The following is a 72,089-nucleotide window of genomic DNA, read 5'->3' as shown; positions in this document are numbered from 1 at the left end:
GAAAAAGGTATGAGATTTGTGATTCATCCATTTACAAACACAATTCTGGATAAAAAGACTAAAAGGGTTAAAAAAACAAAAAAACATGCACAGACTAGGAAGGCTCTGAAAAAAACAGAAATATTCCATAAAGACCATAAGACTAAATGTCAGAAAAACATTTGAGGGGAGAGGATGAGGAAGGGAAGATAGCAACTAATCTTTCTGTAACTTGTTCTGTAGAGAAAAGCAGAAAGAAATGTGACAACTATAGATCTGAGAAATTGCATGTAACTGCATACAGTTGTACTGAATAACACTAAGCAACATTGTTCTATGCAATAAATGATGGCCAACTATCATCCATTATAGATGACTCAAATATATAAAATTACTCTTTTATGAATAACCTTCTAAAATTGTACTTTTCTGCACCTAGAAAAATTATCTGTGRTGTTACTGTTTTACGATTTTGGGAGGAAAAAAACACTAGCTTTTCTGCATGTTGTGTTTCATTTGTATCATAAGGCTTCAGTAATCTGCTGGAATCATTTCTGTTATGACACTTTTTCTGAGTTTTATGAAACTTTTCCTGACTTTCCAATTATGCTCCTGTTTTCTAAGAGGAATGTAGTCTAAGTGAAAATGTACTAAGGACTGGAGCAGAGGCAGAATGTGTTAGGAAGGCTTATAGAACGATTAAGAGGATCAAGATAATAGCTTCTTAATAATATCAAAGAACTGAGATATACGGACATAACTTGCTCTGGGTGTGCATGCATTATTTTGAGATGAAATACATTCCAATCACAAAACTTAGACACTTAACAAGTCTGATATTTTGTTAAATCAGATTCAAAATACCAGGAAGGCCTTGCTATAAATATGCTCAGCATGGCAGCATCCTTAGGGTTGTAAAGTCTCCCAGTGTGCTGTTATTTTAATGCATCTTTTATTTCTTAATGAAGAAWTGTTCTATCAGGACTGTGCTACTGAAGGAAATTTGCTATTCCCAGTGCATGTTTTGTTCATTTATGCTTTCTCTGTGATTCCTCTGTGCCAATATCATAGCCAAAATCCTGCTCCTGCCCAGCTGTCGGTATAGGCCCTGTGCTATTCCAATGGGATGTTTCTAGCAAGAACCCTGCCCCAAGCTGTGTTTTCCATGCAGATGCAGCACCTCACTGCCCCAAAGGAGCATGAGCAAGACACCGTTTTTTCAATGTTCAAAATGCCATTTCAGCTACAGAGGATGTATTAAAATCCCTGACATGCTGCTCTAAGAGGTATTCAAGTCTTGGTTCGTGTCAGTCTCACATCTAAATCCTTTTTTGGAACTCTAAATTTGGGCTGACCATCAGTCAGAGAGAAGGAAGGGGAGGGGAAATGGTGCAGTCCAGCTTGGGACCTTCCCAGAAATGCAACAATGATGTTTTCTGTATATGACTATAGGAAGAAGAGATGGTGACCGCTTTTACTATGAATCTTGATACCACAGTGATGTGAGGACTGAGTCTAGTTCATGCTCTGTTCTGATGGGACTTGAAGCCACCACTCAGCAAAGTCCCGAGGCAGCCACAGAGTGGGGGCCGATGGGAGAGGTTATGGAGARGCCTGCCTGCCCTACCCATTTGGAGGCTCCTGTGGAGAGTGACTGCTCTCAAGTCTTTTTGTCTTGTTTTGGGGCCCTTCAACTCCAAAAAAGTCTTCAGGTACAGGGAGCAATAGAGCAGGAAGCAGCAGACAGGGTTCCTATCTTTACTTGGAGGCTCTGCAATGTAGACGTGTAGARGATCTTTTGATGAGGTCCTTAATGRATTCAGGCCAGAACTGTTCAATGAAGGTAAAAGTACAACATTAGCAAATGCTTTTTCAAGAAACCATCTGTCTGGTCAAGAACTCCTGAATGCCAAAGAAAAAGGTATACAAGGGTTTTAAATTAAAACGAGAAAGAACAATGCAAATTTAACAAGGTTTAACCAAGCCTCTAGTGAGAATTGTTTTCAGGAGCTGTTTGTTGTTTTGTTTCTTTCTACTTATCCAGAGTTGTAAAATTTTCTGTGGATTTGCATTACAGAATACTTCTCACTGAGCTGAGTAGTACTTAATGACTATTAGTCATTACAGTGCTAATAGTACTGATTTGCTTTTAATGGGTGCCAAAGTACCTTAAGTGTTTACTTTGCTAAAGATGCTGTGAGCAATGGAATGAAATAGATTTAATTGGATGGCACAAGACTCAAGCTAGTCTGGACTGGTGGTCCAGACTACTTCAGCTGAGAACAAATCAGTAACAACTACACCTTAAAACAGTGCTGCTTCCAAGGTGGTGATGGGGAAATCATTTATTAAAGAAACTTCAAAACCCTAAATGTCTGTTTGAAATTCAGAYAATAGCCTAGGGGTAGAGTCTGAAACCTAAAACCAGTGGAGTTAATATCTAGACTGCTCTTCTCTCAAAAAAGGGTTAAAAAACCCTGGACAATTTCCAAAACAATCAGCCTATTWATGATGCCTTTCTGCCTCTTGTACTGCCAACTATAAGAGCCCATATTAAGGATACCAAGGAAGAAAAGATTCTGCCAAAATACAGCATAGGCTTAGATCTGCAGACACTGGCTGAACACCCCCCACCCCCAGATTTATTTTAGATTATTAGTTCTCTTTCCTGGTGATTTACTAGAAGAATGAACAGGTGACTTTTTTTTTTTTTTTTTTTTTTTGGGGGGGGGGGACTGGTGGTGATGTAATTCACAGAGAAATCTCTGACAAGAGGCTGCAGTCTAGTGAATGTAAACTAGCAATTTGCAGGGAAGTTTGGGTTTRGAGTGTAACCTTTTATCCTACCGCAGCCTGGGATTGCACATAACCATAATATGGTGTTAAAATAATAGAGAAGTTACTGAAAAAATGCTGAGGAGTCAGACACTGATCTATACTTAGTATGGTAAAATAACAGTACAGTACCAATCAACCAAAATTCATTACCTGTAGACCATCTATTTAGTGGAAATCTGAGACTTCAGCTGTTGCAATGTGAGAGTTGAATGAAGCTAAACAAAAAAGTAACCGTGATTTAAAGTCYGTGCCACTACTTACTGAAAATGAAACATTGTGCCTTTAGATTGGAAAGAAATGGCTGACAACGCTGATATCACATGAGTCTTTTGAGGTCATGACCACAGATGGGTGTGTACTATCACCATCATCTTCAGCTTCCACAAAGGGTTTTGGGGGCAGAGCATTGAATTCATTGTTTTCTTGAGAAGCTCTGCCTCAAAAGCAGAAATATTACTAGTTCAGAAAAGTGAGCGCTGGAGTATTTGCTTCCAGAACAAACAATTTGCGGCTGGCAATAGTGGTATTGATATTGCTCTAGCAACAGGGCAAGGGGCCATCAGAAAAAAAAAATAAAACAAAAAAACACCATTGGAATGTTTTTCTGATAAGTACTTGTAGTGATGTGTTGGCTGGGAAATAAAGATGTGGTATTGGTGTCTTTAAAGGGCTTATCTTCAGAGACAAGAAGTCTGAGAAATGGCTGTGGAAGAGCAAGCTCTCCTAGGCAGAGCCGCTGGAACAGGTCACTGAAGGAGAAGAGCTTCTCTGTGCCCAACGTGATTCCTGAACACTGCCGTCTCTGAGGCCTATCTTACTTTCTTCTGTATCCCTTCCAAATTAAAAATGGAAGATCCTGTCTAATAAATTGTCACTCCCAGCAGAGACTGTAATTACTTGTGGATTTGCCTTGCTGAATTGTTCTTGTATCCAGTTGATCTCAATATGGCCATTTTCTTTTATTGGAGGAAGAAAAAAAACCCTTGTTTTTTCCTGCTCTAATGAAGAGCATCACTTTTTAAAAATGCCTTATCATGGAGAAATCTTGGGCTGTGCAATAATATGCCCTATATAGTGTCTGTTGAAAACACTTTCTAGGAGTTTTTTGCTTGCAAGATGCTTCACRGGCTTTATCATCACACAGCAGCACAGAAGACAGCTGCTTGAAATCTGTGCACCAGAATAGAGCAGGCAGACATTTAAGGAAAAAAGCAATTCTTCACAACTAACAGAGTGCCCCCTGGATTCACAGAGGCATTTGCACTGGGGGCATTCCCATTGATCTAAAGCTTGTAGACTGGGCAGTGTTAATGGCAAAGCCTGCAGATCAGAGCTATTTTCCTATCTTTATGCCTTTTTTGCAGCCTTCGAGACCAGGCTAAGGGCATTTCCTGCTCTGGCCCTTCTGTAGGAAAGTAGGAGTAGGGAGGGCTCCTGTGCTCTTTTGCATTCATTCCTTTCCCTTCTTTCCTCCACTCTTAACCATGAAGCAACCACACAGCCTAACCTGAAGTAAATTTAGGAATCAAGTCATTGGGCTTGATCCTCATATTTAAAGGTAAATGTTTTCCTAAAATAAAATAAATATTTAAGGGTTTTGTTTTATTTTATTTTTTTAAACTTGTCAGCTTCTTATATTAAAGAACTGCAGTTCCTGGAAGTTCAATGCAAGCTCAGTTACGGGAAGGGGTAGTGTCTTTTTCCCRTAGCCCAGTGATGTTTTGGCAAAATGGGATTGTCTATGTATTTTGTTAATATCATGACTGATGACTAATATAAAAGGAATTAAAGCCTTGGTTAAAACAAAAACTAGCAAATTGGCAATTGTTTGTAGATGATTTATATCCCCCCCCCAACACACATGCACAGTTTATCATAGTTAGAATCATCTGRTGTTTTATAAAGCAGACAAAATTCATATCAGCAGTACAAAGYGTTAAATAGAGCTCCACCCAGGAACCTCTGCAAATAGTCTGTGGATACTTTTGAGTTCAGCTGGTACAGTCACATGTAGAAAGGTTCCTTGTCTAAGTATGGGTTTCAGACTTCAGTCTTGTGGGTATATTAGCAAACTTGTCATTGCTGAAAATTGAAATAACATGTATTCATGCTTTGGATTGGTATTGTGTGCTACAAGCAATGATTTGTTCAGTTTTGTTTGGAAGAGTCTAGCTTTGGTGAAGTGAGCCATAATTTGAAAATGTTTGTGTCTGTGAACATATGCAGCTGAAGATCTTTACAGTTAGTGCTCATATGGGAACATTTGCCAGCTGTTTTTCTCCTGATATTTTGAAGAAATCATGGAGTTTTGTTGTAATCTGGACTCAAACATTATCAAGGAATCTAGAAGTCATTCTAGATCATTCTTTCTTTTCCAACATTTACATAGTATCTTTGAAAAAATGTTAGTGATTCATAAAATTATAGGTACTGATGATGCAGTATACCTAATCTAGCTATTTTAGAAAAGAATTAAAATGTAAAGTTATTAGTATTTCCATTAAAGTATCACTGAAATGACCAAACTGAGCATGGGAAAGTATTTTACTAGATACAACAGTCTCATACAGTCATAAGCAATCCAGTGCAAACCTCTCTATAGGTAAACAACTAATGAGAGCATAAATGGTGTTTCAACCTGTAGAAATATGAAGCAGGGCTATATAGTAAGCAAGAAAAAAGTTAATCTCTTGAGCTAGGCTAGTTTAAATGATTTTAAAGTGAGATTTTTTTAGCCCAGTTCATTTTGAAAGCATTGAGTTAGGAAGTAGTTAGTCCAGTAAATTGAGAAATTGAAGCAGTATAAGGAAGGAGAGGAGAAGATRGGAGAAAAGTTGAGAAACTACTGGCTAGGAAGGTGATGCTGGGTATCTGAAGCTTGACTGGGCCAGTAATCTTTTTACCTAGATCAGCTGCAGCMAGAACAGGACATGTGCAGCAGCCCAAATACACTGTTTGAATTGCTTATGAAAATCTCTTACAATGATAAGTCAATATCAAGCATTTAACTTTCGTGTGAGAATTTTCTACTTAACGTCCAAGTCTGCCTTTTCCTGTAGATGTTAAAGTTGGAATGGCTACTATGATTCTAAAATCTGATAACMTGAATTATGTTAGTAGCAGATAAATTGCTACATCAAATCCGCAGCTCTGTGTTAAGTTGGCACATATTKGTGTGTAGGACCAGAGATCCTGCCTTGAAGATGTCTATAACAGAGTATCCACCACATCTTTTGGGAAGCTGCTCAGGCATTTGTTTTATTTATCATTCAACTTTTCCATACAATAGCCCTTCTTATTTTGAATCTGCATAGCTTTGGATTTTGGTAATGCAGTTGGGTTATATCTTTAAAGGAGTGTCTTTTTTTTTTAGTGTAGTTTTCTCCTATGTAACTATTTACCCACTACGATTGAATCATCTCTCAACTTTGGCTTAGAGCTAAGAAATGGGGGCAGGTTTTCCAGGCTTTCTRTATGTTTTTTAGTCATTTACCCTATGTTTGTAGTTTCTCAACTGTCTTTTCATTATGTGGACCCTGGTATAAGGGACATAAGATAGAAATGCTTGTTACCTCTACAGGCAGCACAGCCAAGTTCTTCTCTGTCATTGTTTCACACTGGGAGTTCATATTAAGTAGATTATTTAGCATGATCCCATGGTCCCTTTCAGAGTCACTGCGTCCAAGGTTCTTTTCCTATCATATAACTGTGACTTTTTTTCTTTCTACCCTTGATGTTATAATCTTGTGATTCTGTGTTCCTTCTTGAAGCCTGCTTTGTGTACCCTGAAGTTAGCATTTCATTGTTAACACCACTAATGTCAACGGGTGCCATCATTTGTTAATTTTAAGCACTTTAGTTTCACCACTTTGTCATATTTCTTTCATCTTTGTAGTAATAGTGCTTATCACTCTATATTTGAAACCATCATTTAAATGGTATCTTTCAGTAGATCAGGGAATTAATAATATTGGGTCTGTTGTACAGGCTGCAAAATTGAGAGAGTAAGAGAATAATCAAAGCTGTGTCAGAATCAGAATTCTGTAACAGCTGTAACTTCTCAGCCATTTGCTCATATTATCTTCTCTATCTCCTCAGTCTAGCTTTGTAGCCATGTACTTCCAGTCTAGACCCCAAACTTCTTTGAAATCTCAYGTCGCTTCTGATGTTTCTCCTCAGTTTTACTCGTAGGACTTTTCTTGCAGAAGTAAGTGATCAGTCTGGAATGAAACAGGATCTTGACAAAAACATCTACCACCATGTCAAGCAACTCAGAAAATAAARGTCAAAACATGAAGACATTTTAATGATGACCATGTGAAACGCCATGCTTTGGAAATCATATAGTAAGAATACCTGCAAACCAGCAGGCAACCATCTGTTTCCTCAACCCGTGTATACTTTATAGGTATATACTTTATGTATGAACTCTACCTTTCACCAAAACTTACTTATTTGCATAAATACAAGTCACCTGTGTGTGTGTGTGTGTATGTGTATGTGTGTGTGTTCAGACTGGGAGTGTTATATCTAGAGGCAAAAYATATTACATCAGTTCTGAGGAAAAAAAAAATCAGTTCAACAGAGTGCTTGAAGGTTTTAGAGATGGGTAAGTTTTTTCCTCCTAGGAATGTTTTCTTTTTCAAAARGAAGGTTACTTCTGCTGTTTGCATTAGGAGATTTACCACTGACTTCAGTGGAAACAGGAGTGGGTTCAATGCTTTGCTGTGTYGAAAAATTCTGGAAACTTTTATGTTATGGAGAAATTGCATGCTAATCTTCATAATTTGCTGGGAGGACAGATGCTGTCACTGTTGCCCAAAAGATGCAGTACGTTTGGCATCCTCTTTCTGCTACATTTTTGCTTCTTGTGCATATTTATAGCTTTTGACTGGCTCTGCAGTCTGTTTGCAGTGACACGCGCGCCATTTCTGCAGACTGATGTATTTCCATAGAGGCACCAAGCCCAACCTCCCATTGTCCTTCTGTTTTGTATTTGTTCTGTTAATTCCAACAGTATAAATAAGAGAGGGAAATTGAATCCAGAGGTAAGTTATGCCCTCTATATCCATCTGCCCGTATTTAAATTATGAGAAAAGTGGAGATTGTCTGTTTAGATTCAGAAGAACAGATGTCTATTGAACTTTGTGGAGCCTACATGTGAGGGAGGTCTTCAGCTTCTTACAAAATCATACACATTCAAAACACATATTCACTGKTTGTTTGCTGTATGCTATCAACAGAGAGAATGAGACAATGAGGGTTAGGGATGAGTAAAAGCTGTTCTGAAAGAGCAGCTGTGTTGGCTTTTGGTCAATCAAATCCAGATGCTAAGCAYACTCCCAAAAATCATTGAATTATTACTCTAAAAGATGGGTTGAATTTTTAATATGATTATGGGAAACTAAGTTACAGTATCAGAGTTTCAGATATTTTAGAGTACCCTAAACTGCTCAGACAGAACCAGAARCCTCAGACCATTCTCTTGTTTTGAAAAAAATAAAGCATGTAACTTTAAATTTAGAGTAAAGATACTAGGATTGTAAATTAATTTTTCACCTATGGCTTTTGTGCATTTAAAATTAGAGAGATTTTTCACCAAACTATATACTATTTTCCTGTTCTTTACATGTAATGAATGTCTCATTAATTCAACCCTGTATGTCACATCTGTAACAGCTATACATAAACTAAATGTGGCAGGCTTTAGTGCTGTGTTGAAAGGTTAGGTTGGGAATTTACCATTTAGCAGATGGGAACAAGATTTGGGAAATAAGAGATCCACTTTTGCTCCTGGTGCAACCTTACTAAGTGTAGATGTTGACACAAGCTGGGGAGAAAAGGAAAAGAAATGATTTCTCATTGTTGATTCTTAATGAGTTTATTGATGATGATGATCTAGCCGTATTATGCGCCCTGTGCTGGTATGCTGTGGCACAGAAGCATTCTCGCTAGGCAGCATCCCAGCACGGCAGTATATTCTATCTGTCGATATGTAGTCAAAGAGGGTGGCYGAGACCTAGGCAGGTTTGGTTTCCTGTTAGCTTATTATAGTGGGAGAATATCTATCATCTGGAGTAAAACCAACATCGGTGACTCCAAGGTGCATAATTCTATTTGTGTTCAACAYAGACAGGGTGCCAGGAGCAGAAAGATTTCTCAACTGGCCTTGATATTCTCTCTGTAATGCAGAGCCAACAGGACAGGCTCCTGACAAATATTACTACCAGTACAAACAAGAGGAGATGTAAAACTATTCTGTCTTGATCCAAAGCCAAAATTGTTCCAAGAGAAGGAAGGTGGAAATGTTCCACCTGTGTCTYTAGCAGTGCCAAACATTTCCTCAGGCACATGCAATGATTTGGCTGCTGTTAGACGTTTGAAAGTGGTTAATCTGGGGGAGGGAGCGGGGGGGAGAGAAAGAGTCTTCAAGTTTGAACAACTGTTTTGTCTTAATCTACTGGATTAGGGTGGGAGAAAAGAGCATGGTGGTGAATTATATTGATCTTTATTGATGCTACACTTAGGAGAATAGCAACGTGGCCATGTAAAACCTCAGAAGTTGTGTGTATGCCATTCCTATGTACTACTGCGTTTTAGYTGAAGAGGCATCAAAAACATTGACTAGCTCTTGAGTGGAGAAATATAGGGCCCAATTAGTCTTCTGAAAATAGAAGGCCTCTTAAAGGAAAGTATCAGCCAAAATGAGGATGCAAGTTCTCCAGCACTTCAGTATATATTTTGTCTGGAGTTTGCTTTATTACTTCATTTTTTAGTCCTCAAGGTTTTATTTCTTTCCCTGTCCCTTTTCCACCCTATTTCCCAGACACTGAAAATTATTTTTACATTGTAAAATGGAAAATTCTTACAATTTATTCAATCTCTATAAGCAGAAAAACTGCATGAAGGCTTTTATACATCTTTTTAATTCACTTACTAGGCATTTTATGTATTTGTTTTGTGTTTTTCTTTTCTTTTGCTGGGAGCGAGTAAAGAAGAAGAAATAGTTGTTCTCACTTTCTGATATATTCTGATATTTCTGGCACAACAATGAACCACAAATTCTTCTCATGAGGCAACATAAATTAATCACTGAAGCTAGAGGAAACATTTGGCATCACTGGGTACACAAGTAGAACCTTGAGGACTGGAAGAAAGCCAGTGTCACACCAGTCTTCAAGAAGGGCAAGAAAGAGGACCCAAGCAACTACAGGCCGGTCAGCCTCACCTCGATCCCTGGAAAGGGGATGGAACAGCTCATTCTGGATGTCATCTCCAGACATATGGAGGAGAAGAAGGTGATCAGGAGTAGCCAGCATGGATTCACCAAGGGGAAATCCTGCTTRACCAATTTGATAGACTTCTCTGATGGAATGACTGGCTGGGTAKATGAGGGGAGGGCAGAGGACATTGTGTACCTTGACTTCAGCAAGGCTTTCAACACTGTCTCCCATAACATCCTCCTGGGTAAGTTCAGGAAGTGTGGGTTAGATGAGTGGACAGTGAGGTGGACTGAGAACTAGCTGAAAGGCAGAGCTCAGAGGGTCATCATCAGTGGCGYRGAGTCTAGTTGGAGGCCTGTGGCTAGTAGCATCCCCCAGRGCTCAGGACTGGGTCCCATCCTGTTCAACTTCTTCATCAATGACCTGCAAGAGGGGACAGAGTGCCTCCTCACCAAGTTTGCGGATGATCCCAAGCTGGGAGGAGTGGCTGAGACACCTGAGGGCTGTGCTGCCATTCAGAAAGACCTGGACAGGCTGGAGAGCTAGGTGGAGAGGAACAGCATGAGGTTCAACAGGGACAAGTGCAGAGTCCTGCACCTAGGGAGAAATAACCCCAGGCACCAGTACAAGCTGAGAGCTGGCCTGCTGGAGAGCAGCTGTGCAGAGGAGGACCTGGGAGTGCTGGTRGATGACAATTTGACCATAAGCCAGCAATGTGCCCTTGTGGCCAAGAAAGCCAATGGTCTCCTGGGGTGCATTAGGAAGAATGTTGCCAGCAGGTCGATGGAAGTGATCCTGCCCCTCTACTCAGCCCTGGGGAGGCCTCATCTCAAGTACTGTGTCCAGTTCTGGGCTCCCCAGGACAAGAGAGACATGGAGCTACTGGAGAGAGTCCAGCACAGGGCTACAAAGATGATCTGAGGGCTGGAGCATCTGCCCTATGAGGAACGGCTGCGAGAGCTGGGCCTCTTCAGCCTGCGGAAGAGAAGACTGAGGGGGGATCTCATCAGTGTGTAAAAGTGTCTGAAGGGAGGGTGTCAAGGGGATGGGGACAAACTCTTTTCAGTTGTCCCGTGTGACAGGACAAGAGGCAATGGGCAGAAATTGAAGCACAGGAAGTTCCTCCTGACCATGAGGGGGAATTTCTTCCCCGTGAGAGTGATGGAGCACCGGCACAGGTTGCCCAGAGAGGCTGTGGAGTCTCCTTCTCTGGAGATCTTCAAGGCCTGCCTGGATGCACCCTGTCTAACATGCTCTAGGTGACCCTGCTGAGCAGGGAGGCTGGACTAGATGATCTCCAGAGGTCCCTTCCAACCTTAYTGATTCTATGATTCTGTGATTCTTTCTAACTTTGTGTTCTAGAAGCAGCTTTGACATTGACTCAGGTTAGGCTAGTTTTGGAGATCATCTGTGCTACCTTCAACCTATATTCTAAATGCTGTTAATGTCAAACAAGTATAAATAAGGACCAGTATGTTTTCAGCTATTCTAATGATGAGTTTAGGCKCATGTTGGTTGATGTTTTAAGTTACTTGCCTGAGGACAGAAAAACAAAATCTGTATTAGAAAAAAAGTATTTTCCCAATCCTATGCTTGGGACATTAGCAGAATTATTTAGCTTTCTTTTCCACACTTCCAGGCTGGTATCTGCAGACATTGCCGAATTTAYAAATACCTTGAAGTATTCTTACTTCTCTTGGAAGTGAAATTTGGAGAGAGATATTTTTTTTAGATCAGCTGGAAAAGCATACAAGCTTGAAAGCAGAGAGTTTAATGTCTTCTGGTTATGACTGTTGTCTTTTCACTTCTTGTTAAGAGTACCAAGATGAAAGGAAGCCCTTAGTTTCAGTCACTCATATAGCRTAATTCTGGGAGTTGATTCACAGCAAGTGCCACAAGGGAATATTTCAGAAATGACAAATCTATACAATCATATCTCCTCAGGGGTGTGAAAGAATTAATTCCCTTTCATTTGAATTTTTCTYAGCCTCAATTCTTTCACATTTTTATAGACTGAATTGACACTAGTAATGATATTCCCTGAACTGGAATACTTTTAAAATATGTACCTTTGAGTATAAACATTTATAAAGCATTTGAAGCATTTTAAAAAATGGTTACCTGTGCTTCATATRTGTGTTTACTAAGTTGGCACACATGTAATTACATTTCTATCTGTCTGTTTATCCATCTGACTGTCACACAGATTTGAAATACTTTTTACACACAGCTAGCAGCAAAAAGTATTCCAGTAATYGGTATGTACTGCTCTTCACAAGGTTCTTTCCAGGTACATGGTGCCACACTTGTATGTCGGCTTCATTTCTTGCAGTGTAGTCCTTCCTGAGAAGGACTAACACAGGTGTTTCGAAATGCTTGTGATGAGAGGTGTCCAGCRCAGGAGTGTTTTGTAGGTAACTAGTATGTTTGAAGGAGACACTGATGTTCCGGGCAGAACGCAATGTCAGTTTTAGCACCAAGTGGTCCTTAAGGTTCATTTCTTCCACAGTTTAACTAGTTCATTGGCTGAGGCACAACTTTCTTCCTGATAGTCATAGCTTGCTGTTTCAGCTGTAACACGTTCTTTCTCTCCTCACAGTTTTGGGAATCGATGTCTCCTAGAACAGAGTGCTCTGGTTTGTATCAAAAGATGTCCACATTTTTAGTGTTTTTTTAGGCTTTACAGAACTTGTATTTTTTCCACAAATATTTGTAATATGAAGAAGAAAGTGCCATTTTTTGCATGCATTTTAGTAGATGAGCCACAGTATTTAATTGTGGGAGAGAAAAATTGGCAAGATCATCTTGAATAATGACACTGAGACTTCTAGAAGAGACAAACACTTATTGAATCATTCTGTGCTTAATTAGGTGACTATCTTCCTTAAAAAAGGAATAGATGGGATTGAGTTCAACCAGGAGAAAGTGTTAATTTGATGGCGACATGTACTTCTGCTTGTGGGCTTATTTCAAAGTCAAGAATCAGATTTAGAGTGTGTTTTCATATGAATTTAGTCTTCTAATGATGCAAGAATTTTTGGTGAAGTCATCAAAATCTCTTAATATAAGTTTTGGGAATTATACTACTCCACCCACAAAGTGCCTCTTCTAACTACTAGGAAAGTTTATTACATTAGTATTGTTTTTAAGATTAAAAATAGCAGMAAATTTACAAGGTTTTTGTTACTGTATATGTAGATCAAGTGTACATTTCTGTAAAACTGTTTGAATGGTTTGTTTTAATGGAAAAATACCTCCTTGAGCTTTGAAAGCAATAGGACTCCTCTTCTGGCATTTTTACTATTCTAAATTCAGCCAGCGTGAAGGGGTGAGCAGTGCCACCGAATTCTGTTCCATTACAGAAGGACAGGTTCACATCACCCCTTTTGGATAAGGGGTCACAAAGACTTTGTGCATAAAGGCTTTAACGATGGCTCTCTAGCATTGAGAAGCAGCAGACTGACCCTCAAGCTATGTGGAAACAAGATCATTCCGCCCCACAGGGGATTTCAAGGACTCTAGTATTGTTTCCAGTTCTCAGTCTCCAAAATGTCATTTTCTCCACAAAAGAAAATAAAGCCCAGGAGCAATTGGGTGTTAGCTCCAGAGCCATGGAACRGGGAAGCTTTGGCCACAGGCTTGGCATTCACAGGACACTTGCACGCCTGGCAATTCAGAGACTGTGAGCTCTCAAAGGTTTGTGAGACAGGGGCCTTAGCAACTCACCAGTCACTTAAGTGACATATTATACTTCTTTTTATAATAAWATCTTGTATCACTTTTAAGATGTTGTCAGGACCATACTTGCTAAACTGAAACATCGTGGAATACTCTTAAATGAGTATTTTTCATTATTTTGTACAAATACTTGCAGAATATAGCACTAGCTAGCTAGGAAGTGCTAGCTAGACTTTGGCAACTTGTCGTGGTTATATGACAATGATTCTTCTGCCAGWTGTGTAATTCAATCATTCTTTCTGGCAGTGAAGTTGGTATATGAGCTTATGAAGTCCACATGATTGTAACTTTATCACGGGGTTTCTGTTATATAAGAATATAATATACAGATTTAAAGAAAAATTAAGCCAATTTTTAAGAAATATTCTTCATTCCTTCTTTCTTCCTGCCCCCTAGAAACATAAACATACTTTTTTTCTAACTATTTTAGGATCATTTCTTTAAGATGGATTTGCAAAGGGAGTGTTCCCCCAGCTGAGTACTGAGGCCACACCTCAGACCTTGAGAGGTTCCCTGAGCTTCCAACTTCTGTTTAACTTAATGGCACTTGCAGGTGTTCAGCAATATTTTGGAAAAAAACAAAATTGCCCTCATCTCACTGCTGTCTATTTTGTCTGCYGTCCTTTGAAGTTATTGCTATAATTGGAAGAAAGGTTAGACCAATTTATTCACTTTAAAAAATACTTTTATTTGACCAATGTCCGATTATTTATTGTTTTTTTCCTCCATTCTCTGTGATGTTTTAGGTGAAAGTAATTTTTGAGGCTTACGATTTTTTTAGCATTTTCTATTTTAGAAATTATTCTGTAGTTTGATATATTCCTCACAACACAGTATGTGGAGATACTCTGAAAGCCTCAGTAATATTTGTGAAATATTTTCATACACAAACCAAAAAAAGGAGGCATTGTTAATTTCAAAAAGGAAGCATTGCTAATTTCCTTTATGGWCTAGTTTGTTCAGTTTTCACAGAAGTAGTGTTTCATTTCTTTTGGCTACTGAGTGCTCTTTCATCTAAGCATRCATAAAACACAGTACAAGCAAAGTAAATTTACTTTAAATTAATTTCATATTACTTGGAGATTCCAAGGGCTGATACAATTTCTTGTTGACCATGATTTTCCCAGTTTTGGTGCCATGCTAGTTTTTTCTTTTCATTCAGCTTTGCAGAGGGTGGGAGCATATTCCTCTAAAGAAATTTTTCCGCTCTTTCCTTTCTGCTCGAAAAGACAGTGGAGTTTTAAATGCATGAACGAGAACTGGATGCAACTTCCGTTACTAGTGTGCTCAGGAGCACACGACCRGGTTGGAGGTGCGCTGGTGCCGCCGAGGCTGGGGATAAGGAGGTGTCAGGAGATGCGGATACAACAAGTTCCAGTTGTACTTTTGGTGCTGCCTCGGTGCAAATCCCTTTGGAGGTCCTCTACTTACGGGGTAAAAATAACTCTGCTCTCTGACCAGAGATTTGCGTGCTGTCCCCTCCCTGGCACTATGGTTCACTCTAAGAGGAGTTTAAAACTAGCACGCACTCGTTGCCTTCAGGCTGCTCCCCACATCCCCCTCCCCACGGGGGATGCAACGGGGCTGGGTAGTCCGAGCAGGAGAGCCGCGGCCGCGCTTCCCCCGTGGGCAGGAGCACCACGGCTCAGCCTGCGCGGCCGCGCCGCGTTCCGCGCAGCGACCCCGCGGCAGGTGCTGGCGGCGCCTTGCCCCGATGGGCGGCCGGGGAGAGGGGGCTGCAGCGCGGCTCCTTGCCCCGACGAGCGGCCGGGGAGAGGGGGCTGCAGCGCGGCTCCCTGCCCCGACGGGCGGTCGGGGAGAGCGGGCTGCAGCGCAGCGCCCTGCCCCGACGGGCGGTCGAGGAGAGCGGGCTGCAGCGCGGCTCCCTGCCCCGACAGGCGGCCGGGGAGGGGGGTGCTGCAGCGCAGCTCCTTGCCCCGACGAGCGGCCGGGGAGAGGAGGCTGCAGCGCGGCTCCGTGCCCCGACGGGCGGCCGGGGAGAGGAGGCTGCAGTGCGGCTCCCTGCCCCGACGGGCGGCCGGGGGCGACGGCCGCAGCGCCGGGGCAGCGCGCCGCGAAGGCGCTGCCGTGGGGCGCGCTCCCCGACGGGGGGCGGCCGGCAAGGGCCGCCCGCAGTGGGGGCGGGCTGACCGGGGCACCCTGCCCCCCTTCTCCACACACACACGCACACGCGCGCGCACACACACACACGCACACGCACGCCCCTCCGCCGCTCACTCGCTCCCGCCCTCGCTCCGCCAGTGCGCGGCGGCCGCGGCCGGGGCCAGAGCCGGCGCGGCGGGAGGATGCGGCGACTGCGCCCCTGGGCGCTGGTGCTGGGCGGGCTGCTGTGCGCCGCCGCGGCGCCGCCGCGGAGCTACCCGCACAGCGCGGTGCTGGACGGGGCGGCCGCCTACCGCCTGCGCTGGGGCCGCCGCGGCAGCGCCCTCGCCTTCCGCCTGGAGGTGCGCACCCGCGGCTACGTGGGCTTCGGGCTGTCGGGCAGCGGCGGCATGGCCTCGGCCGACATCGTGGTGGGGGGCGTGGAGAGGGGCAAGCCCTACCTGCAGGTAAGGCCCGGCTGCCCGGCCCCGCCGCGGCCGGCCGCCCTCCCCGCGGGGCCCCGCGTCGCGCCCCGCGCCCCCTTTGTGCTCCGCTGTCCCCCTTCTTCACCGCCCTGCTGCCACTCGCGACGCCCCCCGCTCTCCCCGCTGCTTCCTCGGCCGCYGCTCTGCACCTCTCTGCCGCTTGCTCCCCGCTCTCCGGTCCGTCCCATTGTTCTCCGCGCTTTTCCCCTCGGAGGAGCGACTCCCTTTCTGTCCGCTCCTTCCCTCTAAACTTCTGCGCTGCTTTCCTCGAAGGTGTCGGGTTTCCTTCCTCTTTATCCAGAAAATGCAACAGCCTTTTTCTCTCTCCTTGGGCACTCTTTCCCTGCTGGCCCTCTGAGCCTAGATGCGAAGAAGAAAGTGGAGAGCTGGGTGAGTCTCTTCCAGTGTGGTGGAGCTCCTTTCCCTCACAGTGCTGTAGTTTATTCATGCAATTAACGACTAACTGAGTTTTATCATTCCGGTTCTGTCTGATCTTCCTCTTTCTAATCCCACTGGCATGAGGRCATGATCCTGCTAACTCCCCAGACTGCTCACACCCTCGGCTGCTGTTGCACAGCGTGTGTACGACTCCCCTCGTTCGCGTTCCTCCTCGCCTCACCTGGAAGCGTTTTGACCCTGTCCTTAAAAAGGGCTTCAGGAGTAAGTGCTTGGCTGAACAGGTCGAAACTGCAAGGGGACGAAGGGGCACGTGCCTTCCTCCTCCCCTGAGTTAGGTGGGCACAAGCCTGGGGGAAGTCCTTCAGGGCCGCGGGACCAGGGGCAGCGTGTCCAGCTGGTCACCGAGAGGGCCAGCAGGCAGGCCCAGCACCCTCGAATGACAACTTGTCGCTCTTACTAGCTGAGCTAATAGCTTTTAGAGAGGCAGTTCAAGAGCTGAGTAATACCTAGTTGTTAGAGCACAGTTGAGTTATCTTCTTGTGCTAGAGCTAGTTGATCTTTGAAGCCACTCCTTAATTTTAAGTTATTTTTTCTTTTAAAGAATATGGACTGTTACTAACATTTCAGCACAAGAACACAAAATGCTTAATATTCTTCCTAGCATTTATTTATTGAGATTTCACAGAATTAAATCTTTTTTAGAAAAGGGGAGCTTTTAATATAAACATTTCTTTTTTTTTCCTATTAGTTTACTACATGCAGTGCGGGCAAATATTTGTCTTATTTAAGTTCAAACCAATGATTTTCAGAATGTTTGTTTGTTTTCTCCATATTTCAAAATGAAGATTATTTTTCAGAAAACCTCAGTCTAAATAAAACACTAATAATAAAAAACCCTATTCTAGTCATCTAGCAATGTAGCTCTTAGAGTCACAGAATGTAAGGCACCCTAGAGCCTTGCATTTCAGAAGATACATCTATTCACSTTTAAAAGAATCCCAAGCCTTGTGTTTGGCTGATTCATTAATTGGGTTTGAGTAAAACAAGCCTTTTAGAAAGGCATCCAAACCCAATATAAAGACATTCAGTGATGGAGAATACATCACTTCCCATCGTAATTTGTGGAAATGGGGAGTTTTTCCTATTTCTTCTTTCCAATGCTATTTTGTCCAGGCTCAGATCCTTACTATGTATTTTCCCTACTAGATTAAAAGTCTACTCTCCACACCCACCCTGTGGTTATTTAGGTACTGTAATCAAGTGACAGAATTCTCAGTTTTCTTTTGCATAAAATAAGTATATTGAGCCCTGTAAGTATCCCACTGCAGAGCATTTTCCCCAGCAGTCAAATCGCTTTTGTGGCTCTTGTCAGCACCCCTTAGGGGTTTTCATCATCCTTTAAAATGGATCAATACATACAGAATTCCATTCACCTTTCACAGATTTTATTCATTGTCATCACACAATAAATTACAACTGGGATGAAAAGAGAGTGGATCATAGCAAGTGCCTCCTATTACAGACACCTAACCTTTCTTTCCTGAAATTTGTATTTAACATATGAACATCTGCTATGCCAAGTGCTATAAGTTATTTTGTTGCATTGTCAAAGCAGATAATACCCTGCTAAAATAATACTGTTTGCTTCGTTTGCTGACAACATATCTTTTTCTCCATGTCTTTTTCTCTATCCCCATTTCTTCAGTTTTAGATAGCAAGGTTTCTTTCTAAACTGGGGTGAGGTCTTTTAAAAAAGTTACTCCATTAAGAGCAACAGTTTACAGCAGTGTTTTTAAAAGACCTTACCCTAGTCTAAAAAGAAATAGAAGGAAAGGCTGAAAACAAAGAGGATGGAGTAAACTCTTTGAAGAAACAAAATTTGTTTTGTTTCTCTAGGCCAATAGAGGTTGATATAAAAAGAAGTACTCATTTTAAAATCCCATTTCAATTATATCTAATTCTTTACTTGATTCGAGCCACAGATACGGTTAATATTTTAAAAGCACTCTTTTAAGTATATATGATCCTTACAACATTCTTATTTAATAAGAATTTTTCATAGATAGTGCACTTGAAAGTGTATGGTTTTATACTTAGCTATGCTCTATAAAATATGTACACCCTATAATGAAAGAACTTACTTTTCTTTTTGGTTTTAGAACTATGTTTTTATTCCGTGATCATCAGTTGGAAAATGTTCATCGTGGTGAAAACTCTTAAAAAGATCATTTTTTGGTTTCTTTGAAAGTTTTGAGATGCTTGTTAGTGGCCTGATTTTCAGAAGTTGTTCTGAAACACCTTTATTGCCTTTCAAGTGGGCATTAAAATTGCTAGTCTCTTGAGAATTTAGCCTCTTTTTTCCTCCCTTAAGTCCTCTGACCTCCTTTAAATAGAAGTAGGAAGTGTTCTGCCTAAGGAAGAGCTGTCTTCTGGGAGTAGACATGTAAATGTAGTTAGACTACTACCATCAATAAACATAAAAGCGTATACTCCTTAATCTGTGAAGGTGCTTTGAGGTAAAAGTAAATTTTCAGAGAAGAGAGAAAACATTTCCTCTGGCATTTATTCTTCATCCTCTCGCAGCAAGAGGATGCAGTTCTCACCATCATCAGGCAATGCTTTCCTTTAAAAAATGCAACAACTCAAAGTCCTGGACATCTGACAGTAGTATGTTGTACTTTCTCGTTCTTCGTGTGTTTCCTGATTTTAGTATAATGAAGTACTCTGTTTATTTTGTTTTGCTTTTCCACATTGAAGCCTTATTGAAGCTAAAAGGATGTCTAGCAAGGCTAAAATTATTTGAAAGACCGAATTTTAATTCCTTCTAAGTATCTCAAGCCGCATGGGAGAACAAAACAGAAAGAACTGCCTTGGAGTACCAGAATAACTTTTTAAAGAGCTTTCTGAATGATCAGAGAATGATACATTTATTATTCTAATGTTTCAGGAGTTCACTATTTTGAATGGAAACCTAGACATATTTTGGGAGGATGTAGAGTACATGCATAGCACAGATACACAGCATACTCTATTGCTCTGAGGGAGCCACCTCTATCACGCAGATGGAGAAAAAGAGGGAGATCAGTGAGCAAATTATTCTGGCATGTCACTGAGAGCCCTGTGGTGACACAGCTGCAGATTATGTGGTGTTTGGGTGAGGCTGTTTGAGAAAAAGAATATACCAGATGAGTCTGGTGTTGGAAAACTGGGAAGCTGCTTTTATCTCTGGCTGGGGGAGAGTGAAGAAGAAGAGTCCATACTTAGAAAAACATTACCATGCARTATTGCCATGGTCCCTTGCAGCATGCATTACTCTCTATAAACGTTCTTTGGACAGCTTTAGCTTTTGCATCTAGTTTTCTTCTTTTTCTACACATCCCTCTTTGGTGCTTATGAATTGACACAGCATGCATTTTCATGCTAGCCCCATGCTTTTTCCTTGGTCTCCACCCCTGTCTGGAATTGTGCATCCCCACCCACAGCACGTAGCTACTGAGAGCCCCATTTTGGGGAGACTAATCCTCCTTGATGAATGCCTATTTTGTGCAAGTTACACAAGAGAGTTGCATTGTTCTAATCTTCTGTTGAACTTCCACAGAAATAGTCCTTACTGGGGTGAATAGGGACTGTGTATCACTAAAAAGTGCTTTATTATTCATTACAGCCTTGCTTGTTAACTGTCACCCAAACTAAAGAATATCTGTTATCAAATGTATCCCATAGAGTTAGCTTAATTGCTCGTAGGGAAGTACTTGGAACAGATTTTAAAGGACAGAAAACAGTGAGCATTCTCTCTACTTAACGATATGCTGCTTTTAAGTGCACTCATGCCAACAGCAACAAAAGAAGTGTTTAGAAAACAACTTGAAAGGGACCAAAAGGGAGATGCAAAGTGCGGGCCACGCTGACATATCTCAGCTGGTGCTTTGTTGGAGGTATTTCATGCCTTTGGGCATTGTGGCAAAATTTCCAGATGACTAACGAGTCCCTCTTGGCTTCAGTGTGAGGCATAAAGAGACACTACCATGTACATCTCCACTGGCTGGATGCTTTGTATTTCTCTTTCAGAGGTACAATAGTTAGGACAAGGAAGCAACAACAGATGTACAAAAGATGAGAGTATTCTGTAGATCTTCTGTACTGCAGGCTTTGGGGGAGTTTGGTGTAAGTTTGTTTTTTTTTTTTTTTTTTTTTTTTTTTTTTTTTTGTTAAATTTTTTTTTTTTTTTTTTTTTTTTTTTTTTTTTTTTTTTTCTTGTACTTAGGATTTTAGAGACACCAAGAAAATTCAGTGTCCTTACAACGTTTCACACCTAGGAGAAGATGGGAATGTAACCACTTTGAGTGATGCAAGAGTTCAAAATAATGGGGGGATAATTTCACATTAAAAAGGATCTTAGAAATAGGAGGAGGATAAGAGGAGATTTTCTTAGGAATTTTGGGCACAAGCATCATTGATAATTGTGCTCCAAAATCTCTTAAGTGTTTTGAAAACTGTTGCTCATAATTGAAGTAATTAAAGTAATTAAAACAAGAAAATGGGTACTTTTAAATGTGGCTCCTGTATAAGGAATGTTCCTTGTGATAAGGTACAGTTGTGAGATTGGATTATGAAGTATCTCCTAGTTACAGGTTTTCTTTCCCTTAAAACACAATCGCTGCATGTTTTGTCTAGTCTGTTTTTGTTAGGATAGTCTTTAATCCAGCTCTCTAGCTTCTAATATAGCTAGAGGATAACCTTTTACATGAACATTTATTCTTGATACAAAGGCTCCAAGAAATCCTTGGGACTGCACTGCAAAGTCGTATTATCTACCCTAAAGAGTGATGTCATATTTCAACTTCTAACCCTAGTGCTTCTTGTGCCTTTGTATGATAAGCTGGAGAGCTCTCCACATTTCAGTGTTTTTCATTTGTATGTGTAGTAACTGGTATTTTTAAATCTGCCTGGAATGTCACAGAAACCAAGGAGTTTTGCTGTAGGTTCTGGGCGATCCTTGAAGCAGCCTCTGGCTGTACTTAACTAGGTATAAGAAATATGCTAAAATGTATGCAAATGGMTTACAGTTTGAATGAAGAAAAATGTAAGTAACTATGCTTCATATGTAAAAAGTACATAACCTTCTTTTGCAAAGAAAATATGTATACATGTTCACACACATTAACTATTTATGTAAATACAGAAGTGGAAAATGTGTAACTTTGTGGATTTGCATATATGTGCATTTAAAATACAGACACATCCACAGTTATTTGGTACAAATAAAATTTTTCTGTCCTTATTAAAGTTAATAGTCTACCTGAAATAAATAAGGCACATTTACTCTAATGTAATTCAGTCAGTTTAACTGGAATTGTACCAGGAGGAGATACAATTTCTTGGAACTATTCACATGAGTAAGATCTGGGCTTCTTAACAAGGAGTGAATCATTTCTTACTATTTTTGTGTTTAAGTAAAAAAAAAAAAAAAAAACAAACCCAGTACATTAATTTTGAACAAACTGTTCATAAGCAGCAGCTGAACTTACTGTTGTACAACTACTTTGGGAACTTCTTGGAATTGCTTAATTGCTGCTTAATTGCTGTCATAATACCTTTTTCTTTGGATATTTTTTCTTTTGGGGCCAATTCTACGATTGAGTCAGTCAACTGGAGTAATCTCAAGGTGTTTCTATACGATGAAGTGAGGCTTTGAGGCTTTCAGACTTGTACTTCTTGTTAGTTTTCTGTGGGTGCTCTGYTTTTTAATAAAATAAGAATATGGTAAGATCTTTACCTTAAACTCAAGCTGAAATTACGTGAGGTTGAAAACAGTTTGGTTTGCTTATTTGTGAACTCATGTTCTGTTTGATTCTTACCAAATAAAAGATGAAAACATCTTTTTTTGTGGTATTATCCAGTGTGTGCTGGAAGCACGGGCAGCAGGATTCCATCTAAATTAAATGTAACAATAAAAAGGAGATTTTTTTTTTTTTTTTTTTTTTGAGGGGGAAACTCAGAAAGGCATAGCTTGGTGGAGTTTTTAAACAAAAGTTTTGGTCTGTTCTTTTGAGTACCATAGCAGTTTATCTGTCCTGTTTATAAGAGGATAGATGCTCTGCTGCACCAAGTTTCATCTTGGTTATAGTTTCCCAAATCCTTTGCCAAACTTATCTTCAGCCCTGGTCTTTGACACTAGTTTGGGGTTACTCAGAGCTGCATGAGCTGGCTGTGGGCCATAGGCYAGGACTGGTTGCAACACAGCTTGTTTTTCCCTCCTTTTTCCYACTGCTGGCTTGTACCTTCGTGCTCTCGTAACGGTTCAGTCTGCTCTGGACGAGAGTGATCCCCAGGTTAGCGCCAGGCAGGATTTGTAAATCTTGGAGGCAGATCTTTGCTCACAAGTCAAGCCTGCCAGGCAGTTGCTGCATGGGGCCTCAGTKTGAGGGTTATTTTATGCTCCTCGAGGTTGAAAGGTGCTGCATATAATTTAGCGTGGGAAACGGATATCATAAACAAAACGGTCTTGTACATTGTTAAGGTTCAGGGAGGGAGCTCCATAGACACCTGTTTGAGTATGTGATGACAGCTGGTAACATTTTTTTTGGTCAGGATTCCTTGTGCAGCTGTGCTTATGTTCTTGAATGGTAAAATAGCCTATTTGCGTCTTTCTTTACCTCCATAAGAAATTTTTCTCCCTGATGGTTTGTATAGCAGCAATCAGAAACTGTATATGCTGCAAAACACTTTTTAAGAGAGATGAAGAGAGAGGTTAATAGGATTTAAAATACAATGTAACATCATCAGCTTCACTTGTGATGAAGATCATAAAATGACTTGTATAATCAGAAAGATTTTTCACTTTCCATGTGTTTTTTCAACTTCTAGCTAGCATAAAGAACAAGATACCTAATTATTTGACTGATGGCACTACTTAGCCTGGAGCATAAAATACCAGCTTATGCAGTATAATCAAAGAGAGTGCAGAAACTTTAAATATGTTATGTTTCAAATGTAAACAGTTTACATAGTCAAATGATCAAATAAAAATAAAAATTGTTGCTATTATGTAGCAGGACAACTAGCACTTCCTAAACATTGTAAATTTTAAACATCTATTATTTAAATAACCAAAATAAGATGTTTGTGCTAGAAAAATATAGTCCATTTCACCCTTATCTTCTGTTTCTGCTTACACTTCTGTAAAGTTAATGTARAACTTCGGCAATTTTGTTTTAAGTATAATATATGCTTTTGTGTGTACAAGAAGCTGAAAAATCTGGTTTCAAGTGCTGAATCAGTAAATTAATCTATATTTTTCTYGTTTGTACAGACTGTTTCAGAAATTCGGTGTTAAGGGTTTGATGATTATCACAGATCTGTACTGGAGCTCCATGAAATTCTAAACAACTTGGATCATTATAATCTTCCTTCCAGAAGATACAGGTTTTCTAAGTAACGATATGAGGTGGCAAAACGAAATCTGTTTGAAAGCAGCCACAGTATTGGAGCTTTTTCCTATCCAGTAAGAAAAAGGAACTATTCTAATAGGAGGCACATTTAAGCCCAGCCATGATAGATATTGAAGCACTGTAATTCTGTTGATGCAAATGTCACGCTATAGTCTCAACAGGATTAAATCCATGCAACTTGTAAATCTAGATGAGTGCCGTGTTATGGGAGTAGATTCCAGGGAGAATTTGGAACCATATTTAGATATCCTAACTTCAACTGAAGTTCATGTACTGAACGTTCCCTGTCTGGCTCCTGGTGCATTCATCCTCTCTGCCATTCTTTGGCCTCCTAAGCTACTTTTCAAAGGCCTTTAGAGGTACCCAGCTTTCTCTTTGATTAGGCACAAAGATTTAAGTGGAGTGTAGGTAGCCCAAATATGGCGTTTTGACTGGATTTGTGCTATAGAAAAAGGATTTTAATCTCTTCATACTTTTCTACTCTGAAAAGAATCATCTCTAGATCTATTTTTAATATTTGTGACACCACCTTCCCAAACTGCAAGGGCCTTAATTAAATATAAGAAAATAAGATAAAGGATTTGTGTCCTAATGCCTGAGTAGATTTGCTTAATAAATAATAGGCTTTACACAGGCCTTGATTATTAAGCATGATACTAGCTGTTTGGAATGCCCAAAATTTTCTTGGCAAAGAGAAATGCCTTTTTCTTTACCAAGATACTGCTGAAAGGATGTGGTGCTGCAACTTGTCAGCGTGTCTTCGTTCTTGAGGACCTCCTTTTGTTCATTAGCCTTTGTACACATATACCATATGTTAAAGGCTCTTAAGCTGTGATGACTAAATTGAGCAAAGTCTGTGCAGTTTGACTTAAAAACCACTGTATGAAACAAAAAGAGATCAGTATATTTCCTTGACAATACGGCCTTATTTTGTTTTCAAACAAACTATTTTCATGTCAGAAGTTGAACAATCAAATGCTGGTCAGAAATTTTCTTGTCATTTGATTTGATTTTTGTGATGAATATCTGGATAACTTTCAGCAGCAGTCATAAAAATAGTAATAGAGGCAGTTAATAACTCTGAAGTAGCTCCTGTCAAACTTACTCACGCTTGCTTCTTGCAGTGGAATGCCATTGCGCTCGGAGGAGTTCCACTGCACTCAGTGGAGCTGGGATTTAGGGAATATCCTCCATACCCTGGGATGTGTCAAGGTGGAACATATCAGGTAGTAACTGTAAGCAGAGACTGTGAATTCATTACTTCACAGAAATTTTCACATGGGACGGATTAATGTTAGTTGGTCAGATTAACATCTACCCACAAAATACGTTGAGGTGAGTCACCAGAAGTAGGTGCCGCTCAAAGCTGGCAATGCTGTTCGGCGAGATGAGCTCCCCAGGCCCTCCCCAGCTGAGCCTTTCTCTCCTGGGGGCTTCCCACAGCTCCAGGCCCTGGGATGGGCCATGGCCGTAGCACCTTTGGAGCAGCAGTCTCTCATCAGTGCAAAATGAGCCCCTCATGGTAGATCAGATCTGTGACCTTTCCTTGACTGTCATCCGTACAAATGAAACAGTTATGCTGACACTGATGTTATTGAGGCACATCTGAGCTGATACCTTAACTACACAACTTCTTGAGTTATTTTTGCATTCTCCCTGCAGGCTCCTAGAAGTCAGAGCTATAGCACAAGCAAWTTTTTGATACAGTTATATCCTCCAGAGTTGTTAAGAAATGACATAGTTCTACTAGAAAAATATTTGCAGTGTAGACCAACTCATAGGCACCTATCTTTGCTTCACATTTCTGAAGTGTTCTTCACAGCCATTTCAGGCAAAGACTTTCAATCTATTTCAATGTGGATTTATTCTAGAAAAGCTGTTCTTAAGTTTCTATTCCTGAATAATTTAATTCAATGTATGRGTGCTTATTCTAATACAAAGGGTGCCTTTATCCAATTTAATGTAAGATTTCAGCAAAGCTATCACACGTAAATAAAAGTTGATTGTTCTCAAAGCTACATTTCTAGTCCAGGCAAGCCCTTACTATTTTTTAGATGAAAGCAGAGATTCTGGAGAGAAATATCTTCAAAGTAGAGATAGMGCTACATATAGATATTCACTGTCTGTTTCCAAGCTCTGATGTAGGAGTAACAGGGGTTTCCAACAATTTGATCCCATAAAATATCCATCTTCAAGAAACAGCCAGGAACAAGTCTATTATTTCCACCTGGAAAAGCAAACCCCAAATTCTTTCTCTAAACAAACATAGCCCATCCGTTTTCTTTCTTTCAACAGATAACTGCAGATCTGAGACCCCTCTTTTTCTCTCTGTTGATGATTATGTTTCCACATGTGTATTCTTTCACATATGTATTCATTCACCCATAGTCAAGAAGAGTGGTGAGAGGAAAAGAATGATTCTTTTCAGTACCTTTAAAAAAGATTTTGAAGTTTAGGTTTGTTCTAGGACAGAGAAAATCCAAAGCCTGCCCACAGTTTGTTTTCATTCGGTTAAAAATGGCCAGCTTTTTCCTGTTTTCTTCCTGGGAATTGCATCCTGACTGAGGCATGGTTTTATAAAGATGTTCATCTAAGGTAATATACCCATAATGAAATGTTTAGGCATGCAGTTATTCATACGTATATAAAAGGCTGATCAGCTTGTGGACGCTGACTGGTGTGCACATGGTCTCTTGGCGCACACAAAAGTCTCAGGGGTGGGGTTAAGTTTAAGACTAGGATTAAAGCTCCTAAGCGATCCTTTAGTGAATTAGAAAGGTATCGGCTAATTTAACAGCATCAAAATGCTTGGACGTAAGATTTTAAAAATTTACAGCCATGTCTCCACTTTAGCAAAGGGACATGAAAGCTGCAGATCTCTGTAAAAGTAAATGAAAGTCTGATATCTTCAAAAGCAAATGCCTTCAAGAAAGAGCAGGCGTTGCATTATTTTGCTGAGAAAGCTACGTGATTAATGGTGTCTGCCTGTAAGCTGTTTGCCATCAGAAAGAGTTCTACTAGTTGAAAAGAAAAAAAAAATATCTCTCAACAAAATTGTTTGACACGGAGAGGAAGGTCATGTATTCTGGGAAAAGGAGATGTTTCTCTAGCCGAGGGCCAGACGCTCTCCTCTAGGGATCAGTGCGCARCACATTCCCCCAGCCGCCGTCCGCTGTCCCAAAGCAGGCAGAAAGAGCTTAAAACTTRAAAACGGGTGGCCAAAGCCTTGCGTTCGGTGTCCGGCGGGGAGCGGGGCGCAGCCGGGCCGCAGCTGCCCACGGCGCTGAGGAATTCAGGGGTGAGGAGGTTAATGACGGCGCGGTACCGAAGCAGCTTCGGCTTTATGCGATACCCCTGCTAAACTGCAGACTGGGGTCATCTGCCTTTCACTGAAGAAAAGAAAAAAGATTAAAAAAAAAAGAGAGAGAGAGAGAGAGAGAGAAAGAAAAAAAAAGCTCAAATCAGCAAATAAACACCAAAACACTTCAGGGGCTTTTTGTATGAACAGGACATTTTTTATACCTGTTAACTGCAGTATTTCTGGTTCCTGTAGTTTTTAATTGAAGTGTTAGGGTTTTTTTGTGAGAAAAAAAGGGAAAGCAGTTGGGAAAGATGTAATGACAATACTATTGATGTGAATCTTTTAAGTAAAATTCAGGAATTTCCCCTGAAATTCCAGACATCTCAGTTGCAATAAATTAGGCTTGTTGATTCTTGAGTATCAGAATCCCTTTATTTTTGTAGTTTTGTACAAGCAGGGTATTTTTCGTAGTCATCCAAGACTAAAGTAGTTTATCAAGGTGACTTGCTTGCTGAACATTTTTAGACCAAAAGCTGTTAAGTGTCATTCTCAAGTTATTACCTGATACAAAACTGTAATGCTTCAATATTTTACATAAGGATCTGTCTTAAGGGGTTCAGTATTTGACATAAAGTTGTATTTTTAAATAATATATTAGATATTAATAATGGTTCCCCTTTTATTTTCAACAGGATTATTTTACAGATGAAAACAGAGTACTCAAAAAGGACCCTCAGCAGGATTACCACCTGGAATACGCCATGGAAAATAGCACACATACAATATTGGCTTTTAGCAGAGAACTGCACACTTGTGATACAAACGATAAGAGTATAACGGTAAGATGCACTGCTTATATGTAGAGAGATCAAGTAATGAAGATAGGGYAAGAGCATGTGGGAATATGAAGCAGGGTGTTAAAATCTTCTCTCTTGTTAGTTAAAAGGAAAGAATTACATAAATTCAGCTAGAAAATGTGTTTGTCCAGCTCCCAATACACTTTGCAAAACCTCAGTTTTTCAGCTTAAATTTACCAAGAAAAATACTTTTATGTATATTGTTAGGTATGAATTGTTATATTTTAGTTTCAGCTAGCTTTATTCCTCTAATATAGTGCATAACATTCTCTGATTTCTAAGGCACATAAGGATTTCTGATTTCTAAGGGTTGAAACAGGGTACCCATCAAGTCCTATGTGCCACAGTTACAGGTAATCATTCAAGAGATGCCAACTTCAGAAACACTGGTCAAGTCTTAGACTAGTTTATAATTAATCTCAAAGCTAGGCTTCTAAAAAAGTTTGGAGAGTATGGTATTAAATTGTATTCTGTGGCTTTATTTCTGTATTAAAAATTAAAATGAGAAAGAGTAATGATAAATCTTTACTTTTCATAGTAAATTATTTTGTTGTCCTAGTGGCAGCTGTACTCTTTCTAAGCACTATTTTAAATTATATGAAGTTGATGACTTTTGTATTGGACCTAATAGATTTGCAACAATTTCTATGCTTTGGATTTTTTTACTTCTCATTTTAGAAGCATTACTATAATAGTTTAATGCTATTTTAATTGTCTGTATTTTCATAATTTGTGCAAAAATAACAACATAAGGAGCTGAAAGATACAGGAAGAAAATCTGCAGCTGTATAAACTGCCAGAACCCCAGGCAGTCGATGGATGTATGATTTTTGCACCTGCTCCAAATTGCTTCAGTATAACTTAACATTCTGGGACCTTTGCTATTTATTAGAATATTTTGTCTCAAGGGCGGTTGTTGCATTCTGAGAATAGGTTACAGAGAATTAATCTGCACTGTAGCTGTAGATGATTTTTTAAGATGCAAATCTGTTCTTGTAATTTAATGTCTATCTTCCCTACCATGTAGGGGATAACAATTCACAGAAGATATTCAGATCTTTACACTTGAGCCTGGAAATTATTTTGGATGGATAGTTTGCAGCTGCTGGCCAGAGGAGTCACACCTCTAGAAAAATTCATTTTCTGTGTTTAGCTGGTTATCTTTTTATGAATCTTCTCTGCTATTTGCAGATGTGGTTTAAGTTTGCTACATTAATGGTAAGAACCTCTCGGAGAGYGATTCAGCTTCTGCAGATCTACATTGAAACCTATGAGTATAAAATATAATCAAGAGGAATGAAAGCAGAAACATGAGGCTTAATTTTAGGGACAAAATTGTGTCAGTAGATGTTTTCTCGTCTGGTATAAATTGTCATTGTTTAAATGCAGTGACACCTCAGTCTTATTTATCTCAGCAATTATCTGAGCCATACTGTGAGGAAGATATTCTTCCTATTCCTTTTGATTTTCCTTTATTTATTTTATTTTATTTTTTTGAAGGAGAGCACAGTACGGGTAATATGGGCCTATCACCATGAAGATATGGGAGAAGCAGGTCAAAATTATCATGGGTCTAACCGTGGTTCAAAGAGTCTACGTTTGCTGAATCCCGAGAAAGCGGAAGTTTCCTCTGCCTCTCTGCCATACTTTGACCTGATGAACAAAGACGTAAGTTACTTTGGGTTTTGGGTTTATGTGGAGATAGGGATGAGTTGGCAACCAGACTTCTTGGCTTAAGCAACGGGGCAATGCAACAGGGCAATGCAACTTTTATGACAATAATTTCTTTCTCTTTTTATTAAGACAGGTGCCTATACCAGAAAAAGATACAACATATTGGTGCCAAATGTTTAAGATTCCTGTACGACATGAAAAGCATCATGTGATAAAGGTGAGCGGTTCAGACTGTGAAAAATCACATTCTTGTTTTTACATTTAGAGGAGTTCAGATGGTAACAAGTCCTCTTCAAATCGATTTTTGTACTTTCAGAACTTGTTTCCCTACTTACTGGAGTAAAAGCAAGACCTCTTGAATGTTTTCACAGGAGTATGTGTATGTGTCACAAAGACTGGTCCTGGTGTGCCCTAACAGCTCGCACGCAGGGTGACAGAGAGCCTGCCTTTCCCTTCTGTGCTCTCTCTCCATTAAGAAAATGAGGCTGAAAATTATGTTTAACCATAAAAAAAATTTGGCAAAGCCTATGCAAAATTTTATAAAAGCATGTTCCATCAAGTTTCTACTTTTATAGAAGAATGTCATCAATTTCTCTTAAAGTRGAGTAATTTTAGATTCAAAAAACTAAGTTGAGAAGTTTGTATGCAGGGCCAGATCCTTATTGAGTTCAGTTACCTTTTTTTCARTGACTTCAGTGAAGCTATTCCAAGTTACATCATGTGAACAGAGACTATGATCTTTGACTGTATGCAATCCAAACATGAAAAAAAGCTATCATTATGGATGATGTATTTTAGTTAAAAATTAAGGAAAATATTGAAAGAGTGTAAAATTTTATGCAAGTTTCAGAGTGATCCAAACTGATTTCAAAACTCACATGCATAAACATTTCCTGTAGTAAGTTTTATAACTTTTCTTCTATTTGTAACTGAAAGTTTAAGAGTGCTGCAAGAAAGATAGTTCGTTCTTACATTCCTTCCAAGAAGCAATTCACACAAGACCTCATAAAAGAACACCTTCCGATTGTTGTTCTAGGCTGCTTAAGACAGCACAGTGATATAGCTAGTTAAAATAAATATCCAAGCATGGAGGCACTTTTGCTAGTCATTCTTCATTAATYGAATGGTTTATGAACAGTAGCCTTAAAATCATTGCATATGTATCAATAAGCATTAAAAGAACAGAGGTTATTTTAGGCTTACAGGGAAAACATGAAAAAAAGAAAAGACAGAGGTAGTTAAAAGGTGATTCTGAAGCAAGTACTTCTTGACTTAAGTTTTAGGTATGCATAATTATATGAACACAGCTATTGAATCAGGCCCCACATTTTTATTTCTGTTTATTTCGATTAATACCTTTAAGCATTCAGTTTTATTCCATCTGGAATTACTAAGAGTCGTATTTCTCCAATGAATTCAGTAAGACTGCTCATTTAAAATAAGAGAACTTAATACATAATCTTCACTGTGTGTATGAGAAATATATATAATTATTCTGAAATATTGTGGGTTTCAGTACTTTATCAGAATGAAGAATTGTGAGGTCCGTTTTTTTTCCTTCAGGTAATTACTCATTAAACCCACCTGAAGTTAATGACAGCTAGTTTCACAGATGTTGATGGAAAGCGGAATTTGCCTGGAATATAATATATTTGTTAGTATTCCTAGCTTTCTGCTTTCAAGTGAGAGTACTTTAGAATCATGATTTCCATATTAAATTTGGTAGAAGTTGGTATAGGCTGCTATGCAAAAAAGCTCTCTGGAACTAATTATTATTTATATTTACTGAATTTATCTGCAATACTTCAAATATGTTTCACCTGACAGCATACACAGTTATTTGAAGAATAACTTTTCATCAGTTAAAGCTAAAAAATTGTTTTCATTCAGAAATGCATTGATTAATTTTTCAGAAAAGTTTCATATTCTTTATTTTTACTATGATGCACAAAGAATATTATAATTCTAGAAATAACATTTTGAGGACTGCAATTTGTTTATTATTAACTATTAAAATTAGAATGGCATTCCTAAATTTTCTGGCTTCAGAAAAGTAAACAAATTTCATATTGCTTTTTCTTTTCTAACTTAAAAATGRTTGGAGAGAGAGAAAAATGTTTGCAGAAAGAGTGAAGAATTAATTTAGAAATACTTCCTTAGCATTTCTTTGTGGAGTACAGCTTAAATTTTCATATATTTGACTTTAGTAGCTGACACAGGTTTGTTTTGGAATTATATCTATGCATTCTTGCAAACCTATTAAATATTTCCTAAAGATTAAGGATACTCAGAGAATTGGGCTTATGAATACTCAAAAGGACATCAGTCATGCAAAGAAAGATTAAATTTGATAAAGGGAGAGACAGATGAATTATGTGCCCTGATCAAACTGACTGTGTTAATTAAATATCTRTGCTGATTCATGATTCTTCTTCTTTAGTACAACTTTCATACAACCTATGCATCCCGTTTTTATAGACAGGAAAAAGAAGAGTTTATAGAATGGTACAAATTTATCCCTGGTATAATTCAGCCTACATACRTAGCGTACATGTGAGCTGATTTTGGCTATTTCTTCGCTTCTTTATGATTCTGTGAAACACTTAAGTGGAGTTTGACTCCCGTTGGACAAAATGTGCCATCAACAACTTGAGACTGTACCCTTAGATGTCACGTCTGGAGTCTTGAATAGCTGCAACAATCACCAGTAAATAAGAATCTTTTCTTGTTATTCACTGTTTTGTGTTTTTACTTTCTTCTTGAAAATTGCACAATATTTTCACTAACAGTAAAGGTAGAGGCCAAGAGACTTAATCATCTCTAGTTAACAAATACCAGATTTTGAATTCAGATTCTAAATTAAAAAATATTTTTTAGCTTCAACTGACTTCACATTATTTATAAGTATAACTATATATGCTGTCAGGCAAAACAGATTCAAAGCATTTACATATTTTTCACTAAATGTAAGCTGGTGGTGTAACAGTTGTGTGCTGTGACACACTTGGTCAAAGGATGCATCTACATTAGTGTTTTGGTTTGGATCAGGAGTGGGCTTTTGAAATGAATCTTCAAGTGGTTCCTGCTTACTTTGGTTTGGTGAGTATGATGGAATAGTTTTGGAGCTCATGAGCCAAATCCCTTTAGATGAAACTAAGCTGGAAGGTTGCTCCAGGGGCACGACGAGTGTGCCCAGGCGCGAGCGGCCAGCAGTCCAGGGGGCCAGGCGGTGCACGTCCAAATAAAAAATTCCCGGTGCTGGGTAGCGTGGAGGTCAGGTCTGCACCCTTTYTCTCATCTGTGCTTTTGGGGTATGTGTTCTTCGCATGGAAAGCAGCCCACTGAACCGAATGACTCTTTGGGCAGTGAGTAGCTATTTTACAGACATCCCAGTACTTCGTGTGCCTTTATGCCTTTCAGGTAGCTAAGGCACAGTCATACACATGATTGCTCACAAGAGCAACTTGTTGCTTTGAAGTGAATCAAAGTGCTTTTTTTGGGTAAAGACTCAAAGGACTGAGTTTTTCTGTTAGCACAATGTAATGAAATAACTGGCATAAAAGATACCAAATCATTGGAAGGTAAATTATGTAAGATCTTATGTCTTTTCCTTCTCTTTACATAATATTTATGTTACTTTCCAAGAACCTCAGGTGATGAAAATCATCAAAGTTTCATTGAGCAAGCGGCGCTACATGATATGTAAATAATGCAGTAGAAAAGATTGTAATCTTGCATTCATCTCAGGTGAAATAAGAACATGGATAAGTAACTTCTTACGCTGCATTTACCAGTGGAGAACAGCACTTCAGTGTGATAATGGGGCACTCATCCAGGGTTAAGATTTCTCTTTTTAATCTTCCTTTGTTTTGTATTTCTTGTAATATCTTCCCTAGGGAAGAGACTATGTCTTCCTACATGTCTCTACAATGCCTTCTATTATAAGATTTCTTAGGCATCTGGGAACTCCTGGAGAAATAACTAATAAAACTATTTCTAGTAATAATGTGCCTGCTAACAAATAAAATGATTTTTCAATAGCTGGACATAATAGTGATAGAGTTATTCATATTGCAGCCAATTCCAAGCACTGGGCTATTTTTGTGACTCTGACAGAATATATTACTCATCTGCTTCAAGCTGTCTGCTTGGCTAAGCAGTGGCTACTTCCAAATTTTTTGAATTCCTAAAGATTTTCCCTCTCAGTGTGTGGTTTTTTTGTTAGCAGAACCAAACATCAGGGTAATAGGTTGATTTTGAAAATGACAATAGGTAGAACAGATGAAAGGGATCACTTGGAGGTAGCAGCAAGAAACTCTCTTGTGTCAGTCAGTTTGTAGGATGGCTCTGTGGTGGTCCTGCAACCCCAGATCCTGACTGCCTTCATATGGGAGAACACGCATCATCACTTGTCTGCAAAATGTGCGTTTGCCAGTTTTGCTGCTTTGAGCTTCAGGCTGTGTTGTATGCTTAGGGCTTACTACCACATGTATAGTAYGATTTTTTTCCCACATACAGAGGTTAGACTTGAGTTTTCTCAGAAGTAGCTTTCTTAGGAAAAAAAAAAAGAAAGAAAAAGAAAAGCATTCCATTTATTACCCCAGACTTTCTGGAATTGAGTTTAAGGTTATTTCTTGCTAAGATTTTTATATTGCACTGTAAATACAATTTCTCTGACTGATCCTGCTTGTGCTTATTCATCACATCACTAAAGAAAGTTTTCCTGCTTTGATGAATGCACCTGGAGAAGGACCTCTACTCCAAGAGGACTTCTCAGAGCTGCTGGTAAAGCAGACACACAGGCATGTCCATGCACCACCCTCTTCATGAAAAGGTTTCTGTCTCCCTGCATAAGCCACACTGAGGGCAGCTCATGTGGGTGTGAATAAGCCTGACAGACGGGCAGTCAGTGCGATGCCAGGGCTGGGAGAGGCTTGGACAGTGAGAGGTACTTAGTGAAAGGAGCACATATTGAAAAGAGCTGTCTGTGCAGCACCTTCAGTCTTGTAAATCTTTCATTTTTAATGTCTCTTTACTTTGTCTCTTTCAGTTTAAAAAAATTATTCAGTGGCAGCACACTGGGGCTTCTGAAATCCCTTAATGAACTAATTGAGATGTCTGGTTCTCATGATTTTCAGTGTGCATGCATGCGTGTGGGTGTGGGTGTTGACTCAAGGTTACTCTACTTCAATTTGTAAGGCTACGTGCTGATGATTGTTTTTTTCTGCTTATTTGCTGATTTTATTTTTTGCTTTCCATGAGCTGGCATCATGCAGATGTTTACCAGTGTCCTGAAAGTGAAAGTTTGTTTCACATTCACGAGAAATACTTTTCCCCAAAGCTGTATTACAAAGCTTGTTTTTAACTTCTCTCTTCTCTTTCTACCTGTGGTTCTGCAGATACAGCTTTTTTATTACTGTCTTCAGCTTACTTTTCAATGCCACATCTCTTCCATTTGTTTAATTTATTTGGATTACATATAAATATAACTGCCTCTACTAAAAGGTCATTGCTTTACATTAACCTCCAGTCTCCCATGTGCACAATTTTTTTTTTCTGTTGCAAAAAGAAAAACTTTAAAATACAGCACTTCCTCCACTGTCTTTAGATTTTCTGTAATTTTCTATACCTATGCTCAACCATTACACACAGCAAATTGTTTAATGCTGTGGGTACACTTCTGAAAATTTGCACTAGTTATTGGTGGAGGAAAGTTATGTATATTCTACATGCCAGGCATGCCACAGTTGATTTGTATGAAGTTTTTCAGCTTTAGTGTGTAGCATGACCATGCTAGTTTCAACACTCCATCCATTTTTCCTCTTATTTTGTTAGCCTCTTTGCACTGTACTTTGTTTACCTTAGGGRAAGTAGTTCTCCAGGCTTGAGTAGTAATAATCCCAGAGATAAAAGCATGTCTGATACTGAATTTCACTATTACGAACAGGAAAACCAGTCTATATAAAATAAAAAATACAAGAGAGAGAGAGTAGTAGAGTCATTTATCTCTATGAGCATTTATTTTATTTATGAATTACTCATATTCATATAGTTCTGAACTTTCTGGGTTTTATTTTGAAACTAGAAGCAGAGTTGGAGGAATACTGGTGGAAAGGTTGTGGTATAGCTGTGCTCAAGAGCATAAAATACCTCAAATTCTGCAAGAGAACATCTTTAGCTGGAAAGCCCAGTTTTAGAGGCCATTCAGAAGTGGAGAGGAGGACAGCAGATTGCATTTTATAAGTACTTAAAATTTTGGATGTCTGCATAAAACTCTTTTCATGTGTGTTATTTGGACCTGCTTATGAGTATGGAGTGAACAGGTTAACCACTGATGAAGTGGGAAAAAACCCTGTATTGGGGATTAGGTTTATGTGGTCAAAATTAAGTATATATTTAGTACTTCTCGTACATACTAAATTAAACCCAGGCAACATGTTAAAGATGGTAAATTTCCAGCCTGTCTCTCATCTAACTTGAGTTATTTCCAAGTCTTAGCTCGCCATTTAAACGACATCAATAAACCGGCAAGAAATAGTTACTTTCAAATGGTGATTTGTATCATCCTAGAATAGGCATCTAAAATACATGAGTTCAGACATTCCTGGTATGATTTAGTCTGTCCCCRTCATCTGAAGAAAGAAATTAAAGGGCTAGCCTGAAGTAGATATGTGACTCTCAATAAGAAAACCTAATTGTTTAGTATTAGCTGCAAAATGCTACGTTGCATATTTTTATAAAAGCACCAAAGTTTCCATTGTTGATCTCATTAGAAAAGGGAGCCTCTTTTTAGTTAAAGAATCGCCTGTATTAGAGTACACCAGCAGCTGCAAGTTAATCTTCATGTTCAGTTTCAGAGCAATCTCTGATAAGGAATCAAAAACTCCAAAAAAACTTGTTGCCAAGGGTAACTCTGCTTTTTGACAGTGGAATGCTTTAGTAATACCAAAGACCCCAGTGTGAAAATACAAAGGGACTCCAGTTTAAGGGACAGATTGATTGAAAGCCAGAAGGGCAGCTTGTAACCATCAGTACCTAAATGAGAGCACTGATTTTTAACTTGAGTGATACCAGACAGTAACTGCTTGTTTTTCCCTGGCTTGAACTTTCACGTTTTGCTAAATGTGATAACTCTGGCAAATTGCATCATGCAGCCCGAAACAAACAAATGTTCTGTATTTTACTGTATGTTCCCCTGCAAAACCTTAGTAAATTAGATTGGCAACACAATGATCATCATACGCTGCAGAACTTGAAGGCTATCTGCCCTTTGATCTGGTGGGCTGTCTCTTCATTGCAAGCCTGAATAGGCCCATTAGGTTTTGCAGTGTTAAAGAATCATATAACTGAMCTGGCTGGAAATTCAAACTTTCCCAAGCAAGACTCCCAGGAAATAAGAGAAATACTGTCCTTTCTCTTATCCTGCTAAATTATTTCATACGTAAGGTATATGCWTACCTAAAACTTTGTGATCAAAGATGAAAGTAGGTATGACCACAGATTTTACTGTAACACCAGACTTTGTATTTCTTACTAGAACATATTCCTGTTTTGTGGTAGTCTTCTTTGATTTCTCTTGTATATTTCACAGTAAGAAAAATTAAAGAATGTAGCTATTGCTGCATTAATTATTCCATATTTAGTATGCAAAAATAATTACTCCGTTTCTGTCGTAAGCAAACTTGAGCGTTTCATTGATGTACTCCAGTTTCTTTGATTTTGTTTGTAACTAAAACAACATCTGTCCGTTATGAGAATGTATCGTATGCCATATATTGTTAGCATAAAGTTCTGGTTACATGTAAGTCTTAARTGAAAGGAGTCTTAATTTAAAATATGACTTAAAATTGAGCACGGGGAGGGCATGACTCTTGTGACGCTCTCTGAGATTCATCTCCCGATCCTGAGATCTTCATGAGCTGATCATCAGTATAGGATTGMTATTATGACCCTGTTTGGTCTTGTAACATATCTTTTTTTGTTTTTACTTCTTCATTCTTAGCTATATATATGGTTTTAAAATAAGGTTGTAATTAGCAACTGTGCTGAGAACATAAGAAAATCCTGCCTGGGAATTTTCTGCAGTCAATCTATCCACACTCCTTATCATAGCAGGCAATAAAGTATTTCAAAAAGTAGGATTGGGCCTCTGGTAGGCAATTATAAGCCATCTTTTTGCAAATACCAGAAGAGCAGGTTCATAGGTAGTAGAATCTYGCTTTATGGGCTTACTGAGTTTGAAATGAGAGCATCTGGATGGATCACAGGACATATATATCTTGGTCCTACTAATTTCTTGGCATTGTTTTTGACGATCAACTTTCTAATTCAGACAAGTCACATAGGTTTGACATCCTAAGCAAATTCTCCGTGGGACCACATGTCTTTGCTCCRATGTCATTTCTGTATTTTGCATCTGAAGAAGAAATTTCATGTCCAATCTAAATGTAAAGTGTTTTTCTTCAGTACCATGCTCACTCTYCAACCCCAGCATTAGTTACTGATTCAGTCTTCAGCGGATAATGTTATGATACTTTCTCYATTTGTGCTTCCAATGACATGTTATGCAATGCTCAGTAGTTCTTGTTTGAAGCCATGTAACATACATAACGTCCGAATCCACACAGATGACAGCTAAATCACAGGCAGATGACAAACAGTTTCTCCTTGCATCAAGATTTTAAATGAAGTTTTACTTGGTATGAGAACATAATAATAAAGAACTTCTTGAGATACTTCAGAAGAACCATTTTATCTGAAAATGACCCTTGTTGGGTGACTGTGTGTGTACGTTAYGTTGCCAAGTGCCATTGAAGTGTGTTGGAGCCCTGCAGAAGAGTACCAGAATGTGCCTCAGGGCACATTTCTCAGGGTGAGAAATGGTTGAAATCTGAAAATTACTGTAGGCAGTGCCCAACATCACACACAACTCAGCAACATATATTTTGTGTTCCTTCTCATGTTTATGTTAACTTTTTAAACATAACTTTCTGGAGGATGTAAGCAATAGCTCCTCAAAATTATTCTACTGGATCAGGAAGTTATGTTATGTCAAAATCATGAGATTTCTGCAGATTTTATTCCATTCTTTCACTTCAGTAAATTGTAGGTGCCAGAGAGTACAGATTGGTGACTACTACAGAAACTCTGCATCTATATGCTTAGGGTCTTTCTTGTGTATGTTTTCTTCTGGTACTCCTTTGTAGAAGTCAGCATTTGCTTGTCAGAAAGTACATTTCATATCCTTATRCCAGAGCACTTATAAAACAAGAAGCAGATACATTGTAAATTCTCACACATTCAGTCTTTGGGTAAAATTTTTTGCTCATTCCCATGCAGGAGTGTTTAAAATATGAAAAAATGTATAATATTATTAAGGTGAARGATGAAAAAGAGCAGTTTGCAGTTGTACAATAGAATTAAAAACTCCTCCCTTGCCACCTCAAAGAAATAGGTAGACATCACTGTATGTTAATAGTGATTTCATGAACAAAAAGAATTACCTTTGCTGACTATATTATTTATACTATTCAAATTATATACACRTCTTGAATAAATATAAACACTTTACAGACTATCCATTTTGGCTTTAGATCTGAAACATATTTGGTTACATACTACTTTATTATTACATTGTTTTCACAAGCAAATATTGATGTTAGTGATTAATTGCTGATTAGTTCTGTTTGGTGTGGGTCAGCTGCACTTAGAGACTGTGGCCATGCTGCATACCACAACTATTCTGCCTGTAATTCTCTTGCTTAGGAGTGCAATGAATGTATTGCCAGGAAGCCGAACTGAATGAAACATGTTTTTTCTTGACCCAGCCATTTTATCAGATTAGTCCTCAGGGTTGTATTTGTTAACTATTTCTAAATGTATTATCTTAAATCTTCAGACATACCTGAGGGAGAAACAATTTTTTTAGGACTATTACTTTGAGGTTGCCGCTTTTGGATTTATTCTAAATTACTACATACCTTTAAAATCTGAGACTCTTTATGAGTGGCAGAATTCCAGGTGATTAGTTAGGAATAAAGATCTAGAAAAGGACTTGATAGCAGTGAAAACAAGAAGCCTTGTACCTATCTCTAGTTCTCATTTCAAAATCCTTTGTTTTTATTGGYGATTATGTTGTTTGATTCTTCTTTCCTAATTAAAATATTTAAGTTGTTCTTCACACTGACCTATACAAATTCTGGGTGTACAGCATAAACATTAGCCTTAATTTAATTATAGTAATATGTGTGCATGGAAGGAATTGCGTGAAATGACCCCCTCTCCAAACTAACAACACAACAACAGTATTTTTTTTTCTAAAACTATATATTTGGTTCCTATGAAAATTATACAGCTTAAAACTACAGTATGGTCATTAGTTCATAATGTGATTTACTAATAAAACTAAAATAAGAGACTTCATTGAATAACACAGTCACCAAGTAAACAAATCTTTTCTTCTTTACATCAAGAACAGGAAATATCATTGCTTTGAATAAGATTTTCCATTCATGTGGTTTTTGTGGTAAGGATTTTTTTCTTCACATTGATATAATTTTTGTTACATGCTTTAAATTACACCTAGAACCAGTTAAACCCAAATATCAACAATATAACTTGAATGAATAAATAAGCAAGACAGTACTGTTATTTCAGCTCTGTATTAAGCTCTGTATTTGAATCTCACTTTGGGGAAAAAAAACATACATATTGGGGGTGAATCATGCAAATTTAGATGCCTTAAGTTATATGGAACCTCTGTTTTTCATCTGGGAAATTTCAATCCTCCAAGGAAACTTTGCCCAATCACATTATTTGGTTGTGGGAACGGRAGGAAGTTGCTTTTGCTTAGACCGTTTTCTCATGTCCATCTCTTGTATTAAAATATAAGAAGCACGGTATGTCATTAAAAGCAAAACACCATTTATACTTTTTTCCCAGCTTCAGGATGTGAAAAATCTGTATGAATATAATTTAGATGAACGCTTTTACATTTGGAGGGCAAATCAAGATAGGCAGTAATGCTCACTGCATAGGTAAGTGAGTGAAATGTGAACAGTGACTTCTAGTCAGGCACCAAAATATACCCCCCTTTTAAAGAAATAGCATAGTACAAATTCAGAAACACCTAGGAGAGAAGTTTATAGGGTTTTCTTAGTGAAGATTGAGTTTAGGCTCTGGATTGTACTGTAAGAAAAAAACATAACTGGACACTTGCCTGTATACATGCAAATTATACCATCGATATCAATAAAGATGTATTACTGTATCTAACCCATGCCCAGCTGCAGCCAGTGGAGCATCTGAGGTGCCTCTGTCAGCCCTAACTACTCTGTGGTAGGAATTTTATTATAGTTTAATACAATTAAATATATATATAYATAATATGCATTTGTGAAAGAAGTAGCAAAACAAGAATAATCAATAAGAAGGAGATAGTTCTTACCAAGGTAAACTTAACTAGAACTCMATTTCATGACTATCACTATTTGATCTGAGTTGATCAAGGACTTGGCACACTCAAGTTAAAAACATAACCAACCACAGGCTAGAAACTAAGATACAGCAACATCAGCACAAAATCRGTCAGATTTGTACTGCTAGTTTTAAGATTACGGAATAATGGCTTTTTCCTGTTTCACAGCCAACTACATATGTGCAGTGTTGTATAAAGCTAAAGACTTATTGGGAGYCATTTACCATGGAATATCATCCTATAGTATCTGTTAGTTGAGGATATAGTAGGATGCCTGATGCTATTGCTTGATTACGTGATTACTGTTCTGTAACTGAAGTCAYTTTGAAGAAGACTCCAGTTTAATTTATGTGTACATGTTACTACAATTTGAGGGACATCTATTCTGTTTTCCAAACCATTCCCTTTCATTTTCTATACCACAAACTTTGTTGAAGGATGTGTGGGTATAGGCTTGAATATTAYCCTTTTCCATAATGTTCAATTGAGAAATCTTGAAATATTTTAGATTATAAAGTGYCTCTGGAGGTCGTCCAGTCCCACCTCCCAACATTAGGTCCCATCTAGTATCAAACTTGGATAAGTTTGTTCCAGGGATGTTCCTGCTGAATTTTGAATATTGACAATGGCAGCAACTCTTTAGCCAGGACAACTTGTTCCAAYGCCTAATCTCTCTCATGGAGAAAATATTTTTCCTTATGTTTAGTTGGAATTTCCCTTGCTATAAATTGTGACTATTGCTTTTCTTTCCTTTTACTTACTTGCATATCCCCTGGCATGTACTGAACAGGTAATGCCAAGGCATGGCTTGGGTAGTTATATAATGAAGTAGTAGAGAGTTTGGCTGTGTGAATATAGGAATGTGCCATCCCAGATAGCTTCAAGACCAGCAGAACATCCTTGGCCAGTTTTTATTGGTATACACTCGAGCAAAGAAGGCTAGATATTGTTGTATGATAATAGAATAATGGCAGCACTTTTTATTTGAAGACTGTAAAAGGTAAAATTAATTAGAAACTAGCTTTTGAGCYTAAACAAATAAAACCATATTTTTTCATTGACATTTCAATGCAAAAACATTACTGGAACAAGACCAAAAACTTGCTGTCGTTTTTGTATACAAAAATAAATTCAGCATTTTGTTTCCTTAAGTTCAGTGGATTAGATTTTTTAACAGGGACACTACAGGAAGAATATGGATATAGTTTACTGACTTTCATCATGCACACGAACAGGCATGAAGAGCAAACCACAGCTGTAACATCAAAGAAAGCAGAGCAAATAAAAAGGGAGAGAAAATAGGAATAAGCAAGAAAGACTTCCAGCTTTCTGGAGCTATTTCTCCCTGGTAGGGAGCCTGACTGCTTGGACTGTTTGAGCAGTTTACATTTTCATTCTCTTTAATATATCTTACGTTAGTATCTTGTCTCTGCTTATCAGCAGGTTGAGACGCAAGCCTCTGTTATGTTACAATATTGGCTTGKTTTTTTATAAGAAAAAAGATGTGGTATGTTCAGTTTGTGCAGTAGGAGAAGGAATAATATGAAATAGAGAAAAGAGGGAGAAAAACTGAAGCTGAATAACCTCATGCTAGAGAATGTAAGCATTTCCTTTGTTAGTGTGAAGGAAGTTTGTTGATTTTACCAGAGCTTCTGTTAAGTTAATAGGAGGAAAATGCATCTTGCCTGTTTTAACTTGAAAATAATTGAAAATTGGTTATTTTATGTTCTTTGAAAGTCACCATTTTGAAAAKTGCTAAGGGAGATGAGAGGAGCTACAGTGCTCTTAAAAACCTTTGAACCTACCCAGCCAGTACAGGCCATGCTAATCAAACACCATAACCCATACTTTTGGTTGCCAAAGGCATTCTCTTTATTTTGCATTTGAATCAAGTATATYTTAGATACTCCCTTTTTGGGAAACCACAATTTGATGGGGTAGGAGATTACAGTATATCAGTTTTTACCTATCTGTCATTGGGAGTCAGATTTGTTCATACATGTYAGTGTGCTTGGTTAGAAAATATCTTTTACCCAAACTTTCAAGCTAGGTGGACAGGATGAAGAAAGTAAATCATCATGAATAATAAAACTGCAGCTTCTTTTGCTGGTTTTGTGAAAAACATATTGTGTGTCTACGTTTTTTTTTTACAGTCCCACAGGCTTTCGGCGTTTTCATGTAGGGTGGATATAGGGCTTTTGTTCTCCAAGCCTCTGGCAGTTAGGAAATGTCAAGCAGAAAATGCACTTTGCCTGCAGGGCCGAACGGGGGGACGTCCCCTGCCAGTGCACTGCCTCTGCAGGCTTGTTGCCGGCACGGTGAGCAGATGAACCCTGACAGCTGAGTCTTCCTTGCATTTCAGCCACAGTGAACRGGCTGCAGATTGGAATGAGGTAAAATGAGGAAACAAATGTGTTAGCAATTATATATGTTTCCTTTCAGTCTCCTTTTCCAATTAAGTAACAGTGTCTGATTATTGATTTTTTTTTTTTTTGACTCCCATGGCTAACATGAAGTGGGTAGGAATCAGCAAAGAAARAGGAAGGAACTACATGCTAAAGTCACAAGTTTCCTCATAACTACTGAAAGTGAAAGGCTGATTTCCATTGCCACTGCAACCCATTTTAAATTCTATGGGTGGCTGAAAGTGTCATCTGAGAGTCCCTTGATATTAGAACAACATAAACAAGACTAAGTACAAATGAAAATCCAAATAAAAATGAATGGGTCACTTAAATCTGCAGAATTTGTTGATTATTGAGTTGGGTTATTTTTCAAAACAAATTAGAAAGGCAGTTATGGTAACTTTTCAGGCTTGGTCCACTATTATTATGACTGGAGACCTGTAAAAGTAGACCCTAGATTAACTTAGTTTTCAGTTTTGTAGTTTGGGAATTAAGCACTATCAAAAAATCCAAAACTTTATTTTAAAAAAATAAATAAATGGAAACTTTGAATGTGTACATTCAACAATCCATGTTGTAAAACTGAATGCCTATATTTAGGAATCAAGATTGATATTTAGCTGTTAAAATAGGAAAACCTTTTAGGGAATGAGCCCTACAAATTGAGTAACCATTCATTGGGGTGGCAAGTGGTCTGGAAACTAGGGCACCGAGATCTACATATCTTTTGTAGATACCTGTTCWAGTAACTAATTTTACACCTGGGACTACTTATGTGCACATTTAAATGCTTTGGTGACATGCTGGCTTTGGCCTCATGTTTGAGGGATTCAGTCATTGTTCATCATTGTTTATAAGACTGGCTAGAGAACAAGAATCCTGTTTACTGGAAAAAAAAAGAGAGAGAGAGAGGTTTTGGAATTTGTTTTCAACTTAGAGCAAAATAAGCTGTGCAGATATTCTGAAAATATATGCGGAAAGTGAGAGAGGAAGAGGTAGGCAGCATAAACAACTGGCTTATTCTATAAGCTGAAACAACAAATGACCGAGTAGTTAGAACAACACTCACCTGGGATGTAGAAATGGCAAGTTTAAATCCCTTCTCCGGCTAGGACAGAGAATAGAATTGAATGCTTTTTCTCTTCTTTTCTGCTGAAGTTGTTCCATTTAGTACACATATTTAGCTATTCCTTGGATCAGAGAAAGAGAACCCAAGGAGGATAAGRAGCCTCCTCTTCTTCCTTCTCTTGTTTCAGTTAGAGTGATGCTGGAAACCTGTGGACCTGACCGTGAAAATATTCCCATAAAATCCTGGGAAATAAACAACTTCTGATTAATGAGATTTTCCTATTATTTCTGTTTAAAAGTTTTTGAYCTGTCCTACTCATTTTCTTCCTCTATTGTTTAAAAGGTGAGAGAGAAAGGTGGCATTTCTTTAAACAAATTGCAATAAAAACGTGAAAAATCTAACTTCACCACTGCTTTTTGTTATCTGTAAGTGCTTCTGAAGAATATAAAATGCCCTACAAGGTGCATTTGAAAGATGCTTGATGATTTGGTCTATTTTTTTTTATTTTCTTAGCTAGAGAAAGTTGAACAAAAATACTTTTTGAAGTGCTGTTATTGTTTAGGTAACTGCCACTAAGAAACCGATGGCAGGATGCGAATTTCTAATTTTGGTGATGTCCCATTGTTTTGAGGGGAAGTTGTTTTTGAAGCAGTGATTGTAAGCACAGCAGGTGCTGGGATCTTGTAGCAGCAGGCGGAACTATCACATGTTTGGACAAAAACACTCTTATTCCTTAGCAGATATAGAGATAATTTTCCCATAAGCATCTCAGTGACTAGTCCATATATTATGTGGAGTTTCTGAATTCTTGAGACATATACTGCTATTTGATGTATGTGTGATGTGGGTGTGGTTTGGTTCTGCAGTGTTTGGATAAATATGCAGATATACAAAGGAGAAGAGGTAAGGAGCAACATCAAACTGAAATGGATTTCTGAATCTTTGTCAGTGTGACATATTCAGGAATGAATTCTTATCTGATGGGAAAACTGACAGCACTATCTTAGTTCCATTTCAAAATACTTTAGTTTCTTAGCGCAATAATTTGTGATGGTGATAACACCAACCAAAATAGGGATTACTTACAACAATACAGAAGATCTCAATGCAAAGAAGTATTTGAGTCTTGCCATCAAAATAAAACTTTGGTACATCCGTTTAAAYTGGCGTCGTTCCATTGACTTCTGAGAACACTGAAGTGGGTGGTTTTGGGCTCTGCACTTCTTGGACAGACATGCAGGTACTCAGCAAGCAACTGGTCTCCCCTAGAGCCTGACTTCAGTGAAATTGTGCTGATTTACATCAACAAGGGTGGTCTTGATATGAAAAAGTTCTGGTTGCTTCTTCCTCTCTTGCCCTATTTTATACTTTGATTTAGAGGTTTAAATAAAGTACAGAGAGAGAAATTTCGGATGACAATATTGTGCTGAAAATATTTTAATAGGGCAATAAAAAAAATATTCTTACTTAACCTGTTCTGTGCCTCCAGTACCTGGGGTTCATGTGCTTGGAAAACCAATGGATGCAAAGTTAGGGTGTATATGCATTTTTTCCTATTTAAAGTAGCTTCTTTTAATTAATAATAATTAAAAATATTAATTTTAAATTATTATATTAATATTAATAATATCAAAAGGCAATACTGCATGGCATTCCAACATCTTAAGTACTGCATTGTCAAAGCTGTTTATTTTTCTTGCAAAAACATTTGCAGAGAATATTTGTCTTATTCAACTTAAAGGTAGATATAGTAGGGGATGGGAAGAAATCTTTGAAAGCAAAAGCAAGGCAAGAACTCCTTTCATTTTAATATTGTTTTCCATATGCTGATTTTTTCTGTTTTTGAATATGGTCTTTTTGAAAAGCAAAATAATTTTGCTTCAGAAGTATTCATGTTTGCCCTAGGGATGTCATCTCTGGCAGAGATGATTTAACATCACTATCCAAACAGAGACTGAACAAGCTGTTAGATGGGAATGAAATGAGTTCAGCCTACTGTTAAGTTCAGTGGTCAAATTTTACTGGGGGCACTGGGGCACTCCTAAGAGCCTTCTAGCTTTTCACTGCCACAAACAGACTGGAGCACCCAACCTCTGAGGAATGAGTTCATCTTAATAAAGTCTATGCAACTTAATAGATTGTAAATGAATTTTGATTTTTCACAGCTGTCAAAAGAAGTAGAAAGTATATGTTAAGCTGCTAAGGAATATGGGGTATACTTCCAGACTCACCCTAGATATACAGAATTTTTGGGCAGCTCTAGTTCRAGATGACACAAAAGAGGGAGAAACAAGAACAAAAAGTCCTGAGTAGTTCAGATACCAACCTGGTGTAGCTAAGCAGATATTCAACTGGTTTATATCCATTTTAGGTTCAAATGTAGCTACAGAGGATTGGGCAGAGAAAAAGAAAAGTGACAGTGCAAGATGGGATTGGGAGAAGGGAGAACAAGACAGATGGTGACATAGGTTTGGTCAAGACACAGAATTTTTTTYCTGTCCCCCATTAACATGGTTGAGCTAAGAGGTTTTTCATTTTAATGCTTGGAGTTGCAGAGTCCTGAAGAGCATCTCAACCTACTTGTAATTTAAAGTCTTCCTTTAAAATAAATGCACCACATAATTTGCAGTTCTGAGTATTTGCATTCAAATGCTCAAATGTGAGGTGTGTTTACTATCCTTTCTTTTTATTTCATTGTCAACAGGTTGAGCCATTGATACAGAAAGGCCATGAGAATCTGGTTCACCATATCCTACTCTATCAGTGCAGCAGCAATTTGAATGACAGTGTGCTGGACTACGGGCATGAGTGTTACCACCCCAACATGCCAGATTCTTTTCTCACATGTGAGACAGTCATTTTTGCCTGGGCCATCGGAGGAGAGGTAGGATGAATAGCTTTATAGAATGATTCATCAACAGGGCTTGGAAGGAAGGTGTATTGTAATAAAGCTTCTTGCTGGTATATTAATGATTACTTAATCTGTCTCTTTTTAAAGGTATATACAATCACAGTCCCCAAATGCCTCACCACTAAGTTTCCAACTTTTTGTTGGCCTTTTAAGTATGAAATGCAGTGAACATCTTGAGTGGAAAACTAAAAGAAACAAAAATAATATAGAGGGAGCTGATACCTTACAGGGAGGAAAGCAACTCAGGAGTATGGAAGTCTGTCCCGTAACAGATTGTCTCATCTGATCCTGTATACTACTGCCACCAATAATCAGCATGTTTTACTAGTAGACGAAGAGAGAAATAAAAGCACCATCCATAGGCAACTATAAAAAAGACAGAGAGGCAAGAAGACTTTTTCAAATGAAGTTAGATATTGATTTAATTCATTTCATGCCTCACCAGCACCTTCGTTATAGTGTTGTCCCTTTCAGGCCTATCACTCCATGGCTCTGAAATTGCCCTGGCCAACCCTAAGATGTCATTTCCATGTAGGAGCGATCCTGTGTTGGTGCAGAGCCCGCACAAGGACCACTTGGTTCATGGCAATGGGTTATATCTACAGAAAACACTATCTGTGATGCCATATTGACCCTAGGCTGTGTTTTCATCTTCTTTCATATTTTAATTCAGGCTCCAGTCAATGCTTTCAGCTGRCATAAGCCAGCAATACTGCAAAAAAGAAGCAACCCATCACTTCTTTACCCTCTTGATTCGTTGCAATGCCACACCAACAGTGGTGCAGGTACCAGGCAGGGAGTGGGTGATGGCAGTCTCTGTGGCCTTCGTTTACCAAGCTGCAGCCCAAGAATTGTCTTGGAGTGCTTGAGGTGAGGATCTCAGAGCTGCTACGCACGAAACTGCAACACAGACCCATCAAAAGCAGCTTAATCCACTTTGAGCATTATCCCTGATATATATATACTTTGTGCATTTTTGCCATCAGCTATGCTCTGACCTAGTATTTGTACTTTCAACTGTCTTCATCCAAGTGAAATAAAAAACTCATATAAATAAATTATCATTTAACAAGGATTATGGAGGCTTTTTTAAGCATAGCTCCATTGCTGAAACTCTATAGAGAAGAATCTGGCAGATCTGGGTTACACTCAGGTTTACCATGAAACTCACAGTGCTTCAGTTTACCCATATATACTATAGAGTTGATAATATTTATTACTATGTATCAATAGAATCATTTCGTTAATGCCTATCAAAATAAGAAAGTTAGGATCTCAAATTGCACATTAAAGTATTACTATCTGTGTACTCTAAAAATGGGCAGATATGAATCCTCATAAGGTGAATTTGGGTAAATGACTTCACTTTGTAGTTATAAGCATTGCACTTTGAATCAGGAGTGTGCTTTTGAAGCCTCCAGGTTATCCCCAGATACCAAGCTCTGTTTTGCATGATGAATGGTTTGAAACCGTGCACAGTCTCCTTGGGAGGAAGCTACCATGAACATCCTGGGGTGAACCCAGCACCTTCAGCCACAAATGGGATTCAGCGCGTGGGGTCAGACCAGAGCTTGTCCGAAGGAAACAACCTTGAGYCATAATGTGTGGGCAGTGGGTCAAGCCAAACCGTTGCACTGTACYATTCCTTTTGCACCACAGTACTTGCTAATGCAAATATAGCCCTAAAGGTCATTTTTACCGTTCAGATTATTTTGCTTAGAATGCAGTGACTTGTGCAGTAACAGCAATCTCATTACATGCAAMCTCAGCATCAGTTGGAAATTCCCGCTTTTAAAAACTAGGAACATTTTAAATGTGGATTCACTTTTTTCATAAGGGTTTTATTGTCAAACTAACTGCTTGATGATGCAATGTTTATACATTTAAAATGGATTTTTCCTTTTCAGCTGAAGCAACAAATGCAAGATAAATAATCACAAGATCATAGGATAATTCAGGTTGGAAGGGACCTCAGGAAGTCTCTAGTCCAACCTCCTGCTCAAAGCAGGGTCAGCCATGAGGTCAGACCACGTTGCTCAAGGCTTTATCCTCTAGAAAGCATAGAATCTAATATTTTATATTGGCATAAAGATTTTGTGCATTCAGTACTTTTTAAAATATATATATATATACACACACACACTATATAATGCTACAATGCTACATTTAGAAGTTTTAAAAGAAATTAGATTTGTAAATTGTATCACTTATGTGATTGTATCATCGTTTAAAAATAAATAGATGAAAAAACAATAAACTCAAAAATCTCCTGACAGTATATACGTGTTTTGAATTGCAGGGCTTCACCTACCCCCCTCACGTTGGTTTATCCATTGGCACAGCAGGTGACCCTCAGTTCGTACTTATGGAGGTGCATTATGACAACCCATCATATGTAGAAGGTTTGTACCTTCGCACTCTAAAGCATGCAAAATTGAGACATGTACAGGACACGAGTGCATTCCACAGCATACAGAAAAAAKGCAAAGCTGAAGCTCATTTTTCCTGGTCAGTAGTTTCTGGTTATTACCAGGCCCAGTATTTTTCTCATTGTGCTTAGAAGCTTAACCTGAAATTAGTGGGAAATTCGGATACCCGATGGATTGTGGACCAGGTGAATATACCTCCTTATCACTACAATCCTTACATTAGCTCTCTGAATCCTGTTATTTTTGCTGAGAGGGCCAATCAAACCAACAGATAGCAGGGCAGAATCACCCAGCTCTCAATGGCCTGGAAACATTAAAATAAAAAGTCACAGTCAGAGTCTTTTATTTTTTTTTCTAGTATTTTTTAAGACATCTACCTCAACTGAGGGCAGTTTCTGAAAGCCAAGTAAAGTCTCAGGCTGCTAGACCATTCCCTTAGTAAAAACAGTTTATCTTAAAAGATAATCTTTCCTTTTGTAAGGCAGTTTTAAACCTTCATTCTAAAACTTACTTATATTTAAAAGAAGSAAAAGGAAGTTTTAGTGTGAAGACAGGGTGCCCAAGAAAAGCTAGGATACTTCAAAGCTGACTTTTGAGAAGATAAGTAATACTTTTTTTGTTCTTAAAGAAAACTATATTGAGCTGCTATACCTGAGAGTATTCTGATGACTGATGCATATGAATTGGRTAAAAGCCATCGCCGTGTAATGTACTGGCCCTTCTTTATATCCCCGTATGTTTAAATAAAATCCTCTGTGTTGGTTAGGGCATTCTCTCTTACTGTTATTTTTTCTTTGTGATATCCCTGATGAGTTTTCTTAAAATTGTTTTGACAAACTGACAAACAATGCTACRCTCTGTCCGTTCAGCGTGCACATCTGCGTGCAACACAGTAAGCTCCGTTTGTGGCAGTCCTCCGGGTGCAGYGCTGAAACTGCCACAAAAACACCTTTTCCCCCCATCCCAGTTCCCGATCTGCATTTTGCAGGCTTGCCTCTTGCAGTTTAAGGGCATGTTGTTTGCCAGCAGAGTCAGTGATTTTGGCTAGTGTTTCCCCAAGTGACTCAGAGTCCTGGAAACTGTTGGCTCTGAGTTAGACTCGCTAATGTTTCAGCTGCTTCTAACTTGCGTGTTTTTGGACGTTGCTGGTTTTGAAATTGTTAACATTCACTTTTAACTTGAAAGACAGTCTCTTTTGAAATTGTTTGTCAAAAGTACTTAATATCCTTGGATCATGTAAGCAGATCTGGCACTTCAATCTCAATAGCAGGTAGGCTCGAATGTGGAATGCCACCTGACAAGGGAAAGATTCGAGATTTACGATTGTATGAATAGTTTCGGAAAGGGGTTGGGTCCTGTTTCCCAAATACATTGAAACTGAGAGCTTGTGGGACAGCTCATATCACTGGAGACGTGACCATAATTTGCATAGTGGAATGTCTCATAATTGGTTTCCTTACTACTGCTCTTAATTGGCTGTACATAGCTCATATCCTTTGTTCCGTAGTAATTATATACTACTCTGTCTTAGGTATTAGAGTGACTGGGCACTGTAGACCCTACTCCATTCCTCTAGCATTTGTCTATCTCAAAATAGCCTGCTGATTTCATATTGATAAACTGTTTGGTTTCAGGCACTACTATGTCTGTTATGTTTCTTAGAAGAGCAATATAGGTTACTGGGAAGCCTCTTACTTTCTCTCAGGTACTTGGAAATTTATTTGCATTTTTAATTTTCAAAGCTAACATTTAAAAAGGGGGAACAAAAAAGAGTAACAGATGAGCTAACACAGAAATTAACACTTGTGCAACACAATTTAATCTTTTTTTGTGTACGTCTTGCCTAATAAAGCTATCTAATACAAGAGAAATAATTATTAGTTAATTGATGGAAGCAACATCAATTCTGAATAGATAAAAAAACAATATGGCTAAAAATTTAGATGAATGAAAATCTCACCATTTCCACTCTTAAAAAATCAACCTTTTTATAGCAAGCTTTGGTTCCTTAAATCATTTTTTAAAATCAAGAGGGATCTGTGAGTGTAGCATCAAAAATCTTGTGTAGTTTTCTTGTCTCCTATACCTGAGATGCTGGTATTATCTTCACTTAGGAAGTCAATTTTTGTATGTTAAGTTATGATGCTCTGTTAGGAGAAGAGAGTGCAAAAGGGGTGTGTTTTGCCTTCTGAGGTGTGCTGTAATGTGTCAAAACAATCCAAAACAAAGGAAAAATGTAGTTTATAYTTGGGCTCAAGGAGAAGGAACAGATAAATTCACAAGCAGAAGCTTTATACATTTTAAACAAAAAAAATTACAACTTCAAGACAATTCTTCAAATGTTTCATTTTAAAATCACTCATAGCAGCTTTTGAGAACTTATTTACTTGTATTGTTTGCTCTCTCAGTGCTCTACTTTTTTTCTCTAAGGTCCGTATTGGGAAACTTAACAGAAGTGACACATTTTTCATTCATATCTGACCACTGCAGTACCAACATACTATGCTTAACAACCCTCTTGTGGGCTGCCCCTTTTTAGTGCTTTCAGTATCCTCCTGAATGGTTTGACTCTTTTCCAGGTTATTGAGGTTAGTTACTTTCACAGAATGGTTGAGGTTGGAAGGGACCTCAGGAGATCCTCTAGTTCAACATCTCCCCCTCCCCTCTCCCGTAAAAAAAAATAAGGACAAACCTTGAAAAATGTGAAGTGATTGCATTTTTTGATGCTAATTTGCAGCCATAGCTGACTGTGTTCTTTTGTTGCAGGCTTGATAGATAACTCTGGTCTGAGGCTAATTTATACTCCAGTTTTAAGGAAATATGATGCTGGGGTTATTGAAGCTGGTCTTTGGGTCAGCCTCTTCCACAATATCCCACCAGGCATGCCTGAATTTGTGTCAGAGGGTCATTGCACGCTGGAATGTCTGGAAGAGGTATGTCTCCTGTCTGACAGTGCTGGGTTTTATTCTCAGACATAATTTAGGGCAGCCTGTTTAACTTTCTGGAAAGATATTGAGAGATGCTTGTTAAAGACATGTGAGCAAAGGCATTTGCTATGTGCTACACACCAGAATTCTGAATCTTTTTGGATATCRGTACCTTAGTACTTTATGTAAAAGAACTGTTTGGTTTTTAAATTACGATTATCTCAGATTTCGGAGAGTACTATTACATTATTAGGCTGATRTTCAGTATTCATGTTGCTTTACTAATATAAGTAATACTGAATAATGCAATACGTACTCTGATTTAATTCCCTCTTTAGTATATACACATACTTTACTTTCCATAGCAAAGTTGTTAATGGCCTGGAATAGCTAGCCTAGCAGAAAAGTGGAGAGAGATGAACTCAGATCTGTGTGCAAAAGGTTCCCTCTGCTGTAGAGTAAGTCTGAGAAGTGTTCTTAGATCAACCACAGAAACCGAAAACCTGAGTAGGTTTTGCTGTATGGCCCAAAGTACAAAACTGTGTGTTCATTAAATACTTGGATTTGTAAAGATGATTTACAGATGACTTTAATGTGTACATTATGGAAGTGTTGCATATAATCTATGATGATCTATGTACCATAAAAGATTCTCAGATATTCTGTCATTTGTAGAGAAAGGCTGAATCTGCATTTTATGATATAATTTGGCATGAAGGGCATATTAGGTATGGAATTTAAGTTTGCTCTTGATGATGTTGAATGTTACATGTTGTCACTGAAGTAATCTTTTATCATGAGGTTTCCAGCATAAAAACTACACTTAGRAGGTATTCCAATAACAGATTCTTTACAGTTTGGGCTCTGATCAAGAATCAAAGTTTAGCATAGCCAAAGTTTGGATCTCTATATCTGAGCTGGAGTGGGAGTGGTGTCAGATTTGTACTAATCTGTCAAAGTTCAGTTTAAAATGTTTTTGACCTGGAAAGAAAATTTAAGTATTTCATTACCAGTTTACTTGAAGATGGGAAGTAGAGCATTGCAATTAAAGCCAGTACTTTACAGTACTTTTCTTGGCACATTATTGATGATAATATTCTCAAATGTACTGAAAGTGTTTTTCACTGTAAACACTTGCATTCAGCAGTATCAGTCAAGGACTAAAATAATGTACTATTACCATTACCACTATTACCAATAATGTACCATTAAAAGTCATATTCTATTGAGCATTATTGGCAGTCCGATTGTTTTTGATAGAAACTGTATGCCTCAAGTTAAAACACATCTTTACTAAAAACAGAAGAAAATTCCCCCCAAACCTCCCTTTTTGTACATAAATTTAATTACACATACTGATTTCTTGTTGCTTCTRCGTGTATGCTGCTTATTTTACTATAGACTGAGGAAACATGAAATGCATTTATTAATGTATCTTCGCTCTGCGTGTACATGGCGTCTGGGCACAATGATGATGTTGTTTTCCCTTGGCCAGGCTCTAGGTGCTGAGAGGCCTGGTGGGATTCATGTATTTGCAGTACTTCTTCATGCTCATCTTGCTGGCAGAGCTATCAGGATGCGCCACTTCCGCAACAGCGAGGAACAGAAGCTACTTGCTTATGAYGATGAGTTTGACTTCAACTTCCAGGAGTTTCAGTATCTGAAAGAAGAAAGAACCATCCTGCCTGTATGACATGCTTCATTCTTTCCGTGAAAGTGTTTTAACAGATCATGTGCTTAACATCTACTCACACTAAAGATTAATTTTGCTACAGAATTTCCCTAAATTCTTAAATTTATTTGATTTTCTTTGATGTTTTGTTCATGTTTCCACTTATCACAAGGTCACTAATGCACTGAGGCTGCCAAAAATGTCTCCACCCATTCACCGTAGAACTGGTTTGGACCATCCATTTAAGCTAAATTTTGGATGTACTTAGTGTTCACAATTAGATCTGAGATTTACTAACATAAATGTTTGTACAAAAGAGATTATAAAACCATGCACATATGGTGGTTGTGCCGTATTTGTGCATCCAGCAGGCTGAAGAATGGAAACACCATGATGTAGCTTTACTGAGCCAGTGGAACTAAGCAGCCCATCCCAAATACTTGTGCACAGCAAGTATTCAGCTTTGCAAACATGCCTCTGCAGATCAGCCAGCTAGGTCTTCTGTTATTTCATGTTTTCATTTCCTGTTCGGAGAAAACTCACTGCTCATGTTCCACATTAGGTTTTGCTGAGTGAACAAAACACTGTGGAGTAAAATATCTCGCAATTCTATTGCTCTTCTTGAGATAATAATGCAATACACTTTTTAAAAAATCCAAAACTGTAAATATACTGTAAAACTTTAAGATAAATCAGTAACTATCCRTAGATAGATATTTCAAGAAAAGAGTCTACCTTCTTTGGATGAGTTGCTCATTTAAAAATTATTTACTCATCTCAGCTGGCAATGTGTTTTTGAAGCTTTGGCCTGAGGATAGAAAGTTAAGTGCTGCAAAGGTTTGAAGGCTGCAGACTTGACCAGCAGAGCAGCTCGACTTGTCTTGGTACAGGAACAAGTCCGTTAACCTCACAGAATTGGTTAGATGCAAAATACTAATCAACTGCATTTTGTTCATAACTGAAACTAGGAAGGAGAGGGAGTGAAATCAGTGAAATGACTGAATTTTGGGTATAGTCATGAGCATCCAGATTTTCTTCCTTTCTTATATTTCCTCTGCCCTGCTAGGGCAGTTTGCCAGTTGTCCTTTAAGGGCAAGAAGCTCAAATACGAACTTTCTTATTTAATTTAACGTAGATGTTCAGGTGCAGCATTTACTCTTTGAAGTCCTACTGCTTGTACTCAACTGGGACTTCAAAGACAAATTGATGTTACCTCCTCCAGGAAAGAAGTGGTTTAGGAAGAAGGCTGGCAGAAGATGACAGGTTTAGATGCCTTTGCAGAGAAAGCTTGTAATATTTTTAAGAAAAATCATGTAGATTACAGAGAAAGGCCTTTTAAAATTCCAGAACAAAAGGAAGTAGATAAAAAAAAGACAAAGGGGGTATTTGATAATATCTGCAACTTTRAAAGGACAGCTAGAATAGAAGCTAGACTTCTTTCTGTAAAGTGAGCCTTGTTCATGCCATTTATTGCTTTCATCTTATGTAAAAATACTACTCTATAGCCATCATTCTAGTGTAATTCTGATCAAAGTCTAATCAATTAATTAATAGTAGTTAATCATATCAAAAGTATTCATAGAAGTTCATGTTGTTCTCTCCTTCTGCCAGCCCTTCCACATGGTGTATCYGTCTTTCAACTTGCAGAGTCTGGATTATTTGTTTTCCTCACTTACCAGCACCCTCTCCTGAATTTGGAACCAAAACATGATTTTAAGACCYTCAGTGAATGTTATCCAGTTTCTTATACCATGAAGGCCAGAGGCTTAGCTGGTACAAATCCCCATATTCCCACTGCAGGCAATGAAATTGCACCATTTTTCACTGCTTGAGAAAGCTCAGTCTTCATTTGACCAACACAAAGCTGACTCACCCTCTTCCAGTAGTCCAGAGTATAGTTAGGACAAACATTGATCTGGGAATGAAAAAGCCCACTAGAAAGGAGAAATTTGCAACTTGTGAAGGATTCTCTTCTGATTTTTTCAGGAAAAAWTAATATAGTGGGTGATAAGGGAAGATGACAATCCAAAAAAACCCAAAGTAAATAAACCTCTGGCATCCCTGTGATGCAGAGTTGCCCCTAAAATATCAGATTTTAAAGTTTGCTATATTCTTCAATATTTTTATTTCTACTTGATTATTATGGTTATTTTGACATATGCATTTGATTAGGTGTGGGGGATAAATGTAATACCTTTTCATATAGAAACACTGTAGATYTGTTTGTCACAACAGCAAAAATATAATTGCAGGTACTTGAGAAGGTAACCGCTCAGCCTTTCTCACACRTATCTGTCAATGTAGATGAGTCTTTGCCTGCCACTCCTCTACTCCCAGGCTTGGCAGATAAATAGTTGTTATTGTGATATGGAAAACCTTCTTTTCCTGATTTGGCAAGGAATTCTGTTGACATTGGCAGGATGAATRAGCCTTGGACAAGATACCAAAAGTATCTTGGAAGAGTTTTGGAGCATGAATCACGTGTGTGCATTGTCTGCATGTATAATTTCCCTGAAAATAGGATCCTAACCTGGAATTTTCAGTGCTATTTGAAAAAAATAGATCAAACATTGAATAAGACGCCATCTAAATCCATCATGGATCCATGAGGATCTGGGACAATATGAATGTGAAGTGCCCAAGTTTTAGCTTAGGCCAATTACCTAATTCTTTGCTCTTTCAAAACTTTTATCAACTACTATAAGCTTTATTTCTTAAGTTTTTGCAGTCATTTGTGGTCACCTGAAACTAGTGTTGATAAACTTCATAACAGTGAACATCTTAAATCTTTGTTTCAGGGAGATAATTTAATCACGGAGTGTCACTACAGTACTGTGGACCGAATTCGTATGACATGGGTAAGACAAATTTTTAATGCATAAACATAAGCACACAAAAAAAATTAGCAACCAAAATCTTTTCATTTCATAAGATATTATTAAAAAGTATGAACYCACTTGCTAATTCCTGTGTGCACATTAGAGTGCGTAAGTTTGACTATGTATTGTTTTATCATTCATTTCAGAGATTCTTAGGTTTTAAAGTCATAAGAACTATTATGATCATAGTCCAGTCTCTTACCTAAGGCACTCATATGACTAGTTTATGAAAATAARCAAACCAGTACATGAAAGATCTTGAAAAATCAGACTTCAATAGTGAAAGGAGTATTTTCTTCACAACTTGTATCAGCATGCAAAGTATGCATGACTAATGAATTACTTCTATGAACTTGTTTCCCATTTAGAAGTATAACTTACCAATTCATACACATTGATTCTTACATATTCCATGATCAAGATCAGACCACATAGTATTGTCCTTAAAATAGAGCACAGGCAGAAGGTAGATCCTTAAATTCAAGAAAGCAATCCAGACATCTCACAGCTCAGCACTCATCTAACATCTTCATTCACATGCACCTATATTTTGGATTGCACATTCCCCAGGACCAAYACAGTCCTTGAAACATTCCTCTGAGGTGCCAGACACCTGATTCTCAACAAAGCTCTGTGAATTACAAAGCTAAGGCAGAGAGGTACCTGTGTCTCTTGCAGGTGCACTTGATCCAAGTGACTTGATGAAAATACTGAAAACAGAGATTTCCTCTATTGCTTRTTTTCACAAAAGATGAGTAATTTCTGTCAAGAAGCCTTTGCTGCATTATGACCTAAGTGGGGTCAGTTCAGGTTAGTGAGGACCTTTTCCCACAGTGCCAGGCCACTGCTCTTCACGGGGATGCTGTGCAATGCCAGCTAAATAACTGGAAGAGCCATCATTGAGACAGGGAGGTTGGGAGCAGTGAAGCCTGTGGTGTTTTACCTTTTCTATGTAGTGGATCTTCCACTACAAACAAGTGCCTGCAGTAGCAGACCAGACAGTACCAGGACAAGGTCATGTGCACAATCCAACAGCTGTAGTCTATGGAGGTCAAATGGTGACTGGCTACATTTGGCACATGGCAGGTCGTGATCTCCCAAACATAATTTGTAGGCTAGCAGAGGCTAGGAGCCTTTCCTGGAAGGCTGTTAGCATGCAGCCACTTGGTTTTGGAGGGTTAGAGAAATCAGCTGTCAGGAAGCGTACTAGACGGCGCCAGCTGGTTGTAAAAGCAGAGAAAGATCCCTATACCTATTGTATATATAGGCAATGTAAGCTTTGCCTGGTGCTGATTTCTCTTCCTTGGGGGTTGGGGGTGGGGAAAGGGCTAGATGTAAATTTTCAGGAAGTGAGATTTGAGGGGTTTCTGTTCAGTGAGGAAGACTTGCCTGGGACCTGGTCATAGCATCTAGGGAGCACAGTGGTCCTGCTCACAGAGTCTTGGCTGGCCTGTGTAGGCACATGCAGTACGTATAGGAAGAAAAAGTACTGACAATGAAGTCTTTTCAGTTTTTATTGTGCTAGTTATATCTTTACAGAGCCAAATACAAGCATGGAAACGGAAACACACTCAAAAATGTAAATGTTGAAGCACTCTGGTATTTTTCCCCTGTTAAAGTACTCTTCACATTGAAAGTGTCTGGTAGTAAGTCTGTAGTCTGTGCTGGTAGTTTGCTTTTTGGGGTGAGAAAGGTAGYGGAATGCTGTAATTTTAATTAGTACAGTACTTTACTAACTATTGTGTCATAGCATGCAGCAAAGCAGTGAGATAAATATTTCTGAAGATGTACAGATTGGAATACTATTATGGAAAGAGAATTTCATAAAGCTTGGCATACGTTTTTGAGAAGATCAGTAAAAAAGAATACCTTAAAATGAAGCATACAGTAAGATTGTTGATGCTTATTCCCTTGTATAGAACTAAATCTGTTGCTATCTTTTTGGTTTTGACATTTATCAGGGGAGATCAAGCAAAAAGAATTTAATCAATCAGTCCTGTTGTACTTTTAGATCTGTTGCCTTTTAGGCCAAGTCCATATTTTCTTATTTTCCYGTGTAACCACACTAGTTCTTGGCCCCTGGTTCCTGTGTTTTGTCTTTTCCATAGCTAATATTTATGGTTCTGTGATATCCATGGCACTTTTCCAACACAGGATTTAGGAATATGCATGTCACAATCTTGTCCATACATCCCAAGATTAGTTTTAAATTAGTTGCTTGTGTGTAACTCCCAATGCAAAAATGTTTCACAGCCTTTTTTTTTCTGAGAGCTAGAATCTTATGTTAATATATTCATTTTTAATTAGTGCTTATTTGTTCTTGAGCCAACATTTTCTATTGACTKTAACAACTCTTTTTCTTATTTGCTTATGTATTTACAATGAGATTACATATAGATATATATTCTGTCCTAGTCTCCATTTCACTAGACAAAATTCATTTAATCKTTTCTCATAAAAAAGACTCATTTTCTACTTGTTACCCTACTAAATTTTTCTGTATTTGTTCCATTTGAATCTATCCTCCTGAGACATGGTGGATATAAGTAAGTGCCTTAGAGACAGCCTGCAATAGATCTACACTTTGCAGATCATACTTTTCAACATAATAGAAAGCTTATTTTAACTGTCCCACCAATTAAATATTGATAGTCACTCCTTCTGACCTCTTTGAAACTCAGGAGATRCTGTTTGAACTTTCAATGTATTTTGTAACTAATTATGTAATAATCTTTTTACTTGGTAATCTAATGAGCAAAAAGCACCTGTCAAATTGGGCCTCCTGTTAYACATTTCATTATCATATAAATGCTAATCATTGGTTTTATCTGTGGAATTCCAACATTATCTTGATTAAAAGAAAAATTCCATTTTCAGGGTGGTCTGAGCACCAGGAATGAAATGTGCCTGTCATATCTACTCTATTACCCAAGAATCAACCTTACTCGATGTGCAAGTATTCCAGACATAATGGAACAACTCCAGTTTATTGGTGTTAAGGAAATATATAGACCAGTCAGGCAAGTAAAATATTTATGAATGTGTATAGCAGAGCACCTCTATTTCTGTCATTTGTTTTGGTTTGTGAGATTACACAGATTTTTCATATAACCTGTAGTTCTTTGTGATATTACCTTACTAATGGTGAAAGGCAAATTACATTCATAAAGTTAGTTGCTACAAATGAAGGCACTAGTAAGATTTTAAAATACAATCGATAGACTGATAGTCTGTCATGACATTTAAATTTTAAAAATTGGTTTTCTTTATGCAGTAAATTTTAACAAAACCTCTTAAAACTCTTATTGCAAAATGATTTGATATACAAGCTTACTGATCTTAATTCTGAAATCTGTATCTGAGACGGAAAGTTTGAAGAAAGTCACAGTGCAATGCCTACTTCAGTTTTCATGCAATTTCTATTTACAGCCTCTTTTAACGAGAAAAGAATACAGTGTCTAAATTAGATCTACCAAAAAGAGTCTTTCTGAGCTTAGAAAGAAAATATTCTAAGAAATGTATGCTCTCTTGAATGTTCATTCATGATAAYTGTACTTAAGGAAAAAAAATGTACATTTGGCCTGAGGAAATAAAGATGTTTTGAATAGGGTAAGTATGCAGACTGTCTGCTGCATATGGAATAGTAATTAGAAGGAGAGATTATTAATGCCTCTAGTATTTATGACCTAATCCACAATTCTTGTTTCATTAAGCTCTGTCAGCCTAAGGGTATGTGGCCTGATACTCATCTCTCTTGTGTCAGTTTTACACTGGAATTACTTCACTGATTTCTCTAAATTCACTCTTGACTTACACATGAAAGCAAACTGGAAGCAGAATCAAGGCAYTGTTGGTTCACCTTAAAACTCTTATTTTCCTTCATCTGATGTCACAGACAGTGGTATAATTCATGAAGAGCTGAGATGAAAAAAAAATAATATAATAGTATAAAATGTGTGTGGTTAAAATTATATCCCCCATKCCTAAGTATTGAATGGAGCTGACTTTGTTATAGGCAGCACTTAAAGCAAAGGGGTGACCGTACTGCAGGATGACACAGGGTCTGTCCCTGCATTTCAAAAAGATTAACTCATGCTTCCATCAAAAGCACTGATTAAGTTAGTTAAATAAAGTTTTAGTCACATTCATTTTTGCACTAGCTGCATTTGGCTTTCTATTTTTGAGAGCCTGCCATATTCACCATGCTGTTTTCCATTCATTCTTTTAAGTCAAACAAGAGGTAAGCAAGAATTATACGAAAAGTTTTATTCATGCATTTTTTGTTTTCTCTACTCTCTTCTTAGTTAAGAGATTGACAGGAGATGTCGTTCCRTCCCCCTCCACATCTCAGGGAGGGAGCAGGATTGGACCCCACTCATTCCCTGTGGGGATTCCCAGAAGTGGGAGGGAGAGTTGTCAGATCTCTAGAGGCAGCAAAGCAGATTTCTGTCCCAGCCTTTACCAAAAGTTCCTTTGCAGTCAGGGTGCTGGGACAYGCCAAGAGGCAATGTCCAGAATGCTTTCCATTCCAGTTATTTGCATTTGATCTTTTGGGACAGTTGCCGACTGATACATGTTAGAACAACCCTGGTGCTGTGCTGAGTTTTGACCTATTATACAAATTATGACCACAGCTAGGCAGAGGGATCTTGAAAAAACTTTCTAATGGCAAATATTTCTTTACAGCACTGTATGCCCAGAGAGTATGCCTTTTTSTTTTTGTCATTTTTTTTTGTTTTGAAAAGTCACAATAGAAGATTTGKTTTGGATTTCTTGTGTATTCATTTTGTAGATGAGAACAGCAATGTAATTTTTTCTTAAATGTCCTACCTGCATCAGTGCTTAAATGTGCTACCAGACTTTCATAGGTCTGTTAAAGTCAGTGAAACTACATCGATTTTCACTAGCTGAGAACGTGAGTTAAGTGCAATTACATAATAGTGCATTTTTTTTCTGAGTATATTCTGCAACAGCTTTCCCTTATCAGTTTCAATTGATGGTATTTCATTTATCTGTTTATTTTTTATTTATTTATTTATTCTTTTTTTTAGGACTTGGCCTTTTATTATCAAGAGTCCTAAGCAATACAAAAACCTGTCTTTTATGGATGCAATGAACAAGTTTAAATGGTCCAGATCAGAGGGTCTCTCCTATAATGAACTTGTTCTTAAACTACCAATGAACGTGAGATGTTCAAAGACGGATAATGCAGAATGGTCGGTAAGTCCATTCCTACTTGAGCTTTCTAAGTGTTAAAAAGGAGATGACAATAACATGAAACGAGTAGGATTTGCTATGCTTGGTTTGGTAGGAATAAGTAGCTGGTTATTTGTCTTCAGACAGTTTACATGGCCACTGAAGAACTGAAATAACAAATAATGAGAATGTTTTTATTGTTTTCCCTGACTCATGTTCTAAGTATACCAAAAAGAGCAGAAAAGCTGAAATGATGATCAGCATTTGAGGTATGGGAGCATGTAGCTTTCCACTGCATGTGGAATGCTGATCAGAACAACAACATGTGTCCGGACTAGTCGTCCAGGTTAGAAAATGAGTCTCCTTTGGCTTCCTGGATTGTCAGTCGCTCAAGTTAGGGTCTTTAAGTRGACGAATCAGAATTCCTAAATCAGATCTCTTCTCTGAATCACTCTGGGGTATTAAGTGCCTAAGGAAGTCTCAAGAAACTRAGTTCTTAACTCAACATCTAATCTGAAGTTATGTGAGTACTCTCCCTACACCTCTTTTGATAGTCTTGTGTCTGTCTTAGAGATGCCTACAGTAGCAGGCCAAAAAAATACAGTTACACTATCTGTTTCCTGTGTGCCCCTTTGGAAAATTTTAGCTTCTGTGCTTTTCCTTTCCTCATTCATCTTGATTAATAATTTGTAAGATTAAAAACAGAGTTGCTATTTATTCTAAATATCTACTRATATTTTAACAGTAACCTCGGTGAAGTTATCTTTAGTGTTGATTTGCGTTTATAAAGAACTACTAGCTCATAGGAGTATCAAAAAACTGGTAAATATATATTATGTCTTAAACTCCTTTACTGAGTCCAAATTCAATACTCAGTTTTCCTTTTTTTTTGATTTTTTTTCTGGTCAGAAGGGGAAATTGTATCATAGAACCAGCTTAATCTCCTAATATGATTTTTAGCCAGCCTAACAGAGCTGATGCCAGACACTACTGGTGAAGTGCTTCCTTAGAAGGGACCTTTGCTTCTCCCTGATTTTTCACCAAAACACCTCATTTTGCCTCTTACTTGGACATGTTGTTTTTAGGGCAGTGGAGAAATTCCCCTTCGTGCAGCAGCATTCTCAGGTATTTCCAAAGATCATTAGACTGTTCTGYCTGTGGGATGAAAATGAAATACCACGAGCTATAAGCAATCAAAGAGGTTCTGATTTTTTCTTTATATTGTGCTACTGCAGATCTTCTGTGAAAAGCAGTTATTGACAGTGCATATGACTATGTTTTTGGTAAAACTTCTTGACCTTTACTTGCCAGTAGCAACTGCATAGCGTCTCTTTCCCCGATTATTTGTCAGAGGACAAGTTAAAAAGATGGAAAACACATGTAAATTTTATCAGGAGAGGATAGGCTTTACTTTTTAAATGCTATGCTTTCTGGAAAAAGCTGGAAAAGCTGTTCCCTGTTATCTTACAGGATGAAAGAACAATGCTCACAACTTAAAGAGCATAGTCAAAGAGTGATCTCACTGGAACTGGGAGTGCTTAGTTCTTTCTCTTTATCATTAGTTTCTTATTTCAAATGACTAAGGCATAGTCATCAAAGCTAAGATCAGGACTCTTTCCTTTTCCTTCCCTCATGGACAATATTAAATTTAATTGGCCATCCTCATCAAAATCAAGAACAGACTTAAACTAAATAGCCAAACAATTGGTGAGTTGTTACAAGAGAGAAAAAGCYTGAAATAGAGGAAGTGACTTGAAAATACCTTCCTCCCTCCTCTAGGGATGGCATCTTGGTCAGCTTTAGTTTTCTATTGTATTTACTAAGATTAAGTCAATGTTTGGAGTATTTTTTGACRGTATAATTGCAACATGGAAAACCCCCAACACAAACACATGCTGTATAGGTGGGCATTCAAACTTTCAGAAATGTTTGTGCTCAATGGCTTTTCACAATTCTGCTTTTCATGGAACTTCTTTTCTTCAACATACTGTATTTGGCAGTGTTACTTTAGTTCCAGAAWTCAACTATGTAAGTAGTGAGTGCATTAAGGAAAAGTATAACCAAGGAGGGTACCCATTCTTTCCTATTTCATATCAAAGCCAGGACAGGCAGGTGGGTATGTCAAACCCTATAAAAATTACACAGAGTTCTTAGGGAGAAATAAAAGTGGAGAATATGTAAAAATAGATATGGGCCTAATTAACTGCCTTGTACCTACAAGTATAAGCCTTCTATGCACAAAAGAGTGGGTTCAAGTATCATTCAATATCACTATGGTGCTGTAACACTGTAAGCTTCCTTTCTTATCTCTTACAAYCCCATGAAACAAAATAAGGTAATACAAATCAGCCAACTAAAGCCTAACCTTACTTTACCAGTTAGCATGCCAGTGCATACAGCTGTTTACAAACYGAGAACAGTGGATGTGCACGCTGGCTGATAAATTGGCATGGAATATGTGAATATTTTTACTGAACTTGAGGTCTCCATAGTAAGAATCACAGCTTCAATACAAAGCTAACCATAGATTTTGATGCAAGTAGCCAACTAGTTAGAGAGCAAAACAAAGACTCCTAATTTTCTGTGGAGAAACTCTGATCCTTTTTGATRATTTTAATTGCAGATCCAAGGCATGACAGCTTTACCTCCTGAAATAGAGAGACCATACAAGACAGAATCAGTAATATGCAGCTCATCTTCATGTTTATGTTGCAGTATACTCCCCACCCTGTTGTTTGTTGTACATGTCACTGCCAGGACCATAGGAAACATCAGGCCCTTTGTATAATAATTTTTACTYATTTGTGTTCTATATGCCATGCAAGTTCTGATGTGTTTGCACTGTTGCTATTGTAGATTTATTTTTTTTACATATTAATAAACTAAATTTGCTAGTTCAAAATAAAAAGTGTAATTCCTCTGGAAAATTCTGGTTTATTTGGTTTTCAATGTAAAGTGTGTATAAAACACAGTAAGTACACTGGCACGTTACATACTGAAATTATTTCCCATACCACTTTGTTACACTTTATCCTGACTCTTCACATGGTGTTTCCAAAACCAGCTATGTATGTGGGTAAAATTAATAAACTAAAAGCAACTTAGTTAACCTCATTTAACCTGGAGTGTGCTTATTATTTTGTCTTGGTTCTTGACATCTACAGGTTATGGAATTCTTGCTGTGTGGACAGATCTTGCAAACATATTTAGGCATCCTTGACTGACACCTGCAGTAAAGCCACAGGAAAGATTTGTTTAGAGAGAACATTTCTATGAGCAATGCATTGCAAATCGTCTCTCCTCCTCAGAGAAACCAGTGTCACAGGTGAAAATCAGATGAAAATGTGAATAGAGCACCAAATCTCACCACAGTGATTCATATACATGTCCTTTGTCACAGCAAGAATTTCATTCCCCTTTTCTGTTCTTTATCTTTTTCACACTATCTGGTAATTCAGTGTGTTTCATTTATCTTTCATATGTGTTCAGGCATGTGAATAAAGCTTTGGAGCAGGGTTAGAAACACCTTTGCTAGATTTGATCTGGATRACAGCAATTAAGATCTATCTGCTAGCCAGGCTCTGCCATGCACATGGATACAGCATAGGAGACTGTCAAGAGCTACTGTTAACACRTCCTGAGCACTGTGATATGCCAAACTGTTGATTAAGAGATGATTTTTGCACCCCATGCACATGACTGTTTCTTTATTTTTTTTTGGAAATCTGCAACTTTTTCACTGAGATGGTGTTGAGCAGGGAAGACTCCGAAAGATACCTGATTTATTAATAGACCCTTCTGCTYCCTAATGAAGTTATGCAACACAGTGGAAAATGACTTTCAACATCCAAAAAAATTGTATTTTTAAACCCAGTACAGTTACCTATAAATTTTCCATGATGCTGTGTAATATGCGACTGCAGTGTGAATAAAAAATAAGCTGCTTTGGATGTTGAGAGTGCTTCCTTGGCCATGGCAGCACCTGCACGACAACTAACTGCTATGGATTTTGTTGTATACTCTTCACATCATTGAGCACTCTTGTGCAGTGTGGTGAGTCCAGAGAGGGTCAAGAACCTGATCTAGCTAAGCTGATCTGGTTTTCCAAACGTTTGTTCGGTGAATGTTGACAAATGGTGCCTGAATTTGTTTGTGTAGACATACCTACAAAATGAGAGCAGAGCATGCTGATGCCAGAAGATAACAAATCACAAAGAAAATAAGGGCAGAATTTGGAGACTGTCTTCTCTGTAGTTCAGAAGTGAGAAGGGAAGCATCACAAAGCTAGTAAGTCACCTGCATGGATAGCCAAAATGGCAATTTGTGTGATTATCTGCTTACCAGAAAGAGGTATTGAAAAAGCTGATGCCTCAAGTGCAGATGAGAGAATTAAAAAATTCTAAATTTCTATGAGATACAGCAATTTCATTATGACACTTATGTGTAAAGGGAGCTTAAACTGAGCCATGGAGATATAAGTTCACAGAGCCTACTTACAGCTTCCGGATGCTGCAGTCTGCATTTGGAGTAAAAAAAAGCAACTCCCATCAAATCCCAAGATATTTCTTAGTCATTTTTGGGCAGCTGCTTGCTCTAAATGTGTCTGGACAGTAGCATTTTCTCATCTCTCCTACTGCTGCTGGAAAAAATAAGGAAAGGGTAAATGCCAAAGAGCATACAGAATATTTTTTGTCAGAATCTTAAGTCTGCATAAACACATGTAACTACATAAGAATCTCCTCCTTGCAATCAGTACATTTTTCTGTTTCATGTTCCTRGATAAAACTGGTTGAAAAATTAAAAAAATAATAAAAAAAAACAACCTCTCCCATCATTGTGATTTATCAGCAGAAAAATATTCTGAATGATTATATGTGCAGATCTATTTAGGACCTGAAAAAAAWACATCACTCTCCTCAGTTATCACAGTGAGCATCTTATCATAAAAGCAGTCAGTGGAGCCTCCTCCTCCTTTCTTACCACAAAATAGATCCCTAGAAATGGACATGTTCGCACAACTTATTGTCAAGGGATGAAGGCAGGGATGAAATGAGAAAAGAGGGTGCATGTTGGACAGGTTACTCTTTTCAAATGCGACGTATTCTCTCAGGCATTTGCTAKCAGACGCGTGGGCTCCTGGCATCAGTCCTATGTTGACTTGGTTTGCAACAGAGATAAAGCAGACCTAGGGTTATTTTCCATTTACTTGKCTGTTCTCTGATTTGATGCAGTTTCTTATCTTAGGGGATTTCCTTTCAGTGGGTACCCAGCCTAATAACACTGAACAGATGAGTGTTTGTTGTTGCCATCTAGTATGCCGCAGGATGATGTAAAGCAAAGCAGACTCAGAAAGAGTATCTGTGAAAGATAACTGCCAGTATAGCAGGAGGACCTGCCATATGCACTAAAGTTTTGTTTTGGCTTAACCTGCAACTGTTCTACAGTTTCTGGAGGAACAGAAGGGAAAAGTTTCCTTTACAGGTAAATAAAAAGGGAGACTGGCGATACAGTTCTGGGGTACTAACGAAAAGGATCCAAAGCAAACGTGAGCACATTACCTTAGGATACTTGAAAYAAGAAAATAAAAGCTGAAAGTCTGAAATTGTCAAAAAATTGAAATGAGTGTAAAGATGAGAAATACCACAGGCTAATTCCATGCCACAGATGAAAAGCAGGTAGTACAAACACATACATAGTCGTACTACACATGAAAAAGCGCTCGGGTACAAATGTTTCTGGTTTTCTCTTAGTATTGTGCTATGCTAAAGCACATACTTGTGCATTGTATAGTTAGTTACCCACAGTTTTTTGAATAGTTACAGTTAGAAACAGAGACAGTAAATACTGTTTTCAAGCATACCATGGTGGAAGAGAGGATACTGAGTATACACTGAAAGATCAACAAGCGAATTAGAGACAATAAGCAGAAAACTTCTTGARTGAATGCAATTCCTCTTCTTAGCAATTTTGCCATTCAAAGGTATTTTGTGTGAAGAAATAACAGTTTCTATGGAGAGCCTAAATATGAAATTATTTTTGTATCTGATGTTTTAGCAGGGTAGGAAGTTGCTTTCTGGAATCACTCTTGAAAATTCTCTTCTTCACCAGACTCCCGTGCAATGACCCAGCTGCCTATCACCTGTATGCTACGTATGAATGTTACCCCTTTTTATTTCGCTCCTCACTCAAAACAAAGCTTCTATTTAATGAACACATGGCTCATGTCAAATATTCACATAACCTGAACCAATAACCATTCAGGATTTTTTTTTTCTGTTTATGATAAAACCAGCATTCAAGAATATTGAGAAAAGAGCATTTGGAATTCATGCAATTTGTTGATTGGCCCYTATAGGGGCAAGTGTCACCCTCTGTTGTCGTGTCTCATCTCCACCGAGAGGGCCTGTCGTATGATGCTGCGTCAGTCCATTTGTGGCTGGATCACAGTGACACCTAAGCTGGTTGCAAGCATTGCTTGATGCAAGCTCATGAAGCAGAGCTGTAGCCAGCTGCTGCAAGAGGAACTGTGCTAAGCTTAAGCCTTTTCGCTTGTGTGGTGTGTTTTTATAACCCGATTGGCTGGTTAAAAAGAGGGACTGTATGGCCATATTATTCCAGATGCTGAAGAGGCACAAATTTAATAAATAAAACCTCGTGAAAACACTGGCCTCATTCTCCTCTCTCCTCTCTTGATGCAGAATGTAACTATTTTTAGACCAAAGATATTACTTCTGGAATGTTTAAGAATTTCCATTCCTTCTTCTCTGATCCTCATGTTTTCAGTACCTCTCTCTCTTACTTGAATGAGATAGCAATCTTACCATGAACTTTTTAGCAAAGGGGTATGTCAGGAAAAATAAAATGACAGCTGTATTGCAAAGAGAGCATGTGGGCTTCCCTTGGCTGCAGTGCAGTTGCAGGGGCTGGGAAGGGACATTGGCAGTACCCTTGTGCTCTCCACACCCCTACTCCCTGAGCAAGGGAACAAGCCCTGCTACCCCACACATTAATTGGGGCAGCAGCCCCGAACATGGTCTCTCCCTGGAAATCGGACTCATGAACCAAAAGGTAAGGAGCCCCAGGAGCCTTCTGGTGGGGAAAGGGTAGCGGAGGATACCCACAGGTGCGGCTTACTCCTGCTAGCTAGGAGTCAGGGAGCAATGGGGGTCCCGGGCACTGCATGCGTTTGTGTGCAGAGGTGATGCTTTTTGACTTCCTGCCTGCAAATGTCAGCTGCAGGAGTGGCCGAGAGACTTCAGACATGACATAAAACAAGTTTTATTTATTTCTGTTGTTAAATATTATCAGCATTTGGGGTTTTTCAGTTCATCTACTCCTGTTATTTAACCCTCAAGCTTGGCAAGGCTGTAGGCGAAGCATCTGGGGAGATCCACTGACTATCAGAGTTTAACCTAGGGCTCACTGACTCACGTGCATGCAAAAGTCGTTGTGCTCAATTGTTTCATTCAAGCCATCACTGTACATAACATACCCAGGAATGAGCTCATCGTTTATGCACACACATAGGTGGAGAAATTCCTCTTCTCAGGAACTCCCACCACCTGCGCCACAGCAGTGCCCTAAACAGAGCCACTGCAGCACTCCTGCTAGGAGTCATGAAATGGATGCCAGGAAGAAATACATATCTCAGTGAAGTGACCAACCAGCAAAAGCTGGCTYTAAATACAATTTTAAGCATTCCGTCTTGAGCTGCCTTCTCATTTTTGAGCCTTCAGGGCTAAAGGAATGGACTTCAGGGCCCTGCAGCCCACTGCTGCTCTGCTCACTGTGTGACTCCTGGAATAAATCACTTATAGTCAGAGTTCTCTGAGCCATTTTGACTGCTGTGTCTGTGTTGGGTTGAAGGAACACACAGCTGCTGGATATTATTAAAAAAAAAGAGAGAGAGAGAGAAACACATAACTGCTATCAACTTGTGCTTTAGGCAGGTAAGTATCTTCCACAGTCATGACCTTGGTCCTTCTGTGCTTGAGAAACACACAAAATGTTTGGGAGCTGTTGGAATAATATGATGTGAAGCCTGCCAAGATAGTCAGCTCTTGAAGTGTTACTGTGAATCAAATGTTTTTTATAAAGCTGTAGTTCTTGGAATCCAGAAAAAAAAATGAAAAAAAAAAAAAAAAAAAAAAAAAAACTAACCCAGCGCTCTGCAGAAATATTGGAAAATGTGACTGGGAAATGATTACTAATAAGTTTTCTGAACAGCTAACTCAAATGCAAGTCTATTTGATGATTTCTAAAGGTATATGGTTAATGCTACTTCACATTTTACCTTCCTGTTAAATCTTCCTGTCATCTCTGTTTCCTTTTCTTTTCTCTCAAAATTTGTCTCTCATTCTAGCACTTTGCTCCCATTTCTGTTTGTTCCATCATCTCTTTTGGTTTTCTGCTGCTTCATCCAAAATCAAAACTTTAAGTCAATTGTTTTGTTAATGCAAAAAATAAAAACTTTGCCCAGCCGAGCATGGAGAAGAATTAGTTACATAGGTCTGCTCTCTTCCTTCCTTCCTTCCATGCTGGCCTAGCTATACTGTACAAAGTAATAGTTACTCACTGGATAGGAGAAAACAAATTTAAATCTCAGTGCCTTGAGCACTCATCTAGGGTACTGGTGTGAACATGGTTCATGTTCATACACCAAAACTACCAAAAGAACAGAGTTATTTCATTTAGTGAGTTTTTCTTGTTCTATGAAGAAAAAAGAGCTTGATTTGTTCTCTATTGTGGCAAAAATAAATTTTTGAAACTTCCAATATTTTCTAAAAATGAATTATTGTTTTTCCAGTAGCTCTAGTTTGCAAGACAACTGTAAGATCCTAGGTGAATATAAGATGATTTAAGATGTCTAAAWATGTGATTTATAGTCTGGTTCTGAGATTTATCACATCCTGCTCAGAAGATGACATGCTAAAGTTCAGTACAAGTTTTTCCAAAACAGTAAGCAAAAATTACTCTTATCACCACTAGAACTAAGTATTCCACCCAACCAGATGTGGTTCTTCCCACTACCCACTCGGTTTATACTATATGCACAGACTTCAATATTGAAAAGCATT

At 38.4% G+C, this 72,089-nt stretch overlaps 1 protein-coding gene across 1 annotated transcript; it reads left to right on the top strand.

Moving 5' to 3' along the window:
* The first annotated feature begins 15,976 nt into the window (after positions 1 to 15,976).
* Positions 15,977 to 66,144, top strand: MOXD1 (monooxygenase DBH like 1). Its single transcript, XM_085301850.1, has 12 exons — positions 15,977 to 16,348; positions 28,210 to 28,356; positions 29,875 to 30,042; positions 30,182 to 30,265; positions 47,703 to 47,882; positions 50,209 to 50,311; positions 53,105 to 53,271; positions 54,761 to 54,952; positions 57,736 to 57,795; positions 60,694 to 60,836; positions 62,868 to 63,036; positions 65,636 to 66,144. Exons 1-12 carry the CDS (start codon positions 16,085 to 16,087, stop codon positions 65,798 to 65,800), a joined length of 1,842 nt encoding a protein of 613 aa, XP_085157976.1. The 5' UTR covers positions 15,977 to 16,084; the 3' UTR covers positions 65,801 to 66,144.
* Positions 66,145 to 72,089: the final 5,945 nt, after the last annotated feature.

This window comes from Rhea americana, unplaced genomic scaffold (assembly GCF_003343005.1).
Source record: "Rhea americana isolate MKP2758 unplaced genomic scaffold, rheAme1 scaffold_180, whole genome shotgun sequence".
NCBI classification, from domain to species: domain Eukaryota; kingdom Metazoa; phylum Chordata; class Aves; order Rheiformes; family Rheidae; genus Rhea; species Rhea americana.
The sequence above is the reverse complement of the archived record's forward strand: the minus strand, read 5'-3'. Positions and strand labels throughout refer to the sequence as shown.